Source organism: Anser cygnoides, chromosome 1 (genome assembly GCF_040182565.1).
Source record: "Anser cygnoides isolate HZ-2024a breed goose chromosome 1, Taihu_goose_T2T_genome, whole genome shotgun sequence".
NCBI lineage: Eukaryota > Metazoa > Chordata > Aves > Anseriformes > Anatidae > Anser > Anser cygnoides.
In genome coordinates this window covers 150617912-150689532 of record NC_089873.1, presented here as the reverse complement: position 1 = coordinate 150689532, position 71621 = coordinate 150617912, and the positions used below count along the sequence as shown (strand labels likewise).

Below are 71621 nucleotides of genomic sequence, written 5' to 3'. Positions count from 1 at the left end.
TCAGAGTCTCTCAATTCCTTTTAGATTGGACTGGACAAGCTCCTTTTTCTTTCATTTTATTTTGTTCCTTTTGTTTTCCCTGTACAAATAGTTACACTATTGCTTTATGTGGACTGTGAAGACAAGCAGAGCCACTGTTTAGCAATAAAGCTGTAGGTGCCAAGCACAGCCTAGGGGTATCCCCAGCAGAAGCAATAGTGAGTTCTGGCTCTGCGGCCATCTACTTGCACCTGCTATAGAAGGTAGCACCCTCTCCCTCAGTCCTACTACAAAATCCTTTCACTGACCAAATAAAGACTCCAGCACCACTCCACTCTGTTGAGCTTACAAGTATTTTTTTCAGTGCACAAAGATCTAAATTCCACTACTCCAGTTGCAAAACGCTCCCCTGGGAGCAGGCTCCAGTCAGTGCCTCTGCACAGGCAGTTAGGAACATCTTGCATACCTTCTGAACTGGCTATGTTACTCAAGAAAAAAAAAAAACAAAAAAAAAACTTTTTAGGAACTCCTCAGTAGAGGTCCACAGAGAATCATGAAAACTGAACATGAGGCCAAGTTATTGAAAGTCACCAAAAGCATGATTCAGATTAAAAGTAAGTGATTTCAGGCCAAGTACATGATTCACCTTAACTCCACGTAACTATTTTGGCAGCCTGAATAGTAACAAGACCATATGCTTTCAGCTCTCCATGGGTAAAACTCCCTCCTGACAAGCGTTCTGCCAATTCACATACCCCAGGGCAGCTAAATGGCATGTCTCAGTACTTATCTCAAGCATAAATCTGACATAAATTTGACATTCATTATCTAGTCACCCCTACTTATGACAGCACCGAGCATGACACATTTTCATTCCAAAACATGGCCACAAGAGGAGGAAGTGGTGGTCTGACCTATTAAACATAAAAGCTTAGTGGTTAGTGCACTTGCTGAACAAATAGGGCACATGAAGTTCAGTGATCCCAGTAGTCTGGTAAGGGAATCAAACATGTCCCTCAGGTCTCCTCTCACCCTGCTTGCTCCGAAGGGAGAGTAAGGCTGTCTCTCACAGCTGAAGGTAGGATGTGAGGACAGAGACTGGGATGGTGAAATTCAATCTTACTTGAATAACGAAGTCAATGATTTAGAGAAGTGCCTAAGCATGGTCTGATAATTCCCAGTTTTATGATAATGCCTACAGGCATGCTAAGTGATGACTGCTGTAAACCCCACTGCCTACCTGTGTCTATTGCTCTGTTGTGGCGATGCTGAACATTTTTCAGGTGTGGGTGGTGATGTCAACATAGTTTAAGTGTGATTTGCTTTATCCTTCAACATTAGAATCAAAACATTTGCTACAATTTATTCATTCAACCAAAGTAAAAATCAGGGAGATGTTTTCTCCAAGGAAATTCACAGACCTCTCAATCTCCAAATGCTTTTACTAGTACAGCTATCACTGGCTAACAGCTGAGCCAATGAGAAGAAATGAAAAGAGCATGCTTACGGGCTTTATATGACAAATTACTCGTACCTGGTAGTGGAAGCACATTTTAAATAAAAGGCTGTCAGTAGAAAAAAATGAAAATATGTTAAAAATGTGACACAATTTTTGTCCTCTAATCTTCAAGAAAGAAAAATTTAGTATGAACAAAAATTTGGATTCTTCATCAGAGGTTGAAATAATTCCTGTCCACCTTATGAAACATGACTTTGTAGGACAAAAGCTCTTACAGAAAAAAAAAACGCTGATGTATATCACCTCGCAAATTAAAGGTTCATTTCAAACCATATTCAAGGCATTGAGCAAATCAACTTCTATGAGGTGTAACAGACAGGTTGAGAGCTTGTGGGTGAAAGTTAGGGACCACACCAATAAAGGATAGCTTGTGGTAGGGGTCTACTACAGGCCACCTGATCAAGGAGAGCCTGTGGATGAGGCATTCTTGCTTCAACTACAAGAAATGTCACACTCGCATGCTCTCATCCTGATGGTGCATTTCAGCCAGCCAGATGTCTGCTGGGAAAACTACACGGCAGGCTGTAAGCAATCCAGGAGACTCCCAGACTGCGTTGAGGATAACTTCCTGGTCCAGGTATTAGACAAACCAACCAGAGGACAAGAGTTACTGGGCCTGGTGCTCACTAACGTGGAAGAGCCCATTAAAGACGTCAAGGCTGGAGGCAGTCTGGGCTGCAGTGACCATGCCCTGGTTGAGGAATACAGGCCTGGCAAAGAGCAAAGTCAGGACCCTAAACTTCCACAGAGCAAACTTCAAGGTATTTAAAGACCTAGTGGACAAGATTCCCTGGAACACTGTCCTTAGGGACAAAGGAGCTGAACAGAGCTGGCAACTCTTAAAGGATGTTTCCCTTAGAGCACAAGAACTTTCCACTCCCCTGCATAAGAAAGTGGGCAGGGAAGGCAGACAACCAAGACGGCTAAGCAAGACCTGCCGGTCAAACTGAGGTGCAAGAAGGAAATGCGCAGGCAGTGGAAGCTGGAACACGTGGCTGGGGAAGAGTACAGGGATGCCGTCTGGATGTGTCGGGATGTTGATCTGTTACAGCAGGTCCAGAGGAGAGCCGCAAAGATGATCAAGAGGCTGGAGTACCTCTCCTATGAAGAAAGTCTGAGAGAGTTGGGGCTGTTCAGCCTGAAGAAGAGAAGGCTCCAGGATGACCTCATTGTGGCTTTTCAGTACTTTAAAGGGGGCTTATAAAAAAGATGGAGAGCAACTTGTTGCTCAGTTGGATAATGACAGGACAAGGGGGAATGGCTTTATACTGAAAAAGGGTAGATTTAGATTATATATAAAGAAGAAATTATTTACTGCGAGGGTGGCAAGGCACTGGAGCAGGTTGCTCAGAGAGGCTGTGGATGCACCATCCCTGGAGTTGTCCAAGACCACGTCAGATGAGGCCCCGGGCAACCTGATCTAGTGGGTGGTGTCCCTGCCCATTGCAGGGGGGTTGCAGCCAGGTAGGTGATCTTTAAGGTCCCTTCCAACCTGAGCCATTCTATGATTCTAAATCTTAAAGAGCTTTTTAGGAAAACATATCAACAGAGTTTTATTTTAGAAAACTTGTTCTGTAGTAACAGGTTTCTGCTCATATGTAAAAATATTGTAAGTCTGGCTACCCTTTCTAGTTTAAAGGCAGACTAGCAGAAGTGATGGAGGGATTCTAGGACAGACTGGGTTCAGAAAGAAAAAACATGGAAATGAATCCATTCTAGTTTCCAGTGAACACCTTATTTTTTCTCCAACCACTGTAATATGTGACTTCCATTAACACTTCAGTGCTGATTTTCAGTTATTCCTAGCCAATTTAGTAAAATCAAAAGAAAAAAATCACCACCTTCATCAGATTTTATTCCGGTTTTGATGAAAAGTTAGAGTCAGAATTAGCTTTTTCTGAACAACTTCATTAGGTGACATCTTAAAGGGAGTCATATCATTCATCTGTCAAATAGTTTTATCTTAAAACTTGAAACAAACAAAAACAAACAGACAAATAAACCAACAAAGTATTTCTGACACTGCTCATGTGTGCTGATGGGTCCTCGTATACCATGCTACAGCTCAGATCTCCTGAATCATAGCACCAGATTCCTTACAATAAAAGTACATGATTTTTCTGATTGCCCTGGTTTTGGCTGAAATAGAGTTAATTTTCCTCGGAATAGCTGGTATGGTGCTGTGTTTCTTAGTATGAGAATAATGCTGATAATCCACTGATGTTTTAGGTGTTGCAGAGCACTACTTAAACAGAGCCGAGGACTGTTCAGCTTCTTGTGCTGCCCTGACAGCGAGGGGCTGGGGGTGCACAAGGAGCTTGCAGGAGACAGAAATAGGACAGCTGACCCCGACCTACCCAAGGGATATTCCATACCATGTGGTGTCATGCAGAACAATAAAACTGGGTTGGTAGGCAGGGGGGACTGCTGCTCAGGGATGGGCATCAGTTGGCAGGTGCTGAGTAACTGCATTGTGCATCACTTGCTTTGTGTATGTGTATGTGTATATATATATATATATATATGTATATTTGCACTAAGTCCTTGGAAATAGTCAGGAGAGGACTGAACATGTGGGGTAAATCAGCAGTGGCGCTGGAATGGGATGCAGACAGCAGGAGAAGCTGGGCATGTTTCAGCCTGACATGCAACCACTTGAGCTCTCAGCTGTAGTTATATTTTCAGATGCTGTAGCTCCAACAGAAGAACACTGGCTCACCTATAATACACACTTCCTGCTGGTAATTTCAAAAATGTCCATCTTGATTTGCCTTTTAAGATGGGTAATAGTTAATTGCACTTGTGATCAACCTAGGGTTGCCAGCAAATCTTTCTTGAAAGAAGACTGGACACAGCTGGAGGTGGTGATGGTTCAGCCCCCCCTTGCAAGTGCACTACTGTTCATGGGGTCATTCTAGGGATGGCAGAGGTAAATCTTGAACACCTGTTGACTTGGAGGGCACTGACATCACAGGCAAAGGCTCCCTGCAGCTGTGGGTATCTAGGCCTGTGTGAGCATCCCACATCATTATCCTTGGCCCTTAGTCACTGCAGTTTCCCATCTGTGCAGAAGCCTGTCACAGCCTGGAATGGAGACTGCTCATCTGTATTGGATGGCAGGAGTGCCTGTAGGTCATGCATGCCTCTAACATCTCCCCAGAAAGCTGTTTACCCTGCCTTTAAGGTAGATCCTTTGAGCCATGGTCAGGTAGCAGGGATAAGAGCCAGTCTTGACTAATGTCACAGAGTAAGAACTGACTTTACACCTGTTGGCTTGGGACATGCTGCAGTGCATTGCATTTGAGGCTAAAACAGGCTGTTTGGGGCTATTTGTTCTGGTGTAACCTGTCAGAAAGCTTAAGTACTATGTATCTGCCCCCCCCCCTCCTTGCTGAGGGTTATTGGACTTAGAGCAATCCAACAGCAAAAGGGTCCTCCAAAAGGAAGGACAACTACTTAATTTGCTGTGTATCCAAGACAGTTATGCCAATAGCCCACTGGTAACTTTTGGATTATTGAAGTACCCTCTCCTGTGATAGTCTATGTCAAGCATGCCTGCAGCCTTGGGGCCAGTCACAGTGGGGTGCATTTGCCACTCCTTCCCAGTTACCCTCTCTTCAAGTTCAAGTACAGTTAGCTGTCGGGATCCCCCTGTCACTCCAGAAACACAGATGGGGTCTGCTGCTTTCTAGCTTGCTGGCATTAGGGTACACTGGTGCCCGCTAGAGTCTTAAAGCCCTGTGGGGCTGATGTTCCAGGCCATTGAGTCCACACAGTCAGATAAACCTGGTTGTCCTTTTCTCCACTTGGCTGGAGGCACAGCTCATCTGGTCCTGGTCACAGTATTCGTTACTGTGTCTGGATGACTGCCCATGGAAACTGGAGCAGCAGTTTTCTCAGAAGACACTGCTTTTGCAATTGTTCTCCTTGCAATTCGTGTACCTCTAGGGTCAAGGTAGATTTTTCCATCCCATTTTTTCATGTCCTCTCCACGATCACGCAGGTTAAACTGCAGGGTGGCATGTGGTGTGTACCTACTATATCCTCTTGAGCAGAGAGCAGTGGTTGCTCCTAGTAGCTGAGATACTGGTTTGTACAGGTAGGGAGTAGGACGTAACCTTATTGAACTGCCGGAACTTCCAGGACAGCTTCTGCACAGCATTCTTGATTGGTGGGCCTTTGGGGAAAGCTTCTCAACAGCTGAGATGTGAGTCTATAGGGAGGGAGAGAGGCTTTTTTTGCATTGCTGAAGTTGGCCAGCCGATTAGTGTGGCATATGTTCGTTGTCTTTCCAGCTCGTTACTGCCAATGAGTTGGCATAGAACAATGGGGCACTCCATACAAACCTGTGCTACAGTGGTTGTATGCACTTGACTTAATCTGGATCTTTAGAGAATTGGTCATCGTACTGCAAGTCACCATAAACTCTCTCCAGCGTGGCTAACTTCCTTTAGTACTGGATACCCGTCTCCATGGAGGTCCACTTGCTTGGGTGACATCTTCCCTGAAGGGATACTTCTCTTCCACACCTAACAGGACTTGCCTCTGGATGCTGATGACTTGTGACCATTATCCCATTGCTCTGTCAACATCACCTTCCCTCAGAGGGATCCAGCCGCTTGGCTTCCCTGCGCTCTAATTCCAGGCTACTGGCCTTCTTATTCCTGCACTGGAGCAACCAGGTGACGGGGTGCTCACCTGGGTGATACACAAGAAGATTTGTGCCATCTCACAGCTCATACCCACAGCCCAGTTGCTGGGATCGGGCCCTTTTCTGCTGGGCAACTTTCCAGCCCCTCATCCCTAAGCCCACACCACTGCTCTGGGGTTCTGATGCAAATGCAGCACCCAGCATTTACATTTGCTGGCTGTCACTTAGTCAGACTTGGCCTGTTGACCTAGCCTATGCAAATTGTCAGGGAGCTGGTCTGCTTCAGGATAGATAGCTTTGGAGACCCTAATTAGTATTGTCTGCAAGCTTACTGAGGGTGGACTTGAACCCCTTCTCCAGATCACTGATGGGAATACTGAACGACCCTGGCCTCTGTATGGAGCACTGGGGAACCTCTCTGGCGACCAGCCACCAACTGGATTGAACTCTGCGCTGAGTCTCTGAGCCCAGCCACCCAGCCAGTTCTTCAGCCAGCAAACCTCTTCAAGCCCTGATCAGGCAGTCTCTGCAGGAGAATACCACGGGAAACTCTCAAAAGCTTTACTAAGATTCTAGTAGATGATGTCCACAAATGAGCCGGGCAGGACCTGCCTTTCATAAACTTGTTCTAAGCACAGCTGATCACTTGATTGTCTGATAAATTCTGTACAGGACAGAAAGACTACAGCAAAAAGGCATTCAGTGCCTCAGCCTCATCTGCACCTTGTGTCCTCTGTGTTACCCCTTGCATCTGTGATACACAAGAGCCAATAACACAGGCTCAGGCGAGGATCTCTGTGAAATAGCATTTTTATTAGCAACTGCACTGGCAGGCATCCTGCAAGCAGGAGTGCGGATTCCCTATTACCCGACGCTTAATTCCTCCCCTGTTTCCTCATTGGCTGAGTACTACAGGTTCACAAACTGCTCGACGCTTGTTGCTATATGTATTGTATATCTGTACAATTGCATATGACCAACCATTAATTGGTCGTTTTCCTTTTTTTTCCTTCTCTCAGGACTAGAGGGCCTGCGATTTTTTGTTCTTGCGGATTTTGCACTGCTCGTCCTGTATTTCTTCACTGTCCCAAAATGAGGAAGACAGCTGAAACTTCCACTGACCCCTGATCTGCTTATCATAATGTGAGAAGGATTTTTTTTTTTCAGACAGGGTCTTCTGTGAAGCTGTTTTATTTGCTATGGCAATGGTGGGCATCCTGCAAGCAGGAGCACACAGTAAAAGTTCATCTTAACCTTATATTCCTTATTACTGACACCTGATTTCTCCCCTTTCCTCACTGGCTGAATACTACAGATTCATAACCTACTCGATGCCCTTCTATACCATATATGTACAATTTTATTTGACCAACTGTTAATTTCTCCTTTCCTTTTTTTCCTTCTCTCCTGACTAGAGGGACCGCAATTTTTGTTTTCACTGATTTCGTACTGCTCATTCTGTTTTTCTTAGCTATCGTCCTTATTTTGAGACAGTGGGACCTTCCTCTTCTCTGCTTTACACACTCCCCATTGTTATGCTACTGTCATACCTGCACAATCGCTTTTGAATATGTGCGGTTAGTGGATTTTCCACTGCAAAAACAACTTCTAGTGCAAAAACACTACTTTGTTTCTCACACATAACCCCCACTGTTGTACCTCTGAAATGGCTGCAGAATCACTTTTGAACATGCAAGGTTAGTGTAATATTTTGTTTGCACAAACACATTTAATTCTCATGCAGGGCATTTGGTGGAGGTCTTAATAATGTGCATGGTCCCTCAGGCAGACTTTCAATCTCTTTTGCGATTTCTTCCATTTTTCTTTCTTTTTCCACGTTGTCTGGATCTTTACTCCACAAGGGAAAGGAAGGTTCACCCAGCAATGGTTCTCTGCGACAGAACAAAAGGGTTTTCAAAAAGAAAATGCGTTAATACGAATCGACAGGCTAACATCAAAGAAGTCTCTCAGCAGAAATCCCAGCAAAGAGCTGCCCAGAGCTCCTTGTGCTCCAGGATGTTCTCGCTAGAAATGCTTCCCTGCACAGAGCAGCAGTCTGGCAGAGACTGCTGGGAAAAACCTACTCACCGTTGTCTCATCTTCAGCAACCACTTCACTGAGTAGCCCAAAGCCGCCAGAAGGAACAGACACACAAGGATGGCCAGCACCACAACTGCGATGCGCTCTGGCACCCGTTTGTGATCCGAAACCTCTGCATTTTTTTCACCGCCAGCCCCTGGAGGAAATGGGACAGTCACACGCTTTTAGGAGTTCTGTACCACTGACAGTCTCGCAGTGTCTTTGGCAAGTCCGAGCAGTTATCTTCACTTGGTTGCTTTCCCTCATTCTCGTGTGTTAGCGCTAGAGGACAAGGATGACCAGGTACAGTCATCCTGAGCAAGAGCCCACTCGTGAGGGAGAGGCTGAATGAGGGTTATCTCCAGCAGTGTCTTTGGGAATGAATATGCATGCCTTACCCATGCAATTTCTCCCATGCTCCATACCCCTATTCTGTAGAAAAGACCCAGAGCCAGCATTTCTGGCCAAATCTGCAAACAAAGGCAGAAAAAAGAATAGCTTTGTCTGTAAGATACTGCAAGATACATCTTCAGCTTTGAATGGCAGCAAACCCAGTTTGAACTCGTAACTACTCCCCAACACCTGTCATCCTCTTCGCTCTAAATGTTTACTCTTACTCCAAAAGAAGCATTGGCAACTTGGGAGGTCCCTGTTGCTCAAAACCAGGATCCATCCTAAAACTCAGTGAAACATTCTTTATGGGAACAGCTGAAAGCGAATACGGAGAAAGAAAGCTAGTGTGAAATGCTGCAATAAACAGCTTCCTAAGAAATGCCTGCAGAGTGGCTGGGTTGACCTCCTGGGTGTAGCCTGGCAGCTCCCTCATGAAATATATAGAGCCGATGTACCCAGGTGACCTCTCCAAGACTCAGAATCAGGATTCCACTGAAGAGATGCAGAGCCAGCACCTGTGGCCACATCTGCAACCAAAGGCACACGAGAACAGCTCCTGTCACATACTGTAATAAACTCCTTCAGCTTTGAATGGCAGGAAACACTAATGCTGCCTGACACCCGTTCCCCCCTTCCACTGACAAGCACGTGGCAGTGTGGTACCAGATGCCAGCACGGGAACTGTATTGGCATAAAACTCACCATGTGCACAGCTCCTGGGGAAAAGGACCCCCAGGAGTTCACTCAGGCTCTAAACTCAGCCCCAAAAGCTGCTGTCTTTGCAGACAATGCTGGAAGAAGCTCAAGGCTTCAGCAGCTTGCAATGCAGCTTCACGAGATAAAGAAGCCTTACTTGATTCCCACTTTGCTCTTACACGTATCTGAGCATCAGTGAAGAATGTATGAAGGTACATTCCCCTGAAAACAAGACTGAAAATAAATGCTGTCACTGCAAAGCCAATAAAGGTGGGCTGCTTACCCCTGGAAAAGCCTTGATGCTTAAGGAAATGGTACTGCCGAGATGGGCGGCCTGCAGGCAGAGCTGTAAGCAAGCAGAGACAACCAAGTTTTTCTCTCCATGTTGTGCTAGGCTCCCCTGGAAAGGGGCTGCAGAGACTGGAAGGGGATCACGTAATGCCGTGGAAGCCACAAGTGGCTAACGTTGGGCGAGCCCTGACCAGGGCCCAGACAAACACCCAAGGACAACAATATAGGCAACTCACCCCTGGGATTCCCCCAAGGCTCAGAACCAGTTTTCGGGGGAGAAGCTGAATAAGCGCTGCCTACATGAGAACCTGCAATGGAGTACAGAAGAGGAAAGCCTTCGTGACACACTCTAATAGGCTTCATTACACGGGATGTGCAGTGACAGCACAGGGACGATGGGATCCACACGTGGGACCCAGCAGCTCCCCAGATGCTGACTCAGGGCAATAGGCACCAGCACTCAAAGACCCGCTGGACAGACAAGGCTGTGCTTGCCTACCGGGGGGCCTGTTACGTTCCCCAAAGCAGGAAAAACCGAACAGGGAGCTGCAGAGGACAACAGGGTGTCATTGCGCTGCTCACAGTGCAGAGCGCCCTGGCCAGCAGATGGCTCACCCAGCACCACCCCATCTTCGCTTCTCGGCTGTGGGCTGGGGACCTGGCAGGGAGACCTGGCGTTGTTAGGGGAGTGCTGCAGGGGAACAGGAGAAAGGCTGTTGTGCCTGGAGTCAACAGCAGCTGAGCTCTTCCCTCCAGGCCATCCCTGAGGCCCCAAGCTGGGATATGGGGAGATGCTCAAGAGCCATTGCCCCCCACCCTGCAGTAACCAGGCACAGGGCAGCAAAGCTCCCATTAGCGCCAACGGCTTCCCTTATGGCCCTGCCAGCCAAGACTGCTTGCCAGGCAGCCCCAAGAACGTGGTGCTGGGCCCAGAGCCAGCATTGCCAGAGCATCCCTCACTGCCAACCCTACCTGGGCGCAGTCCTAACCATGGGATAGTCAAGGTCTCCCCGGAACATGGGGCCACCAAGAGGAGGAGAACAGAGAGAGAGAGAAGGAAGAGCAGGCAGCAGCTGGGAGTAGCAATCCCCTGTGCTTGCCCCATGCTACCACTTGCCAGCAGCCAGAACCTGCTTTGCACCCTCTAGGCCACGAGCACAAGGTGGCTATGACAGGACGTGCTACGGGACCTCTGCATGAATTCATGGGGCCCACTGTGACCTCACAGAACATCTGCAATGAGGTGGCAAATGCTCTGCGGGGGTAGCTACAGCAATGGAAGCAGACCAACTGGCAGCACAGAGGTAAACCTACCTGTGCTGCTCTAGTGTGGGAGGATATTGCTGCCTCAGTAGAAAAGATACGTAACAGAGATGCTCACGTGCCCAAGAGTCATGCCCCCAGAAAACATCATAATAAAGAGGTGGACTAAGCTTTGAGAACTCAAGTGTCTCACGTGGATGTCTACAGGGGACGGTAAGGCTGAGCTGTTTGTAGCTCAGTGGGCCCATGAAGTATCAGGACATAGGGGGACGGATGCCACATGCAGAAAGATGTGCTTGTGATCGAGGGGTAGACCTGACCATTGAGGCCATCAACACAGGTCACCACCTGTGAGTGCTGAAACCTGCGCTGTGTGTGATCAAAGGAGCCATGAAAGTGAAGTCTCCCTGAATAGGGGGCGCTGGCTGGGATATCAGTATGGTGAGGCCTGGCAACTCGCCAACAAGCCTCTGGAAAGGTTAAGAGATAAAACAGACTGTTAAAGACCACGTCACATGCATTGGGTGCTGGGACATGGAAACATTGGGACATGAATTTACCAGAGGGCACTTGGCTTCTCACTGCAGGGAGGATACACGCTCCGAAGCGTGCACAGAGAACAAAGCTGGTGAAGGGATCGGAAGACAAGACGAATGAGAAGCAGCCAAGGGAACAAGGGTTGTTGGGGTTTCTTAGTCTGCAGAGAAAGAGGCTGATGGGAGACCAGCCAGCCAGGATGATGTCACTCTCCTTGGGTGACAAGCAATAGGACCCAAGGAAACAGTCTCAAGCTGCACCTGGGCAGGTTTACGTTGGATAAAGGGAAGAATTTCTTCACAGAGGGAGGTGGTCAACCATTGCAATGGGCTGCCACAGGAAGTGGCGGTGCTCCCCCAACCCTGGAGGATTTAACAGACATGGATGTGGCAGTACACATGGCTTAGTGAGGAGATTTGGTAAGTCAGGTTGACAGTTGTACTTGATGGCCTTGAAGGGCACTGATCTCGCTTTGCCTGTTCCTAGGCAGGGGTCATCACCACTCTCTGGCTGCCTCCGACAGCTAGCCTAAGGAGAACATTCTGAGTGCATGGCACAGACTAACAGGACAACCCAAGATTGCCCAGAGCTGGACAAGAGCTATTGGCAAATCTACAATGGCCATGGCCATTTTGGCCATTGTTCCTCCTTCCTCCAATCTACCTGGGTCTTCCCTCTTCAAGACACTGTCAGCATTGCCTAGCACATGCTATTTCACATGCCAAGCCACTCCAATGAACACTTCCCTCCCCCTCCCCCCCCAGCAAATGCTCACATTCCTGCACTCACAATGACGTCCGCACAGCCACATTCCCACAGCAGCTTCTTAGTTAGGAAAGGATTTTGTAAAATACATTCTCATTTCAATAGACTGTATTTAATAAAATCCTCCTCAGCAGTATGAATGAAGCAGCTGTTTTGTTTTTTCCTGTCATTTCTTCTCTTTTCTTAGCTTTGCCAAACTTTTTGTCCTGGTTTCAGCTAGGATAGAGTTCGTTTTCCTCCTAGTAGCTGGTAGGGTGTTATGTTTTGGATTCAGGTGGTGGCCAAGCCTGGCAAGGAGGCAGAGGGAAGCCAGGAAAAGGCAAGTACAACTATTCAAGGTTTAAAGGTTTCGTCTTTTTATTTATTTATTTATTTTCTGAGCAAAATGATTTTGGGATTGTATGACTTCGAGCGCGGACAGCCAGCTACCGGGTGGACTGATGAGTGCGCTGGGTGCCAGCTGCTGGAGCCAGGCCAGGGGTGTAGGCATCCCCAGCCCGTGGTGCCTGTGAGAGACCGAGGAGAAAAAGACGACGTGTGACACACTTGGTAGGAAAGGAGCTCAATCCATTTCAATTTGGCTGAGAAGAGCGGACCTCGCGAAGGCAGGGCAGCCCTTTTTCAGGGCACCCCCCAGCAACCACCTGCCCCCTGTGCAGCCGTGGCTCTGACAGCCGGGGGGCAGGGAGCACCTCAGCAACAGCGCCCCCCCCCCAACCCCTTACCAGAAAGTTCTGGAACACGGACTGCGGCTAATTAGCATTCTGGGCGCACTTAGCATAATCAGCGTGTGAGGGCGGGGGGCGGGGACTCGAGGCTGGCCTATAAATGGCGCCGAGGAGGGTAGGGGGTGGCTTTCGGCGGTGCTGCGGGAGCGGGGCTGTGTGGCAGCGCTGGAGGCGAGGGCGGTGCTCAGGTTTGCCGTGGCTCTGCGCGTGTCTGCCTGCTCCTTCCCGTTCCTCTTTTCCTGGGGGTGCTGGGGTCTCCTCGGGCTTTTGTGGAGCGACGGAGCTGTCGTTAGCGGGTCGTTGAGCCCGTGGTGAAACCCCGAGGCTGAAGTAGCGCCGTTACAAGTGGGGAGGTGCAGCCCCTGCGCCTGGCGTGCGAGGGGATGGGAGCGGGTCCTGAGGTGAAGGGCGAGGTTCAGCCAGGGTCTGCCGTCGCCGGGACGTCTCCGTGGTGGGCTCGGGGTTGTGCCCGATCGTTGCAGCCTCCGGGTGCTTGGGACCTGAGCGGTGCCGGCCACCCCTTATTGGGTTCATGCAGTACCTGGTGCTGGGACAGAGTGGGGTTTGGTACGTGGGGGTGCTGGGACAGGAGCGGTGTGCCCCAGCTGAGCTGTTGTGTGTGTGTGGGGGGGTGTCTGGTATGAGCGAGGGGAGGGCAGGGCTGTGCAGTGTTGGCTGGAGGGAGGCTGCAGGTCATGCCTGGTGGTGGAGAGAGCTGTGTGGATCTTGCCTAGCCGGGGGTGTGGCTGCGTGTTCACCTGTGGGCTCTTCAGTTGGGCTGGGGATGAGTAGCAGGGGCCTGTACAAATCAAGTGATGCTTTATGCAATTAATTACTCATCATCCCCTGGCTGATTCCTAGGCTGTCCCCATGCAGTGGTCTTCAAACCCTCTGGCTAGTCACCCCTTGAAAGTGCTCATCAGGAAGCCACATCTGGAATATTCCTTAAAGCACTTGAGGGTCAGCTGTCCTGGTTCTGTCCCCTCCCAGCTCCTTGTGTGCCCCCAGCCTGCCCACTGGCAGGGTGGTATGAGAAGCTGAGAAGTCTCTGGCTTTCTGAAAGCACTGCTCTGTAACAATTAAAACATCAGTGTGTTACCAGCGTGGGTCGTTTTAAATCCAAAACACAGCACCACACCAGGTACTGGGAGGAAAATACTTCCAGCCCAAACCAGGATGGAGTGTTGCAGGAGAGTTGAAGCTGGAACTGCTGGTGAGAAGGAGAGCTGTGAAGTAGGTAAGGGGTCTGGGAGCTGGGCAGGGGCTCTCCCCTGCCAGAGGGGCCTTCCTTGGTGTTCAGGGATCTGCAAGTGTGTGTATGCCTGCAGTAGTGGACTTGTATCCTCCCTAGTTGGAGAGGAAGAAGGGGACTTGACTGAGTCTTAGGTTTCCATGAGTTGTGTCAAAGATTGCCTTTGGCTCAGGCAGCTTGGGTGATAGAGCTTTCTGTATCCGGTTTGTCCCTTGTAACTGTGCTCAACTGTGTTAGCATTCAAACTTGGGAAGGTGTTCTGCCTGTAAATGTCTTGAATACTTGCATGTGCTCCACTACCATGATTAAGGGTGAATCTGAGAGACTGTTGCTGTGCTGCGTTATCTGTTGTACTTGTTTTAGATTGAGAAAATAAGACAATCAACTAGTAAAGGTGTGTCTTCACCATGCCAGACCTTTCTCGTGTGGTTTCCTCTAAAGATGGTTTGAAAGTACAGAGCTGTTTCTTTATTCCCTAGGGAATTGCAGAATAGATCCAATCAACTGTTTCTTCCTGAAGGCAAAGAGGTAATGTGGTTTAAGGAAGTGGGAAAGACTTGGAGTATATTGCTTGTGAAGCCCATGTTTTCTAACAGTCAGGTACAAGGGCAATCCAAATGACAGGGCTTTTCAGTATTTTATTAGTAGGGTGTTTGGTGAGGGGTTGTTGGGTAATGTGGTTAAGGTCGTAACCTGTGCTTTCTGAACAAAGCACCTTCCTGGCAGCTCTTGACCAACTCCATAGTTCAAGAACTGAGTTACCAGCATCTTTGAAACAGTCCTTCAAGGCTTCTCCATCTTCCCTAAAATGCATCAAGAATCTCAGAACTCCACTCCTCTAGGCCTTCTAAATGGAGAAATGAGTCTGGTGGGGAGGCAAACAAAGGTGATGTGGCACTTCCAGAATGCACCTGTCCTCTTCTAAAAACAAGAATGATGGTAGGTCTAGGTAGTGAAGTCACTTAGCCTTGTTTACTTTTTTGGGGAGTTGGGGGAACACTCTGCATGCTACTCTGAAAAAAATGGTCATTTCATCTCCTGACTATTTTGGGGAATTTCTCTTTCTAAAGTGAGAGGAACTCTAGATGCGTAACTACTTCATTTTTGTGGCATGAATCTCAAAGGCAAACAACTGGCTTTTCCACATACTAATTCCATTTGTGACAGTTCATACCTGTCATATTTTCAGTGTTCAAACTGATAAAACAATCCAATTGCATTTTCAATCTAAGAACGTTTGGCTAACTTAGCTACTGTTCTGGTGTCTTCTGGAAGAAAATACTTAACAGCATTTATTTCACAAAGAGCTCAAGTAAATTAACTGCAGTGATAGAAATTTCACCTCCTACACTGCTCAGATTTTTCTCCATGTTTTTCTCTGCCTTCCTGAGTAGCTCTTAGGTCATAAATGGCTATCTTTCAAGATGTCTGCTTTCTTTTCCTGTGCCCTTCTTCCCTTTTGTGAGCAGCTATCCATCTCGGTTTCTTCAACTTTTTGACCTCTATGTTCTCTGTGACGCAGTATACTTCTGTTCATCTCTATCCTCCAACTTGCTGTTGATTCTGCTTCCACTTGCTCTGTTCTCAGGTTTTTGCCCAAGGATTTTGAGAGAATGGTAACTTCCAAATGAAAAGGAGAAGAAATAATGATGGATGCATCTTCGCTGCTTCTCTGGTGAGAGAATGTAAGTATAAAGGTAACCCTTCCAAGTGATTTTTGATACCTTTGGATGCATTGCTCCAAACTAGCATATGGTATTACAATACTGTGTCAGGGAGCTTAGGTTAATACTTTTGAGAGACCAAATGGTTTGTACTTGAAATTCTTAGTATTCCCTGTCAACGTAAAACTAAGCTGTTTTTTATATTTAAGACAGCAGTTTAGCAAGCCGAGTGACACGTGACTGGTTACATCAATGACTGATGAAATACCATGGAACAACTATGGATCAAGAAAGAAAACATGAGCTTTACTGTTATCCTCGTCACTGTAAGCATGTTTGATTTGTTACATGAATATGGTTACAGATCTGTTTTAGCAGTCTTGCAGAACTGCTTGCTCTTTCTCATGTAAGTGTCCCTGTTCTACTTTAAAACGTTCTCACATCTCTTCCAGCTCTTTTTTCCCCCCTCTTAGGGTAGAATCTTGTTAGAAGGTGAAGGATTTTAAGGCTTAAGGAGCCAAAAGATGATGATCAAAATAAATTAGGCACTTCTGAGAATTACTTGTACATGAAATGGGCTCCCTTATTTCTGAGATGGCTCCTTTGAAAATTGAGTACAAATATTACCCACAGCCGGTTGGTAAGGTCAACATTAAGAAATGTGCACAATGTCACAGGACTTTAACTCTAGACTTCATGAATTAAGGTTCAATTTCTAGATAGCTCCTCTTAATCATTCATTCATTTGATCACGTAACCTCTGAACTGTGTGCTCAAAAATTAACATGGACACTTGAACATGTTAACATACAAAATCGTGAGATGTGGCATATTGGAAACGACAGTTTTCACACTGACTAAAGACAATTGGCCATTCTTGATAGAAGTGGTGTTTTGGCTGAAAAATGTTCTGTACAAAAAAGACATCTTAAAAAAAAAAACAGGAAGATGATAGGATAGTTTTCTTTACACGTGATTATTTCAATTAAAACAAGTTGGGGAAAGATTCTATGTGGAGATGAGAGATGTTAGCGTTTGTTCACTGCATCTGGTGTAACAGGAGAAAATCCACTGGGCCTTGAGTGAAAAATAGGATCTGTAAAGTAATCCATGCTGACATAAATCTTGTACACTAAATATGTAAGTAGTTTTCTGAGAAATACTCTATAAAGTGCATCTCTATTCCCTAGTGGGTGTTCACAAGATGATAAAACTGCATCATACTGCACCACGAGGTAGTGAAGCTTTTTCAACTTAGGAAGGTTACATTTTTCTGAGATGTTTTAATTCTTTTACTTGTTTAGAGTTTGTATTGGTCAAGGTGTCACTTCCATGTAAGCTACCTGGTCAAATATCCCTTGTACTTCTAAGGAATAATACGTACTACTTTCTAGTTCCTTGTACACTGGGTGCCATTCTAGGATGTCTGATTGTATGTTTTTGTATTTCTACTTTGGAGATTTCTGAGAAACATTGCACTAAGTCCTTGGAAATAGTCAGGGGAGGACTGAACATGTGGGGTAAATCAGCAGTGGTGCTGGAATGGGATGCAGACAGCAGGAGAAGCTGGGCATGTTTCAGCCTGACATGCAACCACTTGAGCTCTCAGCTGTAGTTATATTTTCAGATGCTGTAGCTCCAACAGAAGAACACTGGCTCACCTATAATACACACTTCCTGCTGGTAATTTCAAAAATGTCCATCTTGATTTGCCTTTTAAGATGGGTAATAGTTAATTGCACTTGTGATCAACCTAGAGTTGCCAGCAAATCTTTCTTGAAAGAAGACTGGACACAGCTGGAGGTGGTGATGGTTCAGCCCCCCCTGCAAGTGCACTACTGTTCATGGGGTCATTCTAGGGATGGCAGAGGTAAATCTTGAACACCTGTTGACTTGGAGGGCACTGACATCACAGGCAAAGGCTCCCTGCAGCTGTGGGTATCTAGGCCTGTGTGAGCATCCCACATCATTATCCTTGGCCCTTAGAGTCATTGCCCCTCCCTCCATGGAGAAGCCTGTCACAGCATGGAATGAAAACTTTTCTCCTCTGTGTTTGATTGCAGGAGTGCCTGCAGGTCATGCGTGTACCTAAAATCTCTGCAAAAAGCTGCCTTTCAGCTAGATCTTTTGCCAGAGCCATGGGCAGATTAATCATAGAATTATAGAACATCCTGAGTTGGAAGGGACCCACAAGGATCGAGCCCAACTCCTGGCACCACACAGGTCTACCCAATAATTGAGACTACATAAGAGCACAGTCCAAATGCTTCTTGAACTCCTACAGGCTTGGTGCTGTGACTACATCCCTGGGGAGCCTGTTTGAGTGCGTAACAACCCTCTTGGTAAAGAACCTCTTCCTGATGTCCAGCCTGGACCTCCCCTGTTGCAGCTTGACACTGTTCCTGTGAGTCCTGTCACTGGTCACTAAAGAGAAGAGAGCGGTGCCTGCCCTTCCACTTGTCCTCATGAGGAAGCCGATTGCAGGGATAAGAGCCAGTCTTGACTAATGTCACAGAGTAAGAACTGACTTCACACCTCTGTTGGCTTGGGACATGCTGCAGTGCATTGCATTTGAGGCTAAAACAGGCGGTTTGGGGCTGTTTGTTCTGGTGTAACCTGGAAGGCAGCGGGTGACCGGTACTGGCATAGGTTAGTTCTCTGGCCCAGCTACTGGACCTGTTGCAGGGGTTGGAGTGGGCTCAGGGCTGCCTTTTTGTGGGGGGGTGGTGGTGTGGTAACAGGGGTTGGATTAGCATTAAGTGTGGGTTTGGTAGGCACAGATGAGCCAGGCTGCAGCACATTGCAGTGAGTCTCAATCTCTCTAGACTTGCCAGGGTGGCAGTGTACTTTTCCCATATATTTGACTAGAGAAAAGTGAATGATATTGTGCAAAAAAGGGAATCTCTGAGTAATTCCAGTGCTTCCAGTGAATTTGATGGCAGAGCTGGCTCTCTTACTTGGAGGGGGTGCAATGGAACTATGGAAGCTGATATGGGAATGTGCATTGGAAGGGAATGGGAGGCAAAGGAAAGGCAGAATAGAACTAAAGAGCTCCAAAATGCTTCCTTTAATGGAAGTTAGGATTTCCTAGAATGCATTTCATTTAAGTTAGCTGCCCCTGTGAGAATGTGCCCGTGTGCACATGTATGTGAGTGTGCAATTGAAGATTTGTCAATAGCTATTCCTTAGCTCTGGCCAAGCCCTGGTTGGTTGTGGTCCCGCTGTTACTCTGACATGCACTCAGAATGCTGACCAGGGCCTGGCTGTTGATTTCTGTTGAGAGACATTTTTACCATTTGCTTCTTAATTAATTTTCTTTTCCAAAACTTTGTTGCAGACAACTAGTGCCAGACGAAGCTTGCTTTCACCCTAGAAGAGAAGATCTCTCAGAGTTGGAGATGGCAATTTCCAGTCCTAAGAAATGGATTCTAACCTGTAAATCCTACCCAGTCTCGAGGACTCTTGAAGTGCCCTGGTTCTGGCAGTGGGAAGAAGACCCTGTCCACACTAGTCCCCCTCACTTGCACAGAGGGGGACCCCAGACAAGTTAGTGACTTAACTTCTGTACTGTTGAACAAGTGTGGGAGGGTTCCTCAGAGTTGTGGGAGGGGAACTACTAAAGCACAAAGCTACTTCATTCTGTGTCTTCCAACTGTTTACCTCAGTCTGGCCATCAGAGCAATTCTGACAGTGTGGATGAAAACAAAATGGTGAAACAAAGTTAAGAAAAGAGAAATGACAGGAAAAACAAAACAGCTGCTTCATTGTTGTGGTTTAACCCAGCTGGCAGCTAAGCACCACACAGTTGTTCGCTCACCTGCCCCCCTGATGGCCTGAGGTGTCATGAGCCCATTGAGCTATAAATAATTCACCCTTATGTTGCCAGTCCAGGTCCACCTGAACCACTTCAGTCTGAGCAGCCTGATCCACCTGCTGGTGGTTCTGATGTTCTTCAGTAGCCTGATTTTTGAAGCACATCAGCATCTACATGGCATACCTTTATAACCAGGTTCTCTACCTGGGCAGCAATATCTTGCCACAATGCAGCAGCCCAGGTGGGTTTGCCCCCGTGCTGGCAGTTCTGCTTCCATTGCTGTAACCACCCCCACAGGGCATTTGCTACCATCCATGAATCAGTATAGAGATAGAGAACTGGCCACTTTTCTCGTTCAGCAGTATCTAAAGCCAGCTGGATGGCTTTCACTTCTGCAAACTGACTCGATTCACCTTCTCCCTCAATAGCTTCTGCAACATGTCATGTAGGACTCCATACAGCAGCTTTCCATCTCCAATGCTTTCCCACAGTATGACAAGACCCATCAGTGAACAGGGTATATTCTTGTTTTCTGGTAGCTTGTTGTACAGTGGGACTTCTTCAGTATTGGCCACCTCCTCCTCTGGTGATACCCCAAAATGTTTACCTTCTGGCCAGTCCATAACCACTTCCAAGATTCCTGGAGGACTGGGGTTTCCTGTTTGAGCCTGCTGAGTTGCGTAATCAGTGCAACCTGCTTACTCCATGTAGCATCAGTTGCTTGATGTGTAGAGGGGATGCTTCCTTTGAACATCCAGCCCAGTACTGGCAGTTGGGGTGCCAGGAGGAGCTGTGTTTCAGTACTGACCACTTCCGAAGCAGATCAAACTCCCTCATATGCTGCTGATACCTCCTTTTTGGTGGGAGTGTAGCAGGCATCAGATCCTCTGTATCCCTGACTCCAAAACCCTAGGGGTTAACCTCGAGTTTCTGCAGGCTGTTTCTGCCAGAGGCTCCGGGGGGGGCCATTCTCCCCGGCTGCAGTGTAGAGCATGTTCTTTACATCTGGTCCTGTTTGGATTGGCCCAAGGGCTACTGCATGAATTATTTCCTGCTTAGTTTGTTCAAAGGCTTGTCATTGCTCAGGGCACCATTTGAAATCATTCTTCTTATGGGTTACTTGGTAGAGCGGGTTTACAATCAGACTGTAATTTGGAATATGCATTCTCCAAAACCCCATGACACCTAGGAAAGTTTGTGTTTTTTTGCTAGTTGGTGGAGACATCGCTGTTATTTGTTGATCGCATCCATTGGGATTTGCTGATGTCCATCTTGCCATTTTATTCCAAAAAAGTGGGTCTCTTGTGCAGGTCCTTTGACTTCATTTTGTTTTATGGCAAAACCAGCCTTTAGAAGGATTTGGACTATTTTCTTCCCTTTCTCGAAAACTTTCTCTGCTGTATCACCGCATAACGATATAATCAGTGTACCAATTGTGGTGTACCACTTGGCTGTCATTGATTCCAGTTCATACTGGAGTTCTAGCATGTCCGGCACTGCAGCACTCAGTGGTGGCGTGACTTCGTTCAGGCCACGATAGTCCACTGTTAGTCTCCACTCACCATTAGACTTTTGCACTGGCCATATGGGACTATTAAAAGGTGAATGAGTCTTGCTGATCACTCCTTGGCTCTCCAGTTGACAAATTAGCTTATGGATGGGAATCGGGGAGTCTCGGTTGGTGCGATATTGCCGCCGGTGCACAGTTGTGGTAGCGATTGACACCTGCTGTTCTTTGACCCTCATCAGCCCCACGACAGAAGGGTCCTCTGAGAGACCAGGCAAGGTAGACAAGTGTTTAATGTCCTCTGTCTCTAAGGCAGCTATGCCAAAAGCCCAGCAGAACCCTTCTGGGTCCTTGAAACATCCTGTCCTGTGACAGTCTATGCCAAGGATGCATGGAGCATCTGGGCCAGTCACAATACGGTGCTTTTGCCACTCATTCCCAGTTAGACTCACTTCAGCCTCCAGTACAGTTAACTGCTGGGATCCCCCCGTCACCCCATAAATACAGATGGGTTGTGGCCCTTTATAGCCTGATGGCATTACAGTAGACTGTGCACCAGTGTCTACTAAAGCCTTCTAGTTCCGTGCGTCTGATGTGCCAGGCCATCAAATCCACGCAGTCCAATAAACTTGATTGTCCCTTTCCTCCCCCTGGCAGGAGGCAGGGCCCCTCTAATCCTGGTCAGAATCTTCGTTTCTGTGTCTGAAGGACTGCTTGCTGGAAGTTGGAGCAGCAAGCTTTTCAGAGAACCCCTTTTTCCCTGATTGTTTTCTTCTGCAACTCACGTACTCGTGCCTCTAGGGTTGAGGTAGATTTTTCCATCCCATTTTCTAATGTCTTCTCCACAGTCACGTAGGTAAAACCACAGGGTGGCACAGGGTGTGTACCCACTCTGTCATCTTCCTTGCACAGAAGGATGCTTACCCCTGATTGCTGAGACACTGGTTTGTACAGGTGGGGAGGAAGATAAATTCTCTTTGAGTTGGTGGACCTCTTCAGAAAGTTTCTCCACAGCCGAGATGCAGGCCTGTAGGGAAGAGGAGAGACTTTCTTTGTACTGCTAGAGTTGTTCAGCCAATTCATCCATTGTGGGTTCCTCTTGCTCTTCCCAGGCCATTAGTGCCAATGAGCTGGCATATGATGATGGTGCATTCCGTACAAACTTCTGCTATGTGGGTCGTGTACATTTGACTTGATCTGGATCTGTGGGTATTTGTTCGTTGTCTAGGTCCTCATAAATCACCTCCCGTATGGCTAATTCCCTCAGGTACTGGATTCCCTTCTCCATAGTGGTCCACTTGCCTGGAAGACATAGTTCTTCCTTGAAGGGATACCTCTCCTTCACAGCTGCCAGGAGATGCCTCCAGAGGCTGTAAGGTGGTCCTGCATCTCTAGCAAGGGATCCCAGCCACCTGGCTTCCCTGCCCTCTAATTCCAGACAATTGGCTCCAGTGTCCCAGCACCGGAGCAGCCAAGTGACAAGCTGCTCACCTATACAGCGACCGAAATCTTTTCGCACATCTCGTAGCTCACGCTGGGATAGGTTTTGGCTAGATACTGCTGTTTTTGTGACATCTTCATCCTCCTGTTCCTCTCATGGCCTGGCCTTGTCTTCTCCATACCTAGTCTTAGCAGAAGTTTCTCTGCGTATTAAATGATCTGACTCTATACTATTTTTTCACCTTGGTTACGGGTGCAACTGACACTGGTACAGTTTGTTTCCCTGGCTCAGCCTTAGGGCCCATTTTAGGGCTTGGAGTGGCTGCTGGGCCTGTCTCAGGTTGAAGTGGCTGCAGGGTCTGTCACTGGGGTTATATTGGCATCGAATGCAGCTCGGTAAGCATAGGCCAAGCCCCAGCATGTTGCAGTGATTTCTGTATGTCTGGTACTGCCAGGGCGATGACGCACCTTTTTCAAGCGCTCTACCACTTTTTTAGGTTTTAGGTGTTCGGGGGTGAATTTCCAAAGCACTGGAGGTCCCACTGCTCTAGATGCCTGCCTCTATCCTCCCCCTCTCCCTGCCACTCATAAGTATACTGCCTCAGGACAGATCTCTGGATGACACTCTTAAGTATTTGTTTAACCTTAGACAAAACCTGAAGTGCACTCAGGAGACATAGCAAGGAGAACATGCTGGTCTGAACATCGCAAGGATATTTGAAGTTCTGGAAAGCTACCCTAACTCGCCTGGAGGAGACAAAAGGGATAGTGAACACATGGGAAAAAAACATCTTCCCCTGACCCCTCCGTAGATTCTTCCCTGAAGAAGCAGCATGAAAGGGGTAATTATTTACAGTTTCTGAGGTAGGATTCCCAAAGTATGGAGTTGATGACAATGCTGAGTACAAATACCAGATCAGTCTCACGGCCAGTAATTCTGTCATACCATAAGCCCGTGTTACACAGTACAGCAAAATAATAACCCTGTACCAACCCCCAGAAGTGATAAGCACTATGACAGGGAACATACACACTAAGTAATGTGCTATGTAACTCAATTTGGAAAACTGGCACAGCAGACTTGAGATCACAAAAAGCAGCATTGTGATTAGGAACTATTAAACTGATGTAATGCTTATAAAAATCTTGTTTTAACACACACTAGTCAGATCTGTTGTTATCTCAACCCTTCTGGCCCCATGTTGGGCGGCAAAAAAGGACTGTTGTGGTTTAACCCAGTTGCCAGCTAAGCACCACACAGCTGTTCACTCATCCTCCACCCTCCCTCTCTGGGATTGGGGAGAGAAAGAGGAAAGTGAAGCTTGTGGGTTTAGATTGAGACAGTTTATTAGAACAGAAAATAATAATAATAATAGTACTACTACTAACGATGCATACAAAACAAGTGATACACACTGACTGATGCCCAGCCTATCCCCGAGCAGTCAGTCCCCCCCACCCCTATATATTGTTCAGCATGACGTCAGATGGTATGGAATACCCCTTTGGCCAGTTTGGGTCAGCTGTCCTGGGTCTGTCCCCTCCCAGCTCCTGCTGCACCCCTAGCCTGCTCGCTGGCAGGACAGAGCGAGAAGCTGAAAAGTCCTTGGCTTGGTGTAAGCACTGCTCTGCAACAATTAAAACATCAGTGTGTTATCAACATTACTCTCATCCTAAATCCAAAGCATAACATCATACCAGCTACTAGGAGGCAAACGAACTCTATCCTAGCTGAAACCAGGACAAAAAGTTTGGCAAAGCTAAGAAAAGAGAAGAAATGACAGGAAAAAACAAAACAGCTGCTTCATTCATACTGCTGAGGAGGATTTTATTAAATACAGTCTATTGAAATGAGAATGTATTTTACAAAATCCTTTCCTAACTAAGAAGCTGCTGTGGGAATGTGGCTGTGCGGACGTCATTGTGAGTGCAGGAATGTGAGCATTTGCTGGGGGGGGAGGGGGAGGGAAGTGTTCATTGGAGTGGCTTGGCATGTGAAATAGCATGTGCTAGGCAATGCTGACAGTGTCTTGAAGAGGGAAGACCCAGGTAGATTGGAGGAAGGAGGAACAATGGCCAAAATGGCCATGGCCATTGTAGATTTGCCAATAGCTCTTGTCCAGCTCTGGGCAATCTTGGGTTGTCCTGTTAGTCTGTGCCATGCACTCAGAATGTTCTCCTCAGGCTAGCTGTCGGAGGCAGCCAGACAGTGGTGATGACCCCTGCCTAGGAACAGGCAAAGCGAGATCAGTGCCCTTCAAGGCCATCAAGTACAACTGTCAACCTGACTTACCAAATCTCCTCACTAAGCCATGTGTACTGCCACATCCATGTCTGTTAAATCCTCCAGGGTTGGGGGAGCACCGCCACTTCCTGTGGCAGCCCATTGCAATGGTTGACCACCTCCCTCTGTGAAGAAATTCTTCCCTTTATCCAACGTAAACCTGCCCAGGTGCAGCTTGAGACTGTTTCCTTGGGTCCTATTGCTTGTCACCCAAGGAGAGTGACATCATCCTGGCTGGCTGGTCTCCCATCAGCCTCTTTCTCTGCAGACTAAGAAACCCCAACAACCCTTGTTCCCTTGGCTGCTTCTCATTCGTCTTGTCTTCCGATCCCTTCACCAGCTTTGTTCTCTGTGCACGCTTCGGAGCGTGTATCCTCCCTGCAGTGAGAAGCCGAGTGCCCTCTGGTAAATTCATGTCCCAATGTTTCCATGTCCCAGCACCCAATGCATGTGACGTGGTCTTTAACAGTCTGTTTTATCTCTTAACCTTTCCAGAGGCTTGTTGGCGAGTTGCCAGGCCTCACCATACTGATATCCCAGCCAGCGCCCCCTATTCAGGGAGACTTCACTCTCATGGCTCGTTTGATCACACACAGGGCAGGTTTCAGCACTCACGGGTGGTGACCTGTGTTGATGGCCTCAATGGTCAGGTCTACCCCTCGATCACAAGCACATCTTTCTGCATGTCCCCCTATGTCCTGATACTTCATGGGCCCACTGAGCTACAAACAGCTCAGCCTTACCGTCCCCTGTAGACATCCATGTGAGACACTTGAGTTCTCAAAGCTCAGTCCACCTCTTTATTATGATGTTTTCTGGGGGCATGACTCTTGGGCACGTGAGCATCTCTGTTACGTATCTTTTCTACTGAGGCAGCAATATCCTCCCACACTAGAGCAGCACAGGTAGGTTTACCTCTGTGCTGCCAGTTGGTCTGCTTCCATTGCTGTAGCTACCCCCGCAGAGCATTTGCCACCTCATTGCAGATGTTTTGTGAGGTCACAGTGGGCCCCATGAATTCATGCAGAGGTCCCGTAGCACGTCCTGTCATAGCCACCTTGTGCTCGTGGCCTAGAGGGTGCAAAGCAGGTTCTGGCTGCTGGCAAGTGGTAGCATGGGGCAAGCACAGGGGATTGCTACTTCCAGCTGCTGCCTGCTCTTCCTTCTCTCTCTCTCTGTTCTCCTCCTCTTGGTGGCCCCATGTCCCGGGGAGACCTTGACTATCCCATGGTTAGGACTGCGCCCAGGTAGGGTTGGCAGTGAGGGATGCTCTGGCAATGCTGGCTCTGGGCCCAGCACCACGTTCTTGGGGCTGCCTGGCAAGCAGTCTTGGCTGGCAGGGCCATAAGGGAAGCCGTTGGCGCTAATGGGAGCTTTGCTGCCCTGTGCCTGGTTACTGCAGGGTGGGGGGCAATGGCTCTTGAGCATCTCCCCATATCCCAGCTTGGGGCCTCAGGGATATGGCCTGGAGGGAAGAGCTCAGCTGCTGTTGACTCCAGGCACAACAGCCTTTCTCCTGTTCCCCTGCAGCACTCCCCTAACAACGCCAGGTGTCCCTGCCAGGTCCCCAGCCCACAGCCGAGAAGCGAAGATGGGGTGGTGCTGGGTGAGCCATCTGCTGGCCAGGGCGCTCTGCACTGTGAGCAGCGCAATGACACCCTGTTGTCCTCTGCAGCTCCCTGTTCAGTTTTTCCTGCTTTGGGGAACGTAACAGGCCCCCCGGTAGGCAAGCACAGCCTTGTCTGTCCAGCGGGTCTTTGAGTGCTGGTGCCTATTGCCCTGAGTCAGCATCTGGGGAGCTGCTGGGTCCCACGTGTGGATCCCATCGTCCCTGTGCTGTCACTGCACATCCCGTGTAATGAAGCCTATTAGAGTGTGTCACGAAGGCTTTCCTCTTCTGTACTCCATTGCAGGTTCTCATGTAGGCAGCGCTTATTCAGCTTCTCCCCTGAAAACTGGTTCTGAGCCTTGGGGGAATCCCAGGGGTGAGTTGCCTATATTGTTGTCCTTGGGTGTTTGTCTGGGCCCTGGTCAGGGCTCACCCAACGTTAGCCACTTGTGGCTTCCACGGCATTACGTGATCCCCTTCCAGTCTCTGTAGCCCCTTTCCAGGGGAGCCTAGCACAACATGGAGAGAAAAACTTGGTTGTCTTTGCTTGCTTACAGCTCTGCCTGCAGGCCGCCCATCTCGGCAGTACCGTTTTCTTAAGCATCAAGGCTTTTCCAGGGGTAAGCAGCCCACCTTTATTGGCTTTGCAGTGACAGCATTTATTTTCAGTCTTGTTTTCAGGGGAATGTACCTTCATACATTCTTCACTGATGCTCAGATACATGTAAGAGCAAAGTGGGAATCAAGTAAGGCTTCTTTATCTCGTGAAGCTGCATTGCAAGCTGCTGAAGCCTTGAGCTTCTTCCAGCATTGTCTGCAAAGACAGCAGCTTTTGGGGCTGAGTTTAGAGCCTGGGTGAACTCCTGGGGGTCCTTTTCCCCAGGAGCTGTGCACATGGTGAGTTTTATGCCAATACAGTTCCCGTGCTGGCATCTGGTACCACACTGCCACGTGCTCGTCAGTGGAAGGGGGGAACGGGTGTCAGGCAGCATTAGTGTTTCCTGCCATTCAAAGCTGAAGGAGTTTATTACAGTATGTGACAGGAGCTGTTCTCGTGTGCCTTTGGTTGCAGATGTGGCCACAGGTGCTGGCTCTGTATCTCTTCAGTGGAATCCTGATTCTGAGTCTTGGAGAGGTCACCTGGGTACATTGGCTCTATATATTTCATGAGGGAGCTGCCAGGCTACACCCAGGAGGTCAACCCAGCCACTCTGCAGGCATTTCTTAGGAAGCTGTTTATTGCAGCATTTCACACTAGCTTTCTTCCTCCATGTTTGTTTTCAGCTGTTCCCATAAAGAATGTTTCCCTCAGTTTTAGGATGGATCCTGGTTTTGAGCAACAGGGACATCCCAAGTTGCCAATGCTATGTTGCCAATGCTTCTTTTGGAGTAAGAGTAAACATTTAGAGCGAAGAGGATGACAGGTGTTGGGGAGTAGTTACGAGTTCAAACTGCGTTTGCTGCCATTCAAAGCTGAAGATGTATCTTGCAGTATCTTACAGACAAAGCTATTCTTTTTTCTGCCTTTATTTGCAGATTTGGCCAGAAATGCTGGCTCTGCGTCTTTTCTACAGAATAGGGGTATGGAGCATGGGAGAAATTGCATGGGTAAGGCATGCATATTCATTCCCAAAGACACTGCTGGAGATAACCCTCATTCAGCCTCTCCCTCACGAGTGGGCTCTTGCTCAGGATGACTGTACCTGGTCATCCTTGTCCTCTAGCGCTAACACACGAGAATGAGGGAAAGCAACCAAGTGAAGATAACTGCTCGGACTTGCCAAAGACACTGCGAGACTGTCAGTGGTACAGAACTCCTAAAAGCGTGTGACTGTCCCATTTCCTCCAGGGGCTGGCGGTGAAAAAAATGCAGAGGTTTCAGATCACAAATGGGTGCCAGAGCGCATCGCAGTTGTGGTGCTGGCCATCCTTGTGTGTCTGTTCCTTCTGGCGGCTTTGGGCTACTCAGTGAAGTGGTTGCTGAAGATGAGACAACGGTGAGTAGGTTTTTCCCAGCAGTCTCTGCCAGATTGCTGCTCTGTGCAGGGAAGCATTTCTAGCGAGAACATCCTGGAGCACAAGGAGCTCTGGGCAGCTCTTTGCTGGGATTTCTGCTGAGAGACTTCTTTAATGTTAGCCTGTCGATTCGTATTAACACATTTTCTTTTTGAAAACCCTTTTGTTCTGTCGCAGAGAACCATTGCTGGGTGAACCTTCCTTTCCCTTGTGGAGTAAAGATCCAGACAACGTGGAAAAAGAAAGAAAAATGGAAGAAATCGCAAAAGAGATTGAAAGTCTGCCTGAGGGACCATGCACATTATTAAGACCTCCACCAAATGCCCTGCATGAGAATTAAATATGTTTGTGCAAACAAAATGTTATACTAACCTTGCATGTTCAAAAGTGATTCTGCAGCCATTTCAGAGGTACAACAGTGGGGGTTATGTGTGAGAAACAAAGTAGTGTTTTTGCACTAGAAGTTGTTTTTGCAGTGGAAAATCCACTAACCGCGCATATTCAAAAGCGATTGTGCAGGTATGACAGTAGCATAACAATGGGGAGTGTGTTAAGCAGAGAAGAGGAAGGTCCCACTGTCGCAAAATAAGGACGATAGCTAAGAAAAACAGAATGAGCAGTACGAAATCAGTGAAAACAAAAATTGCGGTCCCTCTAGTCAGGAGAGAAGGAAAAAAAGGAAAGGAGAAATTTAACAGTTGGTCAAATAAAATTGTACATATATGGTATAGAAGGGCATCGAGTAGGTTATGAATCTGTAGTATTCAGCCAGTGAGGAAAGGGGAGAAATCAGGTGTCAGTAATAAGGAATATAAGGTTAAGATGAACTTTTACTGTGTGCTCCTGCTTGCAGGATGCCCACCATTGCCATAGCAAATAAAACAGCTTCACAGAAGACCCTGTCTGAAAAAAAAAAAAATCCTTCTCACATTACGATAAGCAGATCAGGGGTCAGTGGAAGTTTCAGCTGTCTTCCTCATTTTGGGACAGTGAAGAAATACAGGATGAGCAGTGCAAAATCCGCAAGAACAAAAAATCGCAGGCCCTCTAGTCCTGAGAGAAGGAAAAAAAAGGAAAACGACCAATTAATGGTTGGTCATATGCAATTGTACAGATATACAATACATATAGCAACAAGCGTCGAGTAGTTTGTGAACCTGTAGTACTCAGCCAATGAGGAAACAGGGGAGGAATTAAGCGTCGGGTAATAGGGAATCCGCACTCCTGCTTGCAGGATGCCTGCCAGTGCAGTTGCTAATAAAAATGCTATTTCACAGAGATCCTCGCCTGAGCCTGTGTTATTGGCTCTTGTGTATCACAGATGCAAGGGGTAACACGGAGGACACAAGGTGCAGATGAGGCTGGGGCACTGAATGCCTTTTTGCTGTAGTTTTTCTGTCCTGTACAGAATTTATCAGACAATCAAGTGATCAGCTGTGCTTAGAACAAGTTTATGAAAGGCAGGTCCTGCCCGGCTCATTTGTGGACATCATCTACTAGAATCTTAGTAAAGCTTTTGAGAGTTTCCCGTGGTATTCTCCTGCAGAGACTGCCTGATCAGGGCTTGAAGAGGTTTGCTGGCTGAAGAACTGGCTGGGTGGCTGGGCTCAGAGACTCAGCGCAGAGTTCAATCCAGTTGGTGGCTGGTCGCCAGAGAGGTTCCCCAGTGCTCCATACAGAGGCCAGGGATGTTCAGTATTCCCATCAGTGATCTGGAGAAGGGGTTCAAGTCCACCCTCAGTAAGCTTGCAGACAATACTAATTAGGGTCTCCAAAGCCATCTATCCTGAAGCAGACCAGCTCCCTGACAATTTGCATAGGCTAGGTCAACAGGCCAAGTCTGACTAAGTGACAGCCAGCAAATGTAAATGCTGGGTGCTGCATTTGCATCAGAACCCCAGAGCAGTGGTGTGGGCTTAGGGATGAGGGGCTGGAAAGTTGCCCAGCGGAAAAGGGCCCGATCCCAGCAACTGGGCTGTGGGTATGAGCTGTGAGATGGCACCAATCTTCTTGTGTATCACCCAGGTGAGCACCCCGTCACCTGGTTGCTCCAGTGCAGGAATAAGAAGGCCAGTAGCCTGGAATTAGAGCGCAGGGAAGCCAAGCGGCTGGATCCCTCTGAGGGAAGGTGATGTTGACAGAGCAATGGGATAATGGTCACAAGTCATCAGCATCCAGAGGCAAGTCCTGTTAGGTGTGGAAGAGAACTATCCCTTCAGGGAAGAGGTCACCCAAGCAAGTGGACCTCCATGGAGACGGGTATCCAGTACTAAAGGAAGTTAGCCACGCTGGAGAGAGTTTATGGTGACTTGCAGTACGATGACCAATTCTCTAAAGATCCAGATTAAGTCAAGTGCATACAACCACTGTAGCACAGGTTTGTATGGAGTGCCCCATTGTTCTATGCCAACTCATTGGCAGTAACAAGCTGGAAAGACAACGAACATATGCCACACTAATCGGCTGGCCAACTTCAGCAATGCAAAAAAAGCCTCTCTCCCTCCCTATAGACTCACATCTCAGCTGTTGAGAAGCTTTCCCCAAAGGCCCACCAATCAAGAATGCTGTGCAGAAGCTGTCCTGGAAGTTCTGGCAGTTCAATAAGGTTACGTCCTACTCCCTTACCTGTACAAACCAGTATCTCAGCTACTAGGAGCAAGCACTGCTCTCTGCTCAAGAGGATATAGTAGGTACACACCACATGCCACCCTGCAGTTTAACCTGCGTGATCGTGGAGAGGACATGAAAAAAATGGGATGGAAAAATCTACCTTGACCCTAGAGGTACACGAATTGCAAGGAGAACAATTGCAAAAGCAGTGTCTTCTGAGAAAACTGCTGCTCCAGTTTCCATGGGCAGTCATCCAGACACAGTAACGAATACTGTGACCAGGACCAGATGAGCTGTGCCTCCAGCCAAGTGGAGAAAAGGACAACCAGGTTTATCTGACTGTGTGGACTCAATGGCCTGGAACATCAGCCCCACAGGGCTTTAAGACTCTAGCGGGCACCAGTGTACCCTAATGCCAGCAAGCTAGAAAGCAGCAGACCCCATCTGTGTTTCTGGAGTGACAGGGGGATCCCGACAGCTAACTGTACTTGAACTTGAAGAGAGGGTAACTGGGAAGGAGTGGCAAATGCACCCCACTGCGACTGGCCCCAAGGCTGCAGGCATGCTTGACATAGACTATCACAGGAGAGGGTACTTCAATAATCCAAAAGTTACCAGTGGGCTATTGGCATAACTGTCTTGGATACACAGCAAATTAAGTAGTTGTCCTTCCTTTTGGAGGACCCTTTTGCTGTTGGATTGCTCTAAGTCCAATAACCCTCAGCAAGGAGGGGGGGGGGCAGATACATAGTACTTAAGCTTTCTGACAGGTTACACCAGAACAAATAGCCCCAAACCGCCTGTTTTAGCCTCAAATGCAATGCACTGCAGCATGTCCCAAGCCAACAGGTGTAAAGTCAGTTCTTACTCTGTGACATTAGTCAAGACTGGCTCTTATCCCTGCTACCTTGTTAGCGTAGCAACCACATAACCACCAAGTGATTATATGAAGGGGCTTTATTCAGCGCTGGAAGCCGGGGCAGGTGCCCAAATCTGGCTTCAAGTCCCGTTACTTCCCAGCCATTATTTATACATTCAACATTACGTAAGGCATACATATTCATCACAGGTGGTAACATCAGCCTCGCATTCCATTCTAATTAGCTCCCCTCCCCTTTGCACGTGCGTGGCGCTCTCTGGTGGTCGTCCAGGTGGTCGTCCAGATGAAGTAAGGACTCTCTCTCTCCACTAAACTTTTCACCTTTCTCACTCGACGCATGCTCCCTCCGCTCCTTGGTTCTGCTTCAACTCATTTCAGCATTTCCAGGTCCTTATCCAAGGTCAGGTTGTACCTGTTCCCTCCCAGGGTTCCCCTTCAAGGATTCATTTGACTGTTCAGTATACGCCCTAAGTTTCCCAGTATACGCCCTAAGTTTCCCAGTATACATAGATTAATTGATAATATACTCCCTAAATTTCCCAGTATACATACATTAATTGATAATGTAAGTACATTTGGCAATACTTAATTATACTTAATGACCCATCACCTAAGAGACATTAATAAAACATCCATTCGATTCTCCGTAACACTAACAACCTGACCATGGCTCAAAGGATCTACCTTAAAGGCAGGGTAAACAGCTTTCTGGGGAGATGTTAGAGGCATGCATGACCTACAGGCACTCCTGCCATCCAATACAGATGAGCAGTCTCCATTCCAGGCTGTGACAGGCTTCTGCACAGATGGGAAACTGCAGTGACTAAGGGCCAAGGATAATGATGTGGGATGCTCACAATCAAGTGATCAGCTGTGCTTAGAACAAGTTTATGAAAGGCAGGTCCTGCCCAGCTCATTTGTGGACATCATCTACTAGAATCTTAGTAAAGCTTTTGAGAGTTTCCCGCGGTATTCTCCACCAAATGCCCTGCATGACAGCAGGGTGACATCCTGGTGACAGCAGACCCTGGCTGAACCTCGCCCTTCACCTCAGGACCCGCTCCCATCCCCTCGCACGCCAGGCGCAGGGGCTGCACCTCCCCACTTGTAACGGCGCTACTTCAGCCTCGGGGTTTCACCACGGGCTCAAAAGCCCGAGAAGCCCCCAGCACCCGCGGGGAAGAGGAACGGGAAGGAGCAGGCAGACACACGCAGAGCCACGGCAAACCTGGGCACCGCCCTCACCTCCAGCACCACCTCCAGTCCTGAGTCTCCGCCCTTAGCCCTCACACGCTAATTATGCTAAGTACGCCCAGAATGCTAATTAGCCGCATGCACAGTCTGTGTTCCAGAACCTTCTGGAAAGGGCGGGGGCGGGCGCTGTTGCTGAGGTGTTCCCTGCCCCCAGGCTGTCAGAGCCACGGCTGCACAGGGGGCAGGTGGTTGCTGGGGGGTGCCCTGAAAAGGGCTGTCCGTGCCTTCGCGAGGTCTGCTCTTCTCAGCCAAATTGAAATGGATTGAGCTCCTTTCCTACCAAGTGTGTCACACGTCATCCTTTTCTCCTTGGTCTCTCACAGGCACCACGGGCTGGGGATGCCTACACCCCTGGCCTGGCTCCAGCAGCTGGCACCCAGCGCACTCATCAGTCCACCCGGTAGCTGGCTGTCCGCGCTCGAAGTCATACAATCCTACAATCATTTTGCTCAGAAAATAAAAAATAAATAAAAAGACGAAAACTTTAAACCTTGAACAGTTGTGCTTGCCCTTTCCTGGCTTCCCTCTGCCTCCTTGCCAGGCTTGGCCACCACCTGGCACGTGTGTGCAAAACCCACCACTGGTGTCACCCTAGCTGCCCTGGGTTTTTCTTTCTCCCTGAAGGAATTGTCCAGCAGTTCTTGGCCTTGCTCTCAGACAGTTCTGCTGAAAGTCTTTGGTTTCTTACGTTTAGACTGGACTTTGTAAATACCGTAAAGCAAGAGAACCGAGGTCCGTGTGTCTGTGGGCACGAGAAGCAGATTGAGACAGGGAATAAGGAAAGCATGTCGATTTTGCAGCTTTTAGCTAACCCTAACCCTTTAGCTTTTAGCTAAGATTGCACTGGTTGCACCGGTGTCCACTCAAGCCTTATACTTCTGCGGGTCTGATGTGCCAGACCACTGAATCCACGCTGTCCAATAAACCTGGTTGTCCCTTTCCTCCGCCTGTTCTATATCCAAGTATCATGTCCTCCAAGCTCAAGATTGATGTATCCCTATGAGCAAGAAGGCAGGCAAAGGGGGCAGGAGATCTCCCTGGATGAGCAAGGAGATCCTGGCAAAACTCAAACAGAAGGAGGAAGTATACAGCATGTGGAAAAAGGGCCAGGCCACTTGGGAGGAATTTATGAGCATTGTCAGAGTATGCAGGGATGTGATGAGTGTGAGAAACACTCCGTAGCCAATAACTTAGGCTCAGGCGAGGATCTCAGTGAAGTAGTAATTTATTCGCGATTGCAATGGCGGGCGCCCCACAAGCAGGAGAGCGCGCCTACTACTTCCAAAAACACAGTTTATATACTTTTTGATGACAGGACCCTCCCCTGTTTCCCCACTGGAGTGGGTAATCCAGGTTCACAATCTATCTGATGCTTCACAGACAATGCCTGGCCTTCAGTTGCTGGCCTGTTAAATTTCAAATTTCTTTTGACTTTTTTACTGTTTGAAGTGGTAATGTTTCATCACTTACCTGATTTGACTTGACACCGTGATTTTCACCTAATTGCTCTAAGGAGTCCAGCTGTCTGCATTTTACAAGGTTTTCTGTTAAGCTTTCTTATCACTGTAAGCATATTTCAATACCACATTCCTTCCTTCTATACAATGTAACACTGCAAAAACAACATTCCCATTCCCACAATTCCCCCCTTTTCTCTTTTTATAATTTGTTGATTTTTGCAAAATTTTTCTCTAAGGTGTAATTTGGTGGATGTCTTCCTCTTCTTCACTTTCTTTGCTTTCCATTTTCTCTAATATCATCATCTTATCTGAGTAGGGTGGTGGATCCATGGTCATTTGTTTCAAAAGTGCAGTTTCAATTAACCGCTGGACAAGTCCCCTTACACAGGGGATAATGCAACAACCAATGGCTGTCAAAACTCCTGCTACTACAATCAAGGATGTAAATATGGACACTACCATTCCTTTCCATTTACCAAACCAAGATTCCAACCATCCTGTGATGGAAGTGTCTGTTCCTGAGTTTTCTGCCAATTCACTGGCAAGGGTGGTAAGCCCTTGCAATGCTCTAGTTACTGTGCCATCCGGGGCAGTATTGTTAGGGATAAAAGTACAACAACAGTTGCCCAGCATCACGCACACACCACCTTTCTCCGCAAGAATCATATCTAATGCTATTCTGTTTTCCCAAGCCATTTTGCTGGTGGCATCTAGTTGTTCAGCGATTCCTCTTATCGCATCTCTTGTATAGTTTATGAATCTCTGCTGATTATAATAGATATAATTAATCCAATCCACATTTTTATTAATTGTTACCCACCAGAACAGTGACTCAAACCCTGCAGCAATTTGATTCCTGGCTTTATGTTCATCGGGAACTCCTCTAGGCACCCCAATAGAATCTATGTACGCTCTATCATCAAATGATGCTCCTAAGCTTCTTTTACTTCTTCTGGGTATTTGTGATGTTTCTCTTTCAAATGCCAGGGTGAAGGGTATAGCTAATTGAACAAGTGCACAAGTGCCTCCCCAGTTAGATGGCAGGATGGACCGTAAGATCTTCCTTCCACAGTACCACCAGAGATCTGCCCTGGGGATCTCAAGTCTGGAGCAGTTTCCCATCAAGTCCTCAGTAGCATTCAAGGTCCTCGTGCACAAGGCAAATTCTCCCAGATGCCAGGTAGCACTCACACCCTGCCGTGAGAGGCAAGCTGTATGGTTACCTATAGCTGTGGAGAATACAGGGGGAGCCCTGATATTGCTATCATGCAAGGAAGGGAATAGTAAAGAGAGAGACTTACAGGCCTCATTTCCCCAGGCAGTCTTTTCTTGGTACAATGCAATCATACATCGCATCCCTCGGGAGTCCTCGGTCCACCCCAATGGGCAGGGCACTATCTGGGCAATCAGTCATCCCGAGGCACAAGCATAGCAATTGCTATGGTTGAGACTCTGGACAGTATATTTGACCCATTCTATCCAGGCATTCACATCCCCATACCCTGTTTCAATCTCAAATGTTTGAACTGCCGCATTTCAAAGAGGGCCTCCTGTTTTCTCTCCTGTTTTCTCCTCGAGTTTCTCCCTTTCTCTGATGGCAAGAGAGGATCGTTTCCATACAGCTATTCTCAATCTGGCTGTTGGGTCTCTACCAGTTATTTGTTCCCTCTGCTCAATTGTCGTTGGGCATTTAAATCTCCACGAGCTAACACCTCACAAGCATCAAACATGACAGATTGCGGTACATAACCCTCTGTCACATTCACCCGTATTTTTATGGGGTATCCCATCTTACTATTATCTGGTCATGCCTTTTCCAAGTTGCCAATTGACCAAGACTTTCTCTGAGGCCTACAATCACTAAAAACAAAATTAATAATTGATTTTTCCCTGTCATTATTTTTAAACCTTAGGTTTCCAAATAGTTATCAATACAAAGAATAAGATATACACTACTACCATAACAAACCCCCCTTGGGAACACTTCAGTTCACTATAGGCCAGTCCTTTCTCTCAAGCACAAGTCACACTCATTAGTTACCTGTGAAAATAAAAGGTTAGTTTACAATTGCAAGCTCTTATCCCGCTCAGAGTCCACTATGAGATTTTTCTCTTCGATTTCAGCTTCCAACAAGTCTTCTGTAGGAACAGCTTCCCAGGTACTAGGGTCGATGGATGCCTTCACTCGAGTATAGTGAGTCCAACCTTTTTCTGCAGTTCCTATGGCTGTTTCAGTGGTTAGTAGTACTTGGAAGTGTCCTTCCCATTCGGGCCGGAGTTGATCCTTTCCAGGTCTGAATCAGGACCCAATTTCCCACGGGTCCTGAGAAATGACAAAGAAGAGGACAACCCCAGAATACAGTTCTTAAGAAACACCTCTTGTTTCGAATTGTGGTATCTCATCCCTTCTGCCCAGATAGGGTAATCCGAACAGCATCTCATACGGTGAAATTCCTATATCGTTTCTTGGTGCTGTTTGAACCTGTAGGAGTGCTAAAAGTAAACATTTTACCTAAGGAAGTTGGGTTTTTAACACTAATTTAGTTAATTGCTTCTTTAATGTCTGGTTCATTCGCTTTGCCTTCCCAGAAGAGGAGGGGTGCCAGGGGGTGTGAAAAGCCCACTCAATCTCTAAGGCCTGCATTAACCCTTGCAGTACTTGTGAAGTGAAATTATTTCCTTGATCTGAATCAATGTTTTCAGCTATCCCATATCTAGGGACTATTTGCTCCGGTGATACCTTAGCTACCGTGTTTGCAGTGGCAGATACAGAGGGGAAAGCTTACACCCATCCAGTCACGTGGTCAATTAGGACAAACAAGTACTTAAATCTCCCTCCTTTACGTAACTCAGTAAAGTCTACCTGTATACTTTGTAAAGGTCGAATCCCTGGCTCCCGTCCCCCTCTAGGTTAGTTACAAATGACCTTTTTATTTGCCTTTTGACATATGGTACATCCTCTGCATATTTGCTTCACTGAAGTGTGTATTCCTACACAGACATACTTTCTTAGCACAACATCACACATTGCTTGCATCTCCCAATGACTCTCTTGATGTAAAACATCATATTTGCCTCCTTGGTGCTCTATTCAGCATTTCTCTCCCATCAGGGAGTATCCATTTTCCCTCAGGCTTCGTGGCTCCTCATTCCTTAAAGAAATCTCTCTTAAAAACTTTTTAGTTCTTTCTTAGTTTTCAACAATTCCCTGAATCCTCTCTGGATTTATTCTCAGTTTTCCCTCAGACATTAGATGCCTTAAATACCTGACTTCTCTTTCTACGTATTGTAATTTATTTTTCAATACTCCCAAGCCCTGCTTTCCCAGAAAGTTGAATAGCTTGTTAGTAGCTTCCTTCACAACTGTTTTATCCTGTCCTGACAATAAACGATCATACACATTTTGTAACAGAAATTCCTCCTTGGGAGGTTGGAATTGCTCCAAAATCTGTTCTAGAACTTTGCCCAAATTAATCGGTGGCCCTGTAAACCCCTGAGGTAAAACTGTCCATATGTATTGTTGCTTCCGCCCCCACTTCAGAGTCTTTCCAGTCAGAGGTGAATATATCTTTGCTCTCAGGGCCTGAGAGCACTCCATTAATACCACTGTTATTCCAGTCTAACAATTTACTATTTGAATGCCCAATTTCATCATCAAATCCCTTCCCAACAAGTTAGTCCCTGCCTTGGGTACATACAATAATTGCCCAGAGATCATTTTATCCCCTAGTCTCAGCTTGGTATCCCCCAAAGGTGGCACTGTTATCCCAGCCCCTTCTACCCCCATCACTTGTTAGGGTTTCATTAGTTAATTTAATCCCTGATACTTTACAGGCCAGTAATGACCTAGCTGCCCCTGTGTATTGTGTTTGATGGCAAGGTTCGGGAGGGGGCTGCAGTGGCAGCCCCCACGAGGAGAATCCAGAAACCACCCCGTAGCAGATAAGGGACAATTTCATCCGGCCCCAGAGGGGCCCACCGCTGCCCAGAGCCAAGCCATGAGCAACACAGTCTGTGCCTCTGTGAGAGCACATCCACGAAAACAAACAAACAAACAAACAAAAACCTGCTGCTCAACAGCAGCTGGGAGAGCGAGGAGTGAGAAACCTCCCCGCAGACACCAAAGTCAGCACAGACGGAGGGGGTGGAGGCGCTCCAGGCGCCGGAGCCGAAGCCCCCTGCGGCCTGTGGAGACGCCCCTGGTGGAGCAGGCTGCCCCCCCCCCCCCCCCCCTTCTCGATACTTGGGAAACTGACCAAACACCACAGCAAATATACCAAAACTTCTAGACTGTTACTTAGATAGTGCCTACATCCTCTTTCCCTGCTCATTCAACTTTCCCAACTCATTCAAAAAACAGCTCTGTCAAACATTACATACCACACCTTTAACACCTTCAATAACCCTTTTTAACACTTGTTCTTATCTTTCTCCAGCCTGTACTTTCACCAAAGTCTCAGTCATTAGCCAACTTAATTCCATACCTTTCTCCCTCATCCCATTTTCCTTCTCTCCTCCTTCTTCCACTCCGGATATTCCTACCTGAAGTGGCCAGCCTGCCCACACTTAAAACATCCCATCAAAGCCTGTCCCTGCTAAGATTCAGGCCACAACACGGGTAGCTTTCCTTGCCTGCCATTCCTTCATCTCTCTTCCTCTCTTTTCCATCCTGGCCCTGACTCCCCCTGAAGATTTTCTTCCTCCTTCTCCAACCCTCTGCCTGACTACCTGCTACACTGTCAATACCATTAGTTTCACTCTCTGCTTTTCCTTCTCATCTCCCCTCTTGACACACACGTTCAGGGCCTCCCACAGGAGGGCCCCCCAGTGACTGTTCACTACATCCCCCCCACCTTCTGGAGCATTTTCTGTGCATCTTGCCAGGCTTCAATCACAAAATGAACTTTCAAGAGCCCTTGGGATACCGGGTCCTCAGGATTCATCCCCAAGTACTTTCTCATTCTGACCCCAAGTCTCTCATATGATTTCTGTGTTGCACGCTATTATTCTTCCAGCCAGGATCGGCAAGTGGTTATTTCTGCCCTGCCGGTATTACCCCTGGTCCTGGAGGATGAATTCTTTCCCATTTTTGTATAGCAGCTCTCCTCCTGATCATTCCCATTTCTTTCCCTGTAAACAACATATTTATATACATAATTCCCCCTCCCCAAGAGTATAAGTTTGGTCCTAGGAAACTCCTAACCTCTCTGGCTGGTAAGGAGGGGGGAAAGTTCACTTAAGAGGATACACAGTTAGTTTTAGTACTGTTAGTATCAGGGAAGGCAAAATTCTCAGTACCTCTTCTACCTTGTTCTAATTCTTGCCAGAGCCTAGAGTATGCTCTTCTCTAGGGACAGTGTTAATTGCAGTCCCTGTCTCCTTTCCTGGAGCGACTGCTGCTGCCACCGGTGCAATATTAGCATTATAGGGAGCATAACTTGGCTCCTTCTCCAAAAAAAAAAGGAATCTTATTGTTTACACATACATTTCAAGCCTGAATTTTCATCAGGCCCGTATTTTGGCCAAAATACTGCTGTTTCCTTAATTGGTTCTTTTGTCCAGACTAGTACACAATATTTAACCATATTTTTTTTTTTTTTTTTTTACCATCTCCTCCAATTTTGAGATTATTTTTCCAATTTCTTATAATTCTTCAGGAAGAACTTTCGGTAGGCACTTCCCCCGGGATATCTCCCTGTCCCCTGGAACTCATATTTCCCATTTTTCCTATTCTGGAAAATGGGGATGTACTGCCAAACACTTCACCATGCAAGGGCTACCGCACACCTATGAGTTTACCAGATTCCCTGGTGTACTTCCGAGCACTACCCTGTGCAAGCACTTCCCCGTGATTGCCAAGCACTTCCCCGTGCAAGGCTTACCGCACACCAAATTTCCCTGGTGTACTTCCGAGCACTACCCCGTGCAAGGATTACCGCACACCAAATTTCCCGAGACTCTTCCTTTCTCTCCCTTATCTCACGCTTCGTCCGTCTCCGGCCGCGCCCCTCGCGGAGTTACGGAACCGCGGATCAGGACTCCACACTCGCTTCGTACAAAAGTACGTCTCAATCACACATCACACAGAGTCTCACCCGACCCCCAAGGCAATACTTAATATTTCTTACCTTGGTCTGTGCACAGAGTTACCGGATCAATTCTTAAAACCCGGAGTGCCTACCTTCTTCCTTTCCCCACTACTTCACAGATCCTGCCTCTTTAATCAGTCTCGGGCCCTCTGTCAGCTCTCCGCAGAGCCGCCACCGTCGATGCACAGGACCGCTGAAATCAGCGGGGCATGCCTTCCTGCTGCTGCGGCAGTGGGGCTCCCCAGTAGCTGACTGGATCCCGGACGAGCCCCCAAATTGTGAGAAACACTCCGTAGCCAATAACTTAGGCTCAGGCGAGGATCTCAGTGAAGTAGTAATTTATTCGCGATTGCAATGGCGGGCGCCCCACAAGCAGGAGAGCGCGCCTACTACTTCCAAAAACACAGTTTATATACTTTTTGATGACAGGACCCTCCCCTGTTTCCCCACTGGAGTGGGTAATCCAGGTTCACAATCTGATGCTTCACAGACAATGCCTGGCCTTCAGTTGCTGGCCTGTTAAATTTCAAATTTCTTTTGACTTTTTTACTGTTTGAAGTGGTAATGTTTCATCACTTATCTGATTTGACTTGACACCATGATTTTCACCTAATTGCTCTAAGGAGTCCGCCTGTCTGCATTTTACAAGGTTTTCTGTTAAGCTTTCTTATCACTGTAAGCATATTTCAATACCACATTCCTTCCTTCTATACAATGTAACACTGCAAAAACATTTCCATTCCCACATGAGGAAGGCCAAATCCAAAGTTCAGCTGCTAAGGACTGCACCTCGATATCTGAAGGATGCTGACACTTGCTGGTGGGGGAACAAAAATGTTGTTTTTGCACAGAGTTACATTGTTTAGAGGGAAGGTGGTATTGAGATATGCTTTTGCAGTGATAAGAAAGCTTAACAGACAACCTTGTAAAATGCAGACAACCAGACTCCTTAATGGAATTAGGCAAAAATCACAGCGTCAAGTCAGATAAGTGAAGAAACATTACCACCCGAAAGAGTAAAAAGTCAAAAGAAATTTGAAAAATAACAGGCTGGCAACTGAAGACCATGTATTGTCTGTGAAGCATCGGATAGGTTGTGAACCTGGATTACCCAGTCAATGGAGAAACAGGGGAGGGTCCCGGTCGTCAAGAAATAAAGTATATAAACTGTACTATGTGACTAACAGGCATGCTCCTGCTTGTGGGACACCTGCCATTGCAATCGCAAATAAAAAAGCTATTTCACTGCTATCCTCACCTGAGCCTATTTTATTGGCTACAGAGTGTTTCTCACAGGCCAAGCCTGCAAGGAGGCAGAGGGAAGCCAGGAAAGGGCAAGCACAACTGTTCAGGGCTTAAAGGTTTGATCATTTTTTTTTTATTTTTTTTTCCGAGCATCAAATGTCACACATTTGGTAGGAAAGGGGCTTAACACATGTAAAATTGGCTGAGAAGAGCGGACCTCACGAAGGCACAGCAGCCCTCTTCTGGGCACCCCCCAGCAACCACCTGCCCCCTGTGCAGCCGTGGCTCTGACAGCCGGGGGGCAGGGAGCACCTCAGCAACAGCACCCGCCCCCGCCCTTTCCAGAAGGTTCTAGAGCACAGACTGCACATGTGGCTAATTAGCATTCTGGGCGTACTTAGCATAATTAGTGTGTGAGGGCAGGGGGCGGGGACTCGGGGCTGGCCTATAAATGGTGCCGAGGAGGGCAAGGCAGCTTTTGGCAGCGCTGCAGGTGAGGGCGGCGCTCAGGTTTGATGTGGCTCTGCATGTGTCTGGTGTGTCTGCCTGCTCCTTCCCTTTCCTCTTTTCCTGGGGGTGCTGGGGGCTTCTCGGGCCTTTGTGGAGCAACGGAGCTGTCATTAGTGGGTCATTGAGCCCATGGTGAAACCCCAAGGCTGGAGTAGTCTGATTACAACTTCAGGAGGCAACCTGTATGGTCAGCTGTCTGGGCTCCTGTGACACTGTCAGTGGTACAGAACTCCTAAAAGCATGTGACTGTCCCATTTCCTCCAGGGGCTGGCAGTGAAAAAAATGCAGAGGTTTCGGATTACAAACGGGTGCCAGAGCGCATCGCAGTTGTGGTGCTGGCCATCCTTGTGTGTCTGTTCCTTCTGGCAGCTTTGGGCTACTCAGTGAAGTGGTTGCTGAAGATGAGACAACGGTGTGTAGGTTTTTCCCAGCAGTCTCTGCCAGATTGCTGCTCTGTGCAGGGAAGCATTTCTAGCGAGAACATCCTGGAGCACAAGGAGCTCTGGGCAGCTCTTTGCTGGGATTTCTGCTGAGAGACTTCTTTAATGTTAGCCTGTCGATTCGTATTAACACATTTTCTTTTTGAAAACCCTTTTGTTCTGTCGCAGAGAACCATTGCTGGGTGAACCTTCCTTTCCCTTGTGAAGTAAAGATCCAGACAACGTGGAAAAAGAAAGAAAAATGGAGGAAATCGCAAAAGAGATCAAAAGTCTGTTATAGGTTATAAGGTATATAAGGTTAAGATGAACTTTTACTGTGTGCTCCTGCTTGCAGGATGCCCACCATTGCCATAGCAAATAAAACAGCTTCACAGAAGACCCTGTCTGAAAAAAAAATTCTTCTCACATTACGATAAGCAGATCAGGGGTCAGTGGAAGTTTCAGCTGTCTTCCTCATTTTGGGACAGTGAAGAAATACAGGACGAGCAGTGCAAAATCCGCAAGAACAAAAAATCGCAGGCCCTCTAGTCCTGAGAGAAGGAAAAAAAAGGAAAACGACCAATTAATGGTTGGTCATATGCAATTGTACAGATATACAATACATATAGCAACAAGCGTCGAGCAGTTTGTGAACCTGTAGTACTCAGCCAATGAGGAAACAGGGGAGGAATTAAGCGTCGGGTAATAGGGAATCCGCACTCCTGCTTGCAGGATGCCTGCCAGTGCAGTTGCTAATAAAAATGCTATTTCACAGAGATCCTCGCCTGAGCCTGTGTTATTGGCTCTTGTGTATCACAGATGCAAGGGGTAACACGGAGGACACAAGGTGCTGATGAGGCTGAGGCACTGAATGCCTTTTTGCTGTAGTCTTTCTGTCCTGTACAGAATTTATCAGACAATCAAGTGATCAGCTGTGCTTAGAACAAGTTTATGAAAGGCAGGTCCTGCCCGGCTCATTTGTGGACATCATCTACTAGAATCTTAGTAAAGCTTTTGAGAGTTTCCCATGGTATTCTCCTGCAGAGACTGCCTGATCAGGGCTTGAAGAGGTTTGCTGGCTGAAGAACTGGCTGGGTGGCTGGGCTCAGAGACTCAGCGCAGAGTTCAATCCAGTTGGTGGCTGGTCGCCAGAGAGGTTCCCCAGTGCTCCATACAGAGGCCAGGGATGTTCAGTATTCCCATCAGTGATCTGGAGAAGGGGTTCAAGTCCACCCTCAGTAAGCTTGCAGACAATACTAATTAGGGTCTCCAAAGCCATCTATCCTGAAGCAGACCAGCTCCCTGACAATTTGCATAGGCTAGGTCAACAGGCCAAGTCTGACTAAGTGACAGCCAGCAAATGTAAATGCTGGGTGCTGCATTTGCATCAGAACCCCAGAGCAGTGGTGTGGGCTTAGGGATGAGGGGCTGGAAAGTTGCCCAGCGGAAAAGGGCCCGATCCCAGCAACTGGGCTGTGGGTATGAGCTGTGAGATGGCACCAATCTTCTTGTGTATCACCCAGGTGAGCACCCCGTCACCTGGTTGCTCCAGTGCAGGAATAAGAAGGCCAGTAGCCTGGAATTAGAGCGCAGGGAAGCCAAGCGGCTGGATCCCTCTGAGGGAAGGTGATGTTGACAGAGCAATGGGATAATGGTCACAAGTCATCAGCATCCAGAGGCAAGTCCTGTTAGGTGTGGAAGAGAACTATCCCTTCAGGGAAGAGGTCACCCAAGCAAGTGGACCTCCATGGAGACGGGTATCCAGTACTAAAGGAAGTTAGCCACGCTGGAGAGAGTTTATGGTGACTTGCAGTACGATGACCAATTCTCTAAAGATCCAGATTAAGTCAAGTGCATACAACCACTGTAGCACAGGTTTGTATGGAGTGCCCCATTGTTCTATGCCAACTCATTGGCAGTAACGAGCCGGAAAGACAACGAACATATGCCACACTAATCGGCTGGCCAACTTCAGCAATGCAAAAAAAGCCTCTCTCCCTCCCTATAGACTCACATCTCAGCTGTTGAGAAGCTTTCCCCAAAGGCCCACCAATCAAGAATGCTGTGCAGAAGCTGTCCTGGAAGTTCTGGCAGTTCAATAAGGTTACGTCCTACTCCCTTACCTGTACAAACCAGTATCTCAGCTACTAGGAGCAAGCACTGCTCTCTGCTCAAGAGGATATAGTAGGTACACACCACATGCCACCCTGCAGTTTAACCTGCGTGATCGTGGAGAGGACATGAAAAAATGGGATGGAAAAATCTACCTTGACCCTAGAGGTACACGAATTGCAAGGAGAACAATTGCAAAAGCAGTGTCTTCTGAGAAAACTGCTGCTCCAGTTTCCATGGGCAGTCATCCAGACACAGTAACGAATACTGTGACCAGGACCAGATGAGCTGTGCCTCCAGCCAAGTGGAGAAAAGGACAACCAGGTTTATCTGACTGTGTGGACTCAATGGCCTGGAACATCAGCCCCACAGGGCTTTAAGACTCTAGCGGGCACCAGTGTACCCTAATGCCAGCAAGCTAGAAAGCAGCAGACCCCATCTGTGTTTCTGGAGTGACAGGGGGATCCCGACAGCTAACTGTACTTGAACTTGAAGAGAGGGTAACTGGGAAGGAGTGGCAAATGCACCCCACTGTGACTGGCCCCAAGGCTGCAGGCATGCTTGACATAGACTATCACAGGAGAGGGTACTTCAATAATCCAAAAGTTACCAGTGGGCTATTGGCATAACTGTCTTGGATACACAGCAAATTAAGTAGTTGTCCTTCCTTTTGGAGGACCCTTTTGCTGTTGGATTGCTCTAAGTCCAATAACCCTCAGCAAGGAGGGGGGGCAGATACATAGTACTTAAGCTTTCTGACAGGTTACACCAGAACAAATAGCCCCAAACAGCCTGTTTTAGCCTCAAATGCAATGCACTGCAGCATGTCCCAAGCCAACAGAGGTGTAAAGTCAGTTCTTACTCTGTGACATTAGTCAAGACTGGCTCTTATCCCTGACCTGACCTGGCTCTTATCCTGTACCTGACCATGGCTCAAAGGATCTACCTTAAAGGCAGGGTAAACAGCTTTCTGGGGAGATGTTAGAGGCATGCATGACCTACAGGCACTCCTGCCATCCAATACAGATGAGCAGTCTCCATTCCAGGCTGTGACAGGCTTCTGCACAGATGGGAAACTGCAGTGACTAAGGGCCAAGGATAATGATGTGGGATGCTCACACAGGCCTAGATACCCACAGCTGCAGGGAGCCTTTGCCTGTGATGTCAGTGCCCTCCAAGTCAACAGGTGTTCAAGATTTACCTCTGCCATCCCTTGGATGACCCCATGAACAGTAGTGCACTTGCAACGGGGGGGGCTGAACCATCACTACCACCAGTTGTCTCATCTTCAGGCAAAGAACGTTTCCTGGCAACCCTAGGTTGATCACAAGTGCAATGAACTATTACAAATCTTCAAAATTCAAAAGAAGAATTAACAAGGATTTTTAGATTATTCCTTTGGACGTACATGGGGTAGCTGACCCAGTGCCGACATGGAAGCAACATCGTGAACAACGTCAACTCTGAGCAATTAAAAATTAAGAAGCCATCTAAGAAAATTTTATCTCCTTCTCTAAGTTAGGAAAGCTCAACTACCTCATAGTACAGTATGTTTGCATTTTATCGTCTTGGGAACACCCACTAGGAAATAGAGATGCACACTATAGTACGCGTTTTTCAGAGAGCGAATTACACATTCAGGGTAGGGGACTGATGTCAGCACATATCCATAAGCTGAATTTACTTCATGGATCCCATTTCTGCTCAAGGCCCTGCATGTTTTCTCCTGTTATACCAGATTCAGAGCACAAATGCCAAGGCCTCCGAACCCTACAGGGGGAGAGGGGTACTTCTCTTTATAGGAAGAGAAATCCACGTGATTATTTTAGTTAAAACAAGTTGTGGAAAGATCCTCTCTTCCTGCTAATGTGTCTTGTTTTGGACAGAATTTCTCAACCCTTCCAAATACAATTTTTATCGGGAATGGCCACTCATCTTTGGTCACTGTGAGCACTGTCATTTCCAGTATGCCACATTTCATAACCATTTTCCATGTTGAAGTGTTTGAAGTGCCCACGTGTTTTTTTTTTAAACACTAGTTGAAAGTTTAGACGATGAAAAATTAGTGATAATTAAGCTACAATTTTTAGATAGCTTTAAGTAGAGCTCTAGTCCTCTGTGACATTTAATGCACGTTTCCTAATGCTGACCTTAAAAACCAGCCGAGGGCATTATTTATGCTCATTTCTATCTTCCTCCAAATGAGCAGCCTCAGAAATGATCGAGCCCATTTCACACACAACTGAAGGTAAATCTCAGAAGCACCCAATTCATTTTGAACATCACCTTTTGGCTCCTTGAACCTTAAAATACTCCCTTCAACTTCTAACAAGGTCTTACTAACTTCATAGAGGAAGAGTTGAAAGTGCTTGAAAATATACAAACATTTTAGTGTAACAGCAGAGTCACAGGAAGCCAGAGCAAATAGTCCTAGAGGACTTCTAAACAGGATTTGCAACCACAACCCGGTCCACCCAATTGGAAGGGTTACCTTTATACTTGCATTCTTTCACCAGATGAGCAGCAAGGGTGCCTCAGCCAACATTTTCACTTTTGTTCAGAAGTTACCATTCTCTTCGTAACATCGTTGGGCCAAAACCTAAGACCTGCAGAGTTGGAAACAGACAATCAATTGCAAGTAAAAGGACAGATGAGCAGAAGCATACTGGCTCACAGAAAACAGAGGTAAGGAATGTTGAAGAAACAAGTGATGGATAGTCGCTCACAAAAGGAAAGAAGGGCACAGTAGACAAGAGCAGACATCTTGAAAGACACCAAACAATGACCCAAGGAAAGCAGAGAAAAAGAGCCAAAGGAAAATTTGAGCAGTGTAGGACAGGAGATTTCTGTCACCACAGTTATATTACTTCAGCTCTTTGTAGAGCAACTGCTGTTAGATATTTCCTTCCACAAGAAATCAGAACAGCAGCTAAGTCAGCTGAAATTTATTGTATTGAAAATGCAATTGGACAATTGTTTGACCAGTTTCAATATTACAGGTAACACAAGATTAAGCTGTCACAGTACTATTACTATGTGTATGAAACCTTGTGGTACCATGGAGAGTGAAAGCCAGTTGTTTGCCTTTGAGATTCATGCCACAAAAATGAAGTAGTTACGCATCTAGAGTTCCTCTCACTCTAGAAAGAGAAATTCCCCAAAATAGTCAGGAGATGAAATGACCATTTTTTTCAGAATAGCATGCAGAGTGTTCCCCCAACTCCCCAAAAAAGTAAACAAGGCTAAGTGACTTCACTACCTAAACCTACCATCATTCTTGTTTTTAGAAGAGGACAGGTGCATTCTGGAAGTGCCACATCACCTTTGTTTGCCTCCCCACCAGACTCATTTCTCCATTTAGAAGGCCTAGAGGAGTGGAGTTCTGAGATTCTTGATGCATTTTAGGGAAGATGGAGAAGCCTTGAAGGACTGTTTCAAAGATGCCGGTAACTCAGTTCTTGAACTATGGAGTTGGTCAAGAGCTGCCAGGAAGGTGCTTTGTTCAGAAAGCACAGGTTACGACCATAACCACGTTACCCAACAACCCCTCACCAAACACCCTACTAATAAAATACTGAAAAGCCCTGTCATTTGGATTGCCCTTGTACCTGACTGTTAGAAAACATGGGCTTCACAAGCAATATACTCCAAGTCTTTCCCACTTCCTTAAACCACATTACCTCTTTGCCTTCAGGAAGAAACAGTTGATTGGATCTATTCTGCAATTCCCTAGGGAATAAAGAAACAGCTCTGAATTTTCAAACCATCTTTAGAGGAAACCACACGAGAAAGGTCTGGCATGGTGAAGACACACCTTTACTAGTTGATTGTCTTATTTTCTCAATCTAAAACAAGTACAACAGATAATGCAACATAGCAACAGTCTCTCAGATTCACCCTTAATCGTGGTAGTGGAGCACATGCAAGTATTCCAGACATTTACAGGCAAAACACCTTCCCAAGTTTGAACGCTAACACAGTTGAGCACAGTTACAAGGGACAAACCGGATACAGAAAGCTCTATCACCCAAGCTGCCTGAGCCAAAGGCAATCTTTGACACAACTCATAGAAACCTAAGACTCAGTCAAGTCCCCTTCTTCCTCTCCAACTAGGGAGGATACAACTGCACTACTGCAGGCACACACACAGTTGCAGATCCTTGAACACCAAGGAAGGCCCCTCTGGCAGGGGAGAGCCCCTGCCCAGCTCCCAGACCCCTTACCTACTTCACAGCTCTCCTTCTCACCAGCAGTTCCAGCTTCAACTCTCCTGCAACACTCCATCCTGGTTTGGGCTGGAAGTATCTTCCTCCCAGTACCTGGTGTGGTGCTGTGTTTTGGATTTAAAACGACCCATGCTGGTAACACACTGATGTTTTAATTGTTACAGAGCAGTGCTTTCAGAAAGCCAGAGACTTCTCAGCTTCTCATACCACCCTGCCAGTGGGCAGGCTGGGGGCACACAAGGAGCTGGGAGGGGACAGAACCAGGACAGCTGACCCTCAAGTGCTTTAAGGAATATTCCAGATGTGGCTTCCTGATGAGCACTTTCAAGGGGTGACTAGCCAGAGGGTTGGAAGACCACTGCATGGGGACAGCTTAGGAATCAGCCAGGGGGTGATGAGCAATTACATTATGCATAGCTTCTTGTGCACAGATTTTATTACCCTTCTTTCTCTTCAATGCTACTGAACTACCTTTATCTTAACCCACAAGCTTTTAGCTGTCCCCCACCATCCCATTAAGGGATGAAGGATGACCCAACAGCTGCATGGTGCTGAGCTGCCGGCTGGGTTAAGCTACCACACACTCACACACTGATCCCTCAAATTCACTGTGCTTCCAATACCACCCCCAAGAATCCCCCCCCAACACCTGGCCCAGACTTGAGGCCCCTGCTATTCACCCCCAGCCCAACTGAAGAGCCCACAGGTCAACACACAGCCACACCCCCACACCCCAAGCTGCAGAAGCTGCACACATCCCTCACCAGCACCAGGCGTGACCTGCAGCCTTCCTCCAGCCAACACTGCACAGCCCTGCCCTCCCCTCGCTCATACCAGACACCCCCCACACACCCCCAACAGCTCAGCTGGGGCACACCGCTCCTGTCCCAGCACCCCCACGTACCAAACCCCACTCTGTCCCAGCACCAGGCACTGCATGAACCCAATAAGGGGTGGCCGGCACCGCTCAGGTCCCAAGCACCCGGAGGCTGCAACGATCGGGCACAACCCCGAGCCCACCACGGAGACGTCCCGGTGACGGCAGACCCTGGCTGAAGCTCGCCCTTCACCTCAGGACCCGCTCCCATCCCCTCGCACGCCAGGCGCAGGGGCTGCACCTCCCCACTTGTAACGGCGCTACTTCAGCCTCGGGGTTTCACCACGGGCTCAACGACCCGCTAACGACAGCTCCGTCGCTCCACAAAGGCCCGAGGAGACCCCAGCACCCCCAGGAAAAGAGGAACGGGAAAGAGCAGGCAGACACGCGCAGAGCCACGGCAAACCTGAGCACCGCCCTCGCCTCCAGCGCTGCCACACAGCCCCGCTCCCACAGCACCGCCGAAAGCCACCCCCTACCCTCCTCGGCGCCATTTATAGGCCAGCCTCGAGTCCCCGCCCCCCGCCCTCACACGCTGATTATGCTAAGTGCCCCCAGAATGCTAATTAGCCGCATGCGCAGTCCGTGTTCCAGAACCTTCTGGAAAGGGGTTGGGGGGGGGGGCGCTGTTGCTGAGGTGCTCCCTGCCCCCCGGCTGTCAGAGCCACGGCTGCACAGGGGGCAGGTGGTTGCTGGGGGGTGCCCAGAAAAGGGCTGCCGTGCCTTCGCGAGGTCCGCTCTTCTCAGCCAATTTTAAATCTGTTACGCCCCTTTCCTACCAAATGTGTCACACGTCGTCTTTTTCTCCTCGGTCTCTCACAGGCACCACGGGCTGGGGATGCCTACACCCCTGGCCTGGCTCCAGCAGCTGGCACCCAGCGCACTCATCAGTCCACCCGGTAGCTGGCTGTCCGCGCTCGAAGTCATACAATTCCAAAATCATTTTGCTCAGGAAAAAAAAATAAATAATAATAGAAAAAAGACCAAAACTTTAAACCTTGAAAAGTTGTGCTTGCCCTTTCCTGGCTTCCCTCTGCCTCCTTGCCAGGCTTGGCCACCACCTGGCACGTGTGTGCAAAACCCACCACTGGTGTCACCTTAGCTGTCCTGGGTTTTTCTTTCTCCCTGAAGGAACTGGCCAGCAGTTCTTGGCCTTGCTCTCAGGCAGTTCTGCTGAAAGTCTTTGGTTTCTTACCTTTAGCCTGGACTTTGTAAATACTGTAAAGCAAGAGAACCGAGGTCCGTGTGTCTTTCTGTGCTAGAAGCAGACGAAATTCACATATGGCAAGCCAATGCTAAGGACTGCACCTCAGTATCTGAAGGATGTTGAAACTTGCTGGACAAGGCAAACAGTGTTGACATAATAAAAGCAGATCACATGTGAAAGATGACCGCCATTTCTGCATACCACATGTTTTTGGTTGTATGATTGTGTGGTGCTTAAGAGCAGAACGCAAAAAAGTATTTTATTTATATTTTTTACACCAATGTTTATAGAATTGCCAGAGCAAATGGGTTGGCTGAACCTTTTCCAGTTAGCTAGTTAACTCATTCTTAATGAATGTGATATTTAATTTGGAGCTTTGGGAGCTCTCTTCACTATGACTTACATCTTTGTCCAGGAAATCACATGTTCTTTTGTTTCAGGAAGCACTCTCCTTTAACAATAAAGTATTGTTTTTTTCAATATATACTTGTATTTGAAATCACTTTGGCTAAAGCCAAGAGACTTGGACCCAGACCTAATCTTTTTGTTAAGAAGCAATATAAAGAATTTCACAATGCTGATTTTCCATGCTGGGATATATTTGTGTGGGACACAAACTTATATACATTTAATTTTTTTCTTTGATTTCAAGATTAACATTTCAAACAAAAATCATTTAACAGTTAGGCTCCTATGCAATGACTGTACAGGAGTGAAATGCAAAAGCAGAGCAGGAGTGACTTTATTGCATATGAATTATAAGAACTTAAATTAAAGCATCAGTAATCTCAAAGGAAAGTGTCAGTACTGAGAGAAGTGAATGAAGTAGTTTATATTCATAATCTGATATGTTAGACAGAAAATGGCTTGGGTAATCAAGACTACTTTATTTCCTTGACTATTTTTCTGTTGTAAATATTTTACTGTCCAGATACTGGGAGAGGGAATCTTTTTTTTGTTGTTTACAAGAATGTCATTGTATAATGTAACTGAAGTATATGTATATTATGTTTCCCAAGTAGAAAAATTAAAAGCACAATTATCTTTCAAACACTTGCTTTGCTTTTTGCAATTGAAAGATACTAATTTTTGAGCAGGTTAAGCACAGAGGAGATTGTATTTAGGTGTGCAATGAATTTACACACCTTCTAGCAAACAAATCCATCACAAGGTTTTGGTAGTATTATCTATACTTGACTTGCGTGCAATTCATTAACAATTGCCCTCAAATAAATGAGGCCTGTGGCCATTTTTGCCTCTTGCCTTTACTCCACTTGAACCCCTGGGAAGCAGAGGTCCTTGCCATGCCTTTCAGGTGAGGCTGTTGTGAATAATAGAGGTGAACTCTCCTGGGTATGTGTGGCAGGGTACTCCTCCCACCCCCAAACTGACCTTTCACACCCATTACCTTACTGAAGCAATAACCACCAGAGGTGGTTATGATGGCTGCATCTGGCTCATGTCAGACTGGGGAGACAGATAACACAATAGCCAAGGGCTAACTGAGCATGCACCAAACAAATGTATTTGGTATGTAAATATGACTGAGTCAGTTATCTTATCCTACAAACAGGGAACAGCTTAGAGCCCATTGAGCTCTCTTAGATGGCAGCGAGCTGCACACTAGTTTCTTCCCTTGAGCAGGGATACTTCTCAAGGTTACTCAGCGAGGTTGACAGATGACTTATCCACAACAGATTCTTGGTAAGTGACTAATAGCTGGCATGCTGAAGTTTCTTTAAGTTGTATTTTGGATTGATTGCATACAATCCTTTCTAGACAAAAACTCTTGAGCAAGTCTGGGACTAGGATTGGGTCTAGCCACACCTAGACTCCTCTGAGAAGGAGTTCAGAAAGCAAGGGGGTACATTCTGAACCTTGTCACTCAACAGGAGGGTCTCCTAGATCTTTAGACATAACCTGTTGACCAAGTAATTCACACTGCCAGTCTGTTCAATTCCTCATTTTTCTGTCTCAAGTATGAGGATAATCATCACTGAGTCACTGATTTAGGCCACGGAGGAACATTTGCCTGATGATGCAAAGGTCTGGTGCAGCATAAAGTTATGATCAATTGGTGTTAGTCTTCTGAAGCAGTCAAAGTTCAATGTCTAAGATTAGTAAACAATTTTAGTAGCAGGATAGGAACCTGCCCTACATCAGCCTGCTTGTTCTGTCCAGAGGGGTAGCTTCTTCCTCACCTATGTTATGGGATGACTCTGCTCTGTCTGACCTGACCTACATAAACTGTGGTGTGATTCTGATCTTTGTTTGGAAGTGGATATTTCTAGTGAGATAAAATATAAACTTTTTTCAGCAGGAATATTCGTTATATCAATGTATTTCATAAAACTGTGACCTATGTAAAGGATGAAATTGGGATAGGAGACCTGTAATACCAAGCTCTTCTGTCTGTCAGTATCACTTGCAGGTCTTGTGCTTGTTTACTGAAAAGAGTGTGTCTTGTCTTTTCTTTCCCTTCTGTTTTTTTCACTCTCTTTAGTTCACTAAACTAGCTTTAACTGAATGCTTGCTTTGTTTTGCCTGGCAGCAGTTACAACCCTCTGCTCTTTCCTGGCTCCTTGGACCCCTCCTGCAGCAAGTTCCTCAGACTTACTTGGTGCTTCCCTAAGCCTTAGTCAATCTTAGCTGTGACCTGTGGATGACTTCAGAAAATTTTATTTCCCTTTCTCTTCTGGGGTCTCTTTTTGTGCCTCTTAGCTATAGTTAAAGCTGTCTTTCTCCTGTAAGACTGAAGTCAAGCTTTTTGCTGCCTTCTCACTTTGCCCCTCTCAAAACTGACTAAAAGCTTGCATTTTACTAAGCTATTTCAGCAACTGTCTGGCTTCACCAATTAAAGTTATAAGATCAGATATGCTGTAAGGAATCAATTCTCCACTCCTGTGAAATAAAAGGTACATTTTTTTCCACTTAAGGGACCTACCAATGCAGCTTCATGGGAACACTTGCAGGCAGCATTTCAGCCAGGAGAAAATCTGGTCAATGAAGTAAGTGATTCAGAAAGTGTGGAAAGCTGAAGGATTTAGAAAATTCTAGTTTAGAGAACCGATTTAAGTCACCTCTGGAAGTCTAAGTGCTGCTACAGACATCTGACATATGTCCTGAAGAGCTGATAACTGGTTCACTGTTTGGTATAAACACCTGTGTATTGTCATTATTGCCACATCAGCTTTGGCTATTTGTAAAAACTCAGTATCCAACTATAGGTGTGTGTAAGTAATTTTATGGTCTCTTTATGTGTTCCTGTAACTGTTGCACAAGTGTCAGGAGGTAGAATGAACACCCAAGTAGTCTCTGCCAGCTGATCTCATATCCAATGCTTGCAACAAGCTCTGTGTTGGCAGATCTAAATACTCAGAGATCAGTGTAATCACCAAGGACTTGCTCCATTTTAGTCATACTTGTTTATTTCGGAGAAAAGGGAGATTTTATTAATTTCTCACTGCTACTAAAATGCTCTTAATATGCAGTCCAAATATCAGCAAATACCAAGCCTACTAGAAAAAGTTCTAAAATTATTACTTCTGTCTTCCAAGTTTTTGTTTCTGAACAGCAGCAGATAACAGGTACTTGTGAAAGTTGCTCATGGTTTTATAATTTGATAGAATTTCAGAAGCTCTGGTCTTATCATTCCTTTTTAATGTGGAGTTACTATAGCATATCTCATGAGCAGTGTCAGTATTAGTTAATGTTTGTTCTCTTCAATAATAATGTTTCAGAAAGTGACACTGGTATGAATTAAGAAGCCAATTAAAAAAAGTTCTTAAAATTATAGAATTACAGCATCATTTAGGTTGGAAAATACACTTAAGATCATCAAGTCCAACCATCAACCTAACACTACAAAGTCTACCATTGAACCATGTCCCTAAAGAGCGCATCCACATTTCCCTTAAATAGCTCCAGGGATGGGGGCTCCCACTTTTCTGGGCAGCCTGTTCCAATGCTTGACTACCCTCTCCGTGAAGAAATTCTTCCTAGTATCCAATCCCACCCTCCCCTCATTGCTCTTTACGATCTCCAGCCTTTGTTTCTTTGTGTTTCTCTTGCACTCCCCTCTTGGAGGGAATCACGTAATTCCATATGTCGGAGGGGTGGATTATGTATTACTGAAAATATTTGACATCCTTGTGTAATTTCTCTTGAATGGATAGGACACTTTCACTTTGTTAGTGTCTCTGAATGAGTGAGAGTCCTTGAACTCCTTATTTCGTTGATTTCTGAAGCAATGAAGAGAACTTACAAGTTACTGCAACTGAATGCACTGTGGAGCCTCTCTTTAGATTGTCTCTAGAACTGCGTTTATGGCTATAGCAATCATGACCCTTAATGATCTGATTCAGTGAGATACAGCAAAATTCCCTCTTACCCTTAGCCTATCCAAGTAGTAACAGAAGGGCAAACAGAAGGAAGGTCACTGCTGTCTCTATAAATACCTTGTTCCTATGTCAGGCACTAAAAGCTTCCCTACTAAACAGGAGCAGGGCCTTTAATAAGCATTGATCTGGAGTGCTGCAATTTCAACATTCAAGGGAGACTTGCCAAACTTCGCTAATGATTTAAATTTGTTGTTGTATTTAATGTTTTTATCTCTGCATGTGCAGTCTGGGCTTTGGAGTGCAGGCCTGGGCTCAAAGCCACTTCCTCAAAGGGGATGTTACCATCTAGATTGGGAGCCTGTAGGAACAAAGACCTTGGAAGAGCTTATTGATGCATCCAGTCTATTGTTATTACCATATTAAAGGAATTTCTTCCAGTGTCCTGAGATTGACCCTTAGAGCAATGCATGCCATTTCTCCCCCCCACTCCCTTTGGAAGGCTTACCTGCCACTGAGTTACTCTAATGGCTATTTACACCACAGCTCTTAAAATAAATGTTTCTATAAGCAACCTACATGTATATGTTCTATGCCAGCACAAACCTAAATTACACTTCTCTTTCATGCTTGTGTTTGCATAGGACCACGTGACACCACACAGGATTGGTGTTGCATTCGAGCTAAGCACCGCTTCATTCCTACCACTGACAACAGCAAACACTGTGCCAAGAGAGCACACAAAACTCACCCTTCTCTGCAGACCCTTCCCCTTGGGCTCCCACCACTCCCCCAGACATTGTGCTGGGGCAACAGAGGTAACAGCCCTGCTTAGTCCTGTACTGTAGTCTCTGATCATGTATTTGCTTTCTAGGAATTCTCCAAAGTGCTCTTTCAGCCTGAGGAAACTACCTGCCACCTGCTGTGGAAGGAAGCACCCTTCCCTCTCTGGTTTAAGTCCATCTTGTATTCCTTTCCCTGAGCACCTCCCTTCTGTACCATGGGGCTTGGGGAGTGACAGTTCAGCCATTACTCCCACAGTTTTAGAAGCATCAGCCACTGCCCTGAGCCTCCTCAATCTCAAGAGACTCAATCTGTCTCTTTAAGCCTTTACTTCTGATTATTCTTGGCCCGAATTTGGCCCCTTCAGGAAGCTTTTGGACGTAATTTTAAATAAGGAGGAAACTTTCTTTTCCTACCTCATTTGGTAGGAAACTAAACTTCCATCCCTTCCACCCGGCCATACCCTTGTTTTGCAACTCCAGAGACTACATTAAGTTCCCTCTTTACTACTCTCATTTCTTCTTTTTATATCTCTTCTTTCCTGCTTTCTTGTTTCTTTCCATGTCAACTATTATTTTTGGTATTGTCCTCTTTCCTCTTTTCAACTCGTTTTAAAAGCAAAAGAAGTGAGAGACTTTATAGTACTCCTTTTCCTGGCTTGACTTCCATCTTAAATAATTATTACCAGCCTTAAGAGCTTGCTACAGCATAGGATGTAAGGCATTCTATTTGCTGCAGGATATTCCCAAAATAGCCAAAAATAATCCCAATGTATGGAAGATGAGATGCTAACTGCATCACTGAAAAATTCTTTGGGGTATGTGAGGCTAATTCCAGTGCAGTAAGCATACTGATGGTGGGTTAGCTTTGGCTAACAGCCAAACTCCCACTGAGCTGCTCATTCATTTCAGCTTTTAGGAGATAGAACAGGAACCAGAAAGCTTGACCAAGCTGGTCAAGGTAAAGCTTTATCTGGTCACAATAAAGATGGGGAGATCACTTGCCAATTACCATCATAGGAAAAACCAACTTGTGTTGGGGAAAATGAATTTATTGCCAATTAAAATATTTCATTACTGATTTGGATAGTGGGGAACAGAAAGACAGATATCAAAATAACGCCTTTCCTTTCCCATGTTCAAGTTCACTCCTTCACTTCAGACTCCTATCCTCCATTCCTTGTTATCACTGTGGATACACTCAGTCCTTTCAGCAAGGCAATGAGCTGTGCAAGGAGGAGGGGAGGGCAGGCTGTTGATCAGTGCATAGCAGTTTATCTGTGCCACTCTTTCCCTCTCACATTTTTCCTCTGCTCTGGTGTGGACTGTCAATGGGCCATAGTTCCTTCAAGAATCCCTAACTGCTCAGGTGTGGGGTCCTCCATGGGCTGCAATGTGGATATCTGTTCTGGTGCCTGGAGCACCTCCTCCCTGTCCTTCTCTGACCTTGTTGTTTGCACTCCTGTTTATTGCTCTTTTTTCCCCTCCTCTTAACGCCAGTTCTATAGTTTTTCTCCTTTCTTAAATATGGTATCACAAGATGCCACCAGGGTTGCTGATGGACTCGGCTGTGGCGAGCAGTGGGTCCGCTGAAACCATCTGGAAATGGCTGTGTACAGCACAGGACAACCCCTGGTTTCTTCTCACAGAGGCCACCTCTGCAGCCCTCTTGTGGCTGATAGCATGTTATTTATACCCAACACACTGTGTTCCTTTGGCATCTAAAAATCAGCTTCAGAACTGATCTCTAGAGAAAAAGAGTATAAACAAAGATATCTCAGTGCAGTAGAGAGATTTCCAAGACAACATTTCCACCGGGCTTCTCTTCTCTCTATCCAATAAATACCATTCCTGTCTGTAGTCTACTACCTACAGACTGAAAATTGTAGGTTTCCCACTGAAGATGTGCTGCAGAAGGGAATCATAGATCACATGGCTTTACTGCATTATTGTTATTCTTATAAGGAGCATTACTGCACTTAACTTTCTTTGTTCTATAAAATACATTTCAGCTGAAAAATGCTACTTTGCTAGAACCATTTGTGAGCTTTAATTTGTAAAATGTTTTCTTAGGATCTGTTTGAGGAACTATGAAACCAAATTTGCACTGTTGGATTTGAAAATCATTGCAGCAAATAGACCATTAATTTTGTACAGCATCTCATTCTGAATGCTCAAGTCTTGCCTTACCAGAGTTTTTCCTTGTATTCTAAGTAACTCAATAGCAATGACAAAATCTGCCCTGTTATTTCTATAGCTGAAGTCATATAGCTATGGAAAAATGTTTTCTGACTTTCAGCTAAACAAAACCCAACTATAAGGCCTAAAGTAAGCATTCAAAAACAGCATGAGGCAAGATGTAGTTTACTGAATCAAGAAATACTGGATCAAGAAGCCTAAATGATACCCCTCTTGTGTTAGATAAGACTGAGTTTAACTTTACATAAGTACACTGCATAGATATGGGCAAGAAGACAAAATGAGTTTTATTGACTCAGTTCATTCATTAGTCTAAATGCTGGTATGCAGGCAGGCTTGACTGGATGACCTTGGGAAATACTTCGTAGGACCGTAAAATGGCTTGGGTTGGAAGAGACCTCAAAGACCACCCAGTTCCAACCCCCCTGCCATAGGCAGGGATGCTACCCACTAGATCAGGTTGCTCAGGGCCTCATCTAACATGGTCTTAAACACCTCCAGGGATGGGGCATCCACAACCTCTCTGGACAACCTGTGCCAGTACCTCACCACTGTCTGAGTGAAGAATTTCCTCCTAACCTCTACTCTAAATTACCCATCTTTTAGTTTAAAATCATTCACCCTTGTCCTGTCATTATCTGATTGAGCAAAGAGTTGTTCTCCATCTTTTTTTATAAATCACCTTCAAGTACTAAAAAGTTGCAATGAGGTCACCCCAGAGTCTTCTCTTCTGTAGGCTGAACATCCCCATCTCTCTCAGCCTTCTTTGGTAGGAGAGGTGCTCCAGCTCTCTGATGATCTTTATGCCCCTCCTCTGGGCTCCCTCTAACAGATCATCATCCTTCTTGTGCTGGGGGCTCCAGACCTGGATGCAGTGGGTGCAGTATTTCAAGTACTCCAGGTACTCCAAATACCCTGTCCAGTGAAATGTGAGGAATATTTCAAGCAGAAAGTCCTTAGAAGGGTAATGAAAATTAATAAGTTCAATATACTAGCTGGGGGGATTACGCTTGGAGTTGACTATTTTCCACATAGACCAGGTGGTTTCTCTGGTGACCACTTAGCTTGGATATTACAGCAGAAAACCTGAAATGAGGTAGGACACTGTATTGGGTAAGAGATGAGGAGGAGCAGAAGGTGCCTAGCATTATGTTAGAGCTCCATACTCTTTCTTACAGGTATTTCATCTGGGTTGCCATATTGGAGCTGAAAATCATAAATTGACTTTTCATTATGCTATTTAGGTGCTGCTTCTCCTTACATTGAAGTGATCTATTTGCTTTTGTTTAGGACTAGACAGATACAGGAGAAGCTTCTGATAGCCCCTTTCTCCCGCTGCTGTGGGGAGGTAGGGGCTGCTGGCAGGCGACGGAGAAGGAGCTTTTTTCATTATTCAAAATGCCAAGAGGACCAGAGGGTACAATCATTCTTCTCAGGCCTGTTGGGAAAACTGAGCAGAAGGGGTAGTTTGCCCTGTTTCTTTCTCCTCCTTTTGCAAACAGTTGGTTTGGATGTAGCTATTTTTCTAACATTCAGCATCCATTCATTGCTGAAGTTTACACTGGGGAAGTGCACAATAGGCATCACACACCCATGTACAACTTACTTCCATTTCCCCCATGGTTAAGAGTCATTGAGGAAGATCTGAAGTGAAAAGAATTTAAATGACACCAGGGCAGAGAGTGCTCTCAGAACATGGACCATCATTTCCCTTTGTGCAATGATACTTTAAAATACAGCTTAAAAATATATATATATATTACTTGTGCAGAAGACAGTGCTTTTGCTAGTACCCTTCACCACTGTATAGTACCCAATCTGCTAGGAAAGCACATACTGGTCTCAAATCCAAATGGGGATAAATAACCACCAGTACATGTAACTGCAGTAGGCCACTAGTAATAAATTATGCTCCAAGGATGGGCTGAACTGTGCCTTCTGGTGACATTTTCAAACTGTCCCAAAGGGCATTCTAACCACCACCTGCACTACAAGGCTACATGTTAGGGTGACATCTCTCCCCAGACACTGATGAGTGAACAGAGGCTGTGTCTGCAGCTAAGAACCAGTGATGTAGTATCATCTGAATTTGGGATTTATTTAAACAGATTTCTTCAGATCATAGAATCAGGGAATCATTAAGGTTGGAAAAGACCTCCAAGATCATCTGGTCCAACCATCCCCCTTCTAACCAATGTCACCCACTAAGCCATGTCCCTAAGCACCACACCCAACCTTTCCTTGAACACCACCAGGGATGGTGACTCCACCACTTCCCTGGGCAACCCGTCCCAGTGCCTGACTGCTCTTTCTGAGAAGAAATGTCTCCTCATTTCCAACCTGAGCCTCCCCTGGCGCAACTTGAGGCCATTCTCTCTACTCCTATCACTAGTTACCTGTGAGAAGAGGCTAACTCCCAGCTCCCCACAGCTTCCTTTCAGGTAGTTGTAGAAAGCAATGAGGTCTCCCCTGAGCCTCCTCTTCTCCAGACTAAACAACCCCAGCTCCCTCAGCGGCTCCTCGTAAGACTTGCGTTCCAGGCCCTTCTCTGGACACACTCCAGGGCCTCAATGTCTTTCTTGTAGTGAGGAGCCCAAAGCTGAACATGGTACTACTCAAGGTGCGGCCTCACCAGAGCAGGGTACAGGGGGATAATCACCTCCCTGGTACTGCTGGCTACACTATTCCTGATCCAAGCCAGGATGCTGTCGGCCTTCTTGGTCACCTGGGCACACTGCTGGCTCTTGTTCAGGTGAGCATCAATCAACACCCACAGATCCTTTTCCTCTGCACAGCTTTCTAGCCACTCTCCCCCAAGTCTGTAGTACTGCATGGGGTTGTTGTGGCCAAAGTGCAGGACCCAGCACTTAGCCATGTTGAACCTCATCCCATTGGCCTCTGCCCATCGACCCGTCCTGTCTAGGTCCCTCTGCAGGGCCTTCCTACCCTCCGGCAGATCAACATTTCCCCCAACTTGGTGTCATCTGCAAAGTTACTGAGGGTGCACTCAATTCCCTCATCCAAATCATCTATAAAGATGTGACAAAAAGACCATTGATAAATCATGATGTGAGTGGATGACTTGTATTAGCAAATCTTGAAAAAAAACAGTTGAAAGTAGTGTAAAGTGAATTGATGCATATAGAATGATAGAATATCCCAAGTTGGAAGGGATCCATAAGGGTCATCGAGTCCAACTCCGGCACCGCACAGGTCTGCCCAAAAGTTTAGACCATGTGACTAAGTGCACAGTTCAGTCACTTCTTAAATTCAGACAGGCTTGGTGCAGTGACTACTTCACTGGGGAGCCTGTTCCAGTGTGTGACCACCCTCTCAGTGAAGAACCTTTTCCTGATGTCCAGCCTAAACTTCCCCTGCCTCAGCTTAACACCGTTCCCACGGGTCCTATCACTGGTGATAACGGAGAACAGGTCACCTGCCTCTTCACTCCCCTTCGCAAGGAAGTTGTGGACTGTGATGAGGTCCCCCCTCAGCCTCTCTCTCCAGGCTGAACAGGCCCAGTGACCTCAGCTGCTCCTCATATATCTTCTCCTCTAGGCCCTTCACCATCTTAGTAGCCCTCCTCTGGACACTCTCCAACAGTTTAATGTCCTTCTTGTACTGTGGTGCCCAGAACTGCCACACAGTACTCGGGGTGAGGCCGCACCAGCGCAGAGTAGAGCGGGACAATCACTTCCCTTGACCGACTAGCAATGCTGTGCTTGATGCACCCCAGGATACGGTTGGCCCTCCTGGCTGCCAGGGCACACTGCTGGCTCACATTCAACTTGCTGTCAACCACAACCCCCAGATCCCTCTCTGCGGGGCTGCTCTCCAGCGTCTCGTCGCCCAGTCTGTATGTATAGCCAGGATTGCCCCATCCCAGGTGCAGGACCCGGCACTTGCTTTTGTTAAACTTCATGCGGTTGGTGACTGCCCCACTCTCCAATCTGTCCAGATCTCTCTGCAAGGCCTTTCCACCCTCATCTGAGTCCACAACTCCTCCAAGTTTGGTGTCGTCAGCAAATTTGCTCAAAACACTGTATAGTCCTACACCCAAATCATTTATAAAAACATTGAAGAGAACTGGCCCTAAAATGGAGCCTTAGGGGACCCCACTAGCGAACACCCTCCATCCTGATGCAGCCCCATTTACCACAGCTCTTTGAGCCCTGCCTATCAGCCAATTGCTCACCCATTGTATGATGTTTTTGTTTAGCTGTATGCTGGATATTTTGTCCAGTAGGATCCTATGGGAAACCATGTCAAAAGCTTTGCTGAAGTCCAAAAAGATCACATCAACTGATTTCCCTTGATCGACTAGATGGGTGATCTTATCATAAAAGGAAATCAAATTTGTTAGGCAGGACCTGCCCCTCGTGAACCCATGTTGGCTGGGACCAATGACTGCATTGTCCCCTAGGTGCGCTTCAATAACTTCAAGGCTCATCCTCTCCATAATTTTACTGGGCACTGACGTGAGACTGACAGGCCTATAATTGCTAGGGTCTTCTTTCTTACCCTTCTTGAAAATTGGCACAACATTTGCCAGCTTCCAGTCTACTGGGACCTCTCCAGATTCCCAAGATCTTTGAAAAATAATTGAGAGAGGTCCCGCGATGACATCGGCCAGCTCTCTGAGCACCCGGGGATGAATCCCATCCAGACGCATGGACTTGTATGGATCCAGGTGGAGCAGCAAATCCCGCACACGTTCAGGGTTGGTTGGGAGTTTGTCATTCCCACCGTCATGGTCCTACAGCTCAGGGCACCCAGGGTCCCAAAGCCCATCATCAGTGTTGAAGACAGAAGCGAAGAAGGCATTAAATGGCTTTGCTTTGCCTAAGTCCTTGTCTGTGAGGAGACCCTCCCCATCTAGTAGCGGACCTATGTTTTCTTCGGTTCTCCTTTTTCTGTTCACATGTCTAAAAAAACCTTTTTTATTGTCTCCCAAAGTCATGGCCAGCTTCAACTCTAGTTGGGCTTTGGCCACACAAATTTTCTCCCTACAAACATGAACAGCATCCCTGTATTCCTTCCTTGTCGCCTGACCCACCTGACCAGCCGTACACTTTCTTTTTTCGCCTAAGCTCCAGTAGAAGATCCCTGGTCAGCCAGGCCAGCCTTCTGCCCCGCCTGCCTGCCTTCCGATATTTTGGAATCGCCTGATCTTGTGCATCTAGGAGGCAGTGCTTAAAGATTGACCAGCACTGATGGACGCCGATGCCTTCAAAAGCAGTTTCCCAGGGGACCTTGCTGACTAGTTCCCTGAGCAGCCTGCAGTCTTCTTTCCCCATATCTAGGGCTGAAGTTTTGGTGACAGTTTTCCTTCTGTCACCATAAATTCTAAACTCAACCACTTCATGGTCACTATGACCGAGACGGCCACCAATTGCCACGTCTCCCACAAGACCCTCTCTGTTCTCCAGCAACAGATCTAGGAGGGCACCTTTCCTAGTTGGCTCCCTTAGCACCTGCACCAAGAAGTCATCATCTAGGTGCTTTATGAACCTCCTGGACTTGCTCGTGTCAGCCGTGTGGTGATCCCAGTTGACGTCTGGCAAGTTGAAATCCCCCATTAGGACAAGGGGAGTTGATCTCGAGGCATCTCTTGGTTCTGCAAAGAATAATTCATCGGTGGTGTTGTCCTGGCCAGGTGGTCTGTAATAGACTCCCACAATGACATCCCCTTTATTTGTTTGTCCCTTAATCCTTACCCAGAGGCTCTCAACTTTGCCATCCCCAACTTGAAGTTCCACGCAGTCCAGCCCATGCTTCACATACATTGCCACCCCGCCACCTTGCCTACCCTGCCTGTCCCTCCTGAAGAGCCTGTAAGCATCTATTGCAGCACACCAGCCACAGGACTCATCCCACCAGGTTTCACTTATGCCAATGATGTCGTAGCTGTGGGACTGGGCCAAGACTTCTAGCTCCTCCATTTTATTCCTCATACTGCGTGCGTTTGTGTAGAAGCACTTCAAATGTGCCTCACTGCACGCGGCACCTTGTGGAGCCAACTGAAGGACCTCACTGGCACACAGTCCCTCTGATTCTAGCGCACCATCCCTTAGCTCATCACTGGCGTGCCTGGTTTTATCCCCTTCCCCCTTTGACACTAGTTTAAAGCCCTATCTATCAGCCCTGCCAACTCCTGAGCAAAAATCCTTACCCCTCTCTGAGAGAGGCGCATCCCATCTGGTGCCAGCAGGCCTGGTGTCGCGTAGACCTTCCTGTGATCAAGAAACCCGAAGTTCTGCCGGTTGCACCAGTCCCGAAGCCACGTGTTAATGTGATGAGTCTGCTTGTCAGCATCAATCCCTCCTATCGGAAGGACAGAGGCAAACACAACCTGTGCCCCTGATCCTTTAAGTAGTCGCCCCAAAGCCCTAAAGTCCCTTTTGATCGCTCTCGGACTACTCGTTGCTACCTCGTCATTACCAGCCTGAAAGACCAGTAGCGGGTAGTAGTCGGTGGGCCGTACCAGGCGCTTCGCTTTCTTAGCGAAGTCTCTCACCCGAGCCCCAGGGAGGCAACAGACTTCCCTGTGGGTTGGGTCCGGCCGGCATATTGGGCCCTCTGTCCCTTTCAAAAGGGAGTCCCCCATGACAATAACCATTATATGATTTCAATGTTGATGTTCTGAAGCCTTGATGGAAAAACATATCTTGTAGGCAGTAGGTTTTAGTAGGTAAGAACTGCTGTAGTTCTACGCATAGATCATTTGTTTTCTTCAGTTGTACCATGACCCCTTTATCACGTTTTTAGTGAAAAAGATACTCCATAAGTAGTGGTTTTATATCATTACATAGAAAAGGCATCCCTGTTGCTATAGAAAGAATGACTGGAAATGAAAAGGGTATTTACTTTTTTTTTTTTTTCTTCTGAAGTATTGCAAAGATAGGCTGCCTTGTCAATGTAGTTCGTATACAACAAGGGGAAGTACTGTTCTCTTGCATACTTTATTAATGACTATTCCAAATTCTGCTGGTAATTTTAAGTTTGGCACAAACTTCATGCCTTTAAGAAGGCAAAAGAACTGATACAATAGTGTATTTCTTCTGCATAACTGTTCTTTCTCATTTACTTCTAAAATATATTTTTCCCAGTAGCAATACTCTCCAAAGCACAGGGAATGTCTAGTTTGCAGAGTCACAAGCTGTGCATCAAAGGTGTTCCTTTTAGTGCCAATGAAGGCAATTCAAAACCAAAATATTTTCTTGTGAGGTTGCTCTCATTACTTAGGGACAAGGTAGCTTGAAGCTAAAAGGACAGCAAGGCTGGCAGGCTGTAACCTGCAGGGGGACAGGGATCCAGCCTCATGGCCCAGCTGGTGCCTGAGCTGGGCTCTGTGTGGTGACTGCCTGTACAAGATCCCCATGCTGTGGCACTGGGAGTGACATTTCCTTCCAGCATCCACTTCTTCCTAACAAGCACACATCTGAGAAGCGTTTAAGTCCTTGCAAACGCAAAAGTAAGTGGAAGAACAAAAGCAGTGGGAGACTGGACATCTCCAACATGGCAGGCTTCTTTAACCCAGGCCACCCAGTGTAGGTGCACAAGGAGCATCCTGCCCTGACATGTCACCAAAAGTCTCTGGAGGTAGTGGAAAAGAAGGGAGTGGACCAGCCTGGCTTGCTCCAGTTCAGGCTGGGAGTCTGCAGTCAGGTCCAGCAAAGTCTGCCAGTCTCAGCAACCCAGACCTGTCTGTGCATCCTTTTATAGGTGCAAAGTCATTCATTCTCCTCTTGGGCAACTGGAAAGCTTCATGCCCTGTGACAGGTATCATAGAACAGCTTGGGTTGGAAGGGACCTTAAAGATCACCTAGTTCCAACCCCCCTGCCATGGGCAGGAATGCCACCCTCTAGATCAGGTTGCCCAGGGCCTTATCCAGCCTGGTCTTGAACACCTCCAGGGATGGGGCATCCACAGCTTCTCTGGGCATGTAGGTAGTGAGGAACTAGCCACTCATCAATGCAGTCAAGAAAATAAAGCACCAATAGTAATAGCTTCAGAGTCAAGATCTTGACCTGACTTCCTACATTAGAAGAGGGCGGCCAGTATTATTTTGAACATCAGTCCTGCCTTGAACTTGCCAAACAGCAGAAAGTTTGTCTGAAAGTCTGTCTTACGTCTGAATATCAGTGTCTGCAGAGCACAACACAGCAGTAATTGTAAAACTAGGGTAACAGCTGCCTCTGAGACTCAGCTTGGACTGGAACTGGTAGCAGAGGGTCTGACCAGCTTTGCAGCTCCCCGGTACCTGCAAAGTATAACACGGAGGGTCATTGCAATGTGCCTTGGCTTGTTCCCCTCCTGCTGTGTAAGCAGCTTACCCACATCTGGTTCTAAAACCTCAGGTTTACAAGTCTTCCAGTTAACACAGACTCAACTAAGCACACTTTGCTTTCCCCAGTTTCTACTGCAACTCCTCCATCATTTCAGCTGGCAGTTCAAAACATTTTGCTTCTACATCTTTTTAATTTGCTCTTCAAAGATTTTAACATATGAATTTAAATCTCACCTGAAAAAATATTAAAAAGTAAATGTTTATACTTTCAAATAAATATTTATTATTTTTTCATGGAATTGCCTCAAATAATTGCAAAAATGTTTCCCAATGTAAATTTAGTTTGGTAAATTGTACAGTATTTAACATGGCACCACCTACTCTGCAAGCACCAGAGTGTGGGAAATAACTTGCCTAGCTGGAAGAGAAGCGGGGACATCAAGACACCATGGGAGACCTTGCTATTTAATATCACACAGGGGAAAGCATCACACTTGAGCAGCTTCTGCTCTGCGTAGCGTCAGGATTATTGTGTTCAGCCAATACTTTCTCACTGACCAGAAGATCCCAAACTTAAGGGATTATTGTATCATATTTTTCCTAGCCTATTGAGTGATTATTTCTTCAGCCTTCACATGTATGTTATGAGCATGTACCCATTTTGGCGCTGCCCTCCATAAGAATGAAGAGAATCTCTACAGACAGAATCTCTGGTCATTAGGTGTCTGGGCCAGTGCACGTAGCCGTGTCTTTAAGTAATGATGTACCTTTTGGGGGGGTACTGGCAGGTGATTCCACTGGGTGACCAAAGATGGTGCTTTCAGTGGCTGTTTACTTGCCTAACTTAAATTCTTACCCTTGTCAAGTCCATGTCGTCTTTTCCCACTCACCTTCTTGTTCTTCGTTTGCTTGGAAATACCTTCCATGTTGGCTTGCACCAAAATTTTCCTAGGCAGACAAATAAACCTGACTGATGTGTAGTTTTCCAGATTTTTTTTTTTTTTTGTAGATGAACATTTATTAACCATTTTCTATTTGTCCAATACTCATTGATCAGCATGATCTTTCCAAGATGATAGAAAGTGGTGTTGCAGTGAGGTCAGCCAACTCTTTTAGCTCCCTCAGCTGCATCACATCAGGTCCCATAGGCTAGCAAATACTGAGTTGGTACAGATGGTCCCTAGTTCAGCCCTCCTCTACTGTTGGAAAGAATTGTGTATCTACATTTCCTGTTCTTCTAAAACTTCAGATAAATTGCACATTGTTAAAATGAACATTTCCTGTAATTGAATCTTTTTTTAACAAACGTAGCTTTTTATTTTTACTTTCATTTTATTCTGATTATGATTATATATTTCACTTGTTAAAGAGAGAGGACTTTCATGCCATTTGACACATCTACAATGCAGCTGCAAATAAAAACACTGTTTTTTTTCACATAGACGTCATTAAGATATTTTTTATAGATGAATGAAACCAGGTTCTACACCACTAGTGCGTGATACCTGCATACAAACAGCCAGGAAAAAAAAAAAAACCAGCAGAGGAAGCACTAAATGGTTATGTGAAGATACTAGATAGAAAAGGCAAGTATTAGTATTATTCTTTAAGCATTATTTGTTGCTCAGAGGTGAAATTCAGTAGTTAAAAAAAAAAAAGTGCATTCCTCTATGGGATTCATGTGAACTTTCGGTGTGTGTGGATGATTATATGGTTTCAGTGCCACCCACAGAAAGGCAGCTACTGTTGCATGAAGCACGGATAGCTGTGGAAGATGTGCCACCTGGTGGAAAAACAGTAGCAGCTCAGGGGGCTGACAGTTCTTCAAAGGTGGCTAGCTAGGAAAAGCTTTTGAAAGCTTTTGAAAATCGCGTATTTGGGCACTGAGGCAAAGCACAACCCAGCGAATAGTGGAGGAGAGGAGGGAAAAGCACAAGCACAGTCACAGACACGGCCACATAGAGGCAATGCAGACCTATCAGGTCACAAAAACAACATGGTAAGAATAGGGGGACTTCACCTTTCAGGCCTGACTCGGGCAAAATTTCCCATGAAGTCAGAGGAAGTTCTTCCTGTATGAAAACCAGGACTGGTCCACGATGAGTTTGGCCTCACCGTACCCACGCAGAGCAACACATTACATTCAAGAAGGGTATGCAAGTTCCAACACTAAACCAATGACAAAGCTGATTTTGAAATGGTTTTAATGATAGAAAATCTGCATACCAATTGACTCATTTGCGTATACGATGGCTTGGAACAATACCAGAGAAATATGTAAAAACTCTGTAATGCTCTATGACAATAGCTTCCAAGTATGCTGACCTTTGGTAAATCAAACAAAGGAAAAGTACAGTACTCTTTTGATGAGGCATTAATGAAGGATTAAGAACGGATACAGCTGCATCACACGAGCACTGTTTTAGACATACTGTTTTCGCTCTGTGCCTTTTCCATAATTACACCAGAAGCACTGTGCAAGGCAGTCAACAAGCATATGCTGTAACATGTTTCTATTTTACAGCAACCAGGAGCAGCATGGAGCAGCACAGCATGGCCTGACCCCACCACTGGCACAGGGAGGCCAGCCTGAGTGAGTACCCCAGGGTGCTCCAGCACTGCTCTTGGGGCATCCCCAGCTGGGACTGAGGACAAAATGGGAATGGCAAGGGGTCCTGCTCGCCTCTGCAGAGGGGACACCTGAAATGCATCCCGGCCAGCTATGCCACTGTGATGCATGAAGGTATGGTAAACAGGAGATGAGAATATGAAGCCTAGGGGAAAAAAAAAAATAAAAAGTGAACATGAAGGACACAAACACTCATGCAACTACTTTGTCACCAGGGCTACGATGCTGCACAGAGAACAGGGCTCATGGAGGAGTTTGTTGGCTGGACCACAGCCTTTCTATGTGCAAAGCAATCTTCTAACGTGCAACTGCCCCCATCCATTCCAAGAGATTCTAGATGTTTGAAGTGGTGCTCAAATCCTCCGAGGGTGAGTAGTGACTACTTACATTTTTGTTCTTGCCTTGTTGCCTTCCTTTGATATCCACCTCCAGCGCAGGGAGGCATGCTATGTCTGTATGAAAAGTAAAGTATATACTTCTTCTCCTTTTTTTTTTTTTTTTTTTTATCTTTAGACTCTGTTTCTTGCAAAGCTTATTTGTGAGGAATGGGATGAATAAAACAGAAGTTTGCTAATGTGTCTGGAGGCTTTCTATTTTAATGAAATGATTTTGAGCAGTTCAGTTCAGACACTGATGGTCTGCTTTCTGTCTCTGCCCACTGCCATGTATCCAATGTAATGACCACAGAGCGACTGCACCAGGGAAAAGGCTGCCCTTTTTTTCTCCTTCTGTAGAGGCAAATGCTCTGGTTGGGTCCCAAGTATGGATCTAGAGTATACCATCTAAACTAAGAATAATGAATCCTATTTTTCAGCTCAGTTAACATTTGCTTCTTCTGATTCCATCACTTCTTGTTGCAGTTTTTAAGACTGTTAGGGGATCCACCTGGGACCTTAATTCTCACTAGCATTTCCATATTGCCTGTGCCAAGGGTGGATGACATTTGCCCTGTCAGCAAGCACAAGCTTTGGCTGCCTCATAGTGCTGCTCTTTGTGGCCAAGCAAGGGAACGTCTCTCCTCTCCTGTCTGAAGAGTCCTGGCAAGGATCACCAGGATGGTATGGTCAACATCTTCATTTATTTTTATTGCAGGTCATTTCAGTGACCTTCCTTGGAACTTACTGAGGCTAACAGTGATGTTGGCACAGGTGCAAGTCACTGCAGCAAAGGTGACCGCCTCACCACCCTACTAATAAAAGAATTTCATCCTTATATCTGATTTAAACCTACCTTCTTTTAGTTTAAAGCCATTACTCCTTGTCCTATCCCTATACTCCCTCAGGACAAAGAGTCCCTCCTCAGTTTTCCTGTACCCCCTTTAGGTACTGGAAGGCCACTATAAGGTCTCCCCAGCACTTTCTCCTCTGTAGGCTGAACAACCCCAAATCCCTCAGCTTGTCTTTATAGGAGAGATGTTCCAGCCCTCTGATCATCTTTGTGGCCCTCCTCTGGACTTGCTCTAATACACACATGTCCTTCCTGTGCCGAGAGCTCAAGAGCTGAATGCAGTACACCAGGTGGGGTCTCACGAGAGCAGATCAGAGGGGGAGAACCACCTCCGTCGACCAGCTGGCCATGCTGCTTTTGATGCAGCCCAGAATACGGTTGTCTTCCTGGTCTGCAAGCTCATGGTCAGCTTTTCATCCACCAGTACCCCCAAGTCCTTCTCTGCAGGGTGGATGATTTAAAAGAAAACATTGGTAACAACACCAGGAACCATTGAAGTCACAGCCACAATATGCTTTGAACAGGTCTTAAATGTCTGTGTTTGAGAAAACAACAAGTTATAGGACTTGTGTTCCAGGCCCTTCACCAGTTTCATAGCCCTTTTCTGGACATGCTCCAGGGCCTCGATGTCCTTCTTGCCCTTCTTGTCGTTCTCCCCTTCCCAGTGGGATGGGGGAGAGAACTGAGGGGAAAAAATGAAAAAAAAAGACAAAAGCTCATGGGTTGAGATAAAGACAGCTTAATGGGACAGCAAATTAAGGGAAATAATAAAAGAATATG

General features: G+C 46.6%; 4 long non-coding RNA genes across 4 annotated transcripts; 2 read left to right on the top strand and 2 right to left on the bottom strand.

Annotated features, from left to right (window-relative positions):
• Positions 1-6941: 6941 nt before the first annotated feature.
• On the bottom strand, positions 6942-8946 carry LOC136788075 (uncharacterized). Its single transcript, XR_010827086.1, has 2 exons — positions 8238-8946; positions 6942-8041 (listed from the first exon to the last, which is right to left on the bottom strand). It is a non-coding gene; the product is annotated as an uncharacterized lncRNA (long non-coding RNA).
• Positions 8947-42127: 33181 nt separating this feature from the next.
• LOC125184981 (uncharacterized) lies at positions 42128-50679 on the bottom strand. The gene is made up of 4 exons (XR_010827085.1): positions 50576-50679; positions 48747-48795; positions 47558-47672; positions 42128-43505 (listed from the first exon to the last, which is right to left on the bottom strand). It is a non-coding gene; the product is annotated as an uncharacterized lncRNA (long non-coding RNA).
• On the top strand, positions 42809-43732 carry LOC125181905 (uncharacterized). Its single transcript, XR_007160592.2, has 2 exons — positions 42809-42947; positions 43144-43732. It is a non-coding gene; the product is annotated as an uncharacterized lncRNA (long non-coding RNA).
• A 469-nt stretch (positions 50680-51148) lies between the features above and the next one.
• On the top strand, positions 51149-69966 carry LOC125184983 (uncharacterized). Its single transcript, XR_007169718.2, has 3 exons — positions 51149-53080; positions 69510-69728; positions 69830-69966. It is a non-coding gene; the product is annotated as an uncharacterized lncRNA (long non-coding RNA).
• Positions 69967-71621: the final 1655 nt, after the last annotated feature.